Source organism: Chiloscyllium punctatum, chromosome 47, assembly GCF_047496795.1.
Source record: "Chiloscyllium punctatum isolate Juve2018m chromosome 47, sChiPun1.3, whole genome shotgun sequence".
Lineage (NCBI taxonomy): Eukaryota > Metazoa > Chordata > Chondrichthyes > Orectolobiformes > Hemiscylliidae > Chiloscyllium > Chiloscyllium punctatum.
In genome coordinates this window covers 14,879,028-14,939,796 of record NC_092785.1, presented here as the reverse complement: position 1 = coordinate 14,939,796, position 60,769 = coordinate 14,879,028, and the positions used below count along the sequence as shown (strand labels likewise).

Here is a 60,769-nt window from a genome sequence, read left to right as displayed (position 1 = left end):
GAGATTCTAATTCTAAATTTATCCATACCAGTCAAATAACTTCAATTCATCTCCACCCTTTTGCCATCAGTTTGCCCATATCCCTCCAAACCCATGCAGATGCCTTTGAATTGTTCTAAATGTACCCGCCTCCACAAATATGTCTGGCAGATCATTACACGTAATCCCTAACCTCTATGTAAAAAGGTTACCCCTCAGGTCGTTTGCAAATGTTTGCTCTCTCAACTATTACCTTTGCCCTCTACTTTGGAATCACTCACCTAAGGAAAAACACTTTGGCTATGTACGCTATCCATGGCCCACTTAATCTTACCAATATCTATAAAGTCACCCCTCAGTCTGCTACACTCCAGGGGAAACAAAATCTAAACTATTCAGCGCCTCCCTCTAATTCAAACCCTCTATACCTGGCAACAGTATTGCAAATCATTTGTGTACTATCTCAATGTTAACAATATCTTTCTTGTCAAAGGGCGATCAGAATTGTACACAGTTATCCTAAATGTGATCACATCAATGCCCTGTACAGACACAATGTGACATCCAAATTCTAGTATTGTGTGCCATTCCCTTTGACTCACTATAGGAAGCATGTGAAACCACTGGATAGGTTGCAGAATATATTCACTACGACATTTCCTGGGATGAAACCTTTCAGCTGTGGACACAGACTGTCTACACTGCAAAAGCTCTATATAACTGGGGTGGTTTACCTTTGAGCAGGAAGAGCAAGGGAGTTAGGGGCACCTGATTAAGTCTTACAAGCAGCATCTACAGATTAAAAAAAGATTTCATTTCATTCCATTGAGAGATCAATAATCAGGGGACTTGGATTCAAGGTAAATGCAAAGTGGTTAAGGAGACTTAGCAGGTTCTTTTTCCGCCCAGAAGTTGAGAGGTACCCTGAGTGCACTGTTTGAGCAGATAATGGTGACGGGAACTATCACAGAATTCATGAAGTATTTTGATGATTAGTTGAAATGCCATAGCAAAGAAGGCTACAGGCCAATTGCTGCAATTGGAATTGTGCAGATCGGCTTGTTGACCGACATGGAGCAATGGGGCCTAAGCACCTGTTGTATATTGTAAAACTGAAGAAGCTTCTTGCAGTCTTCTGTGTTTGAAATTCAAGATTATCACTTTAATCATGTGAGGTGGGTGTTATTTTCTAGGCCAGCATTTCTTATCCAGAGTGCTGTTAAGACCTTATCACATTGCATCAAATTTGGATTCACATGATGGCCAGACCAAGTCAGGATGACAGCTTTCAATCTGCAAATAGAATAAGAGAGCCATTTGTTTATTTCCCATTAACATGCCAGCAGCGACTTACGATGAGATTTTCACTTACTTGAATTAAAACGTTTACGACCTGCATAAGGAGACTTACACGCCTGTCTGTCGGCCATGAGACTTGACTACGTCATCTTTACTGTCACTAAACCAGCACCTTGTCGAATCTTTCCATCCTACAACACGAATTTAGATGCTGCAACCCACATTTTTTAATTGATTGACAGGATTTGGTGTCCAGAATTCATTGCCCATTGCTAATTACCAAGAAGGCACCTGAGCATCGGCCATTTTGTTGGAGGTCACATATAGGCCTGACCAGGGAAGGATGGAAGTCCCCTTCCCAAAAGATCACTAAGAATCAATGGTCACCACTAGATATTTACGTGCAAGTTTTGATTGAATAAATACTCCCCCATCAGTCATGGCGTATTTGAACCTGCGTCCACAGTACAGGAGTTGGATATCTAGATTAATAGCTAAATGGCAATAACACTGCTCCTTTTGAAGCATCTGTGGACAGTTCTTGAACCTTGCACTCTCACATTCATAGTGCGGTAATCCGGGGTATTCATATTAACTAAAAATACAGATCAGAATAGGATTAACATTCTCGTGAATTTGGGGAGCTCACCGCAAAATTATAGGGCAGACCTGATATTACTCGCAGTTCCACGTGCTGGTGAGTTCAGAATTTGGACAATGTTGACAGCTGAGGCGGAGCAGGAGATAAGGTGGTGAGTAAAATGGGGTTTTGGTGTTTTTGAAATTTCGATAAGGATTTGGCCAAATCGACACGATCTGCAGTTCAAAAGGGCGGGTCAGAAAAAAATAAAAGAAAGCAAGAAAATCAATCTCAAATGACAAAAGTAGTACAGGAAAACAAGAGGCACAGATTGAGATATTGAAAATTAATGACGCTCAAGCAAGCAGTGCAGGAATCTCTCGCAACTGTCTCAAAGAGGTTGAATAACTCAATCTCCATTGTTCACCACGTAAGATATATATACCACTCTTGCTCCACTGACAGAAAATAAGTTCCCTTCCTCATCTTCTGAATTGGGAGATCCCAAGCTACAGTTTCTTACTTGCCAGGGAATCAATTTCATGGAATTAACCCTGTCAACTCCCAATCAGATTGCTTTATGATTGAAAAGAATCACCTCTAAACTCTCATGGATTCAGACCATTTTTAGCCACCTTTCCTCTTAAGTCAATCTGTTCTTCCCAGTGATTAATTCAGTAAATCTTCTCTGAACGGCAGCTGATATAATCCTAGATTTTCTCAAGTGAGTGATCAAAGCTGTGCACAATAATTTATGAATTCCATGGAAGTGAGAAAGCATTTAAGACACAATGAGAAAGGGGAGGAATGGGGAAAACACATAACGGGAAGAAGCTGATGAGAGTGGAGGAAATTAAAATATACCAGTTAAGAAAATGATGGAGAAAACTAAAATGGGGAATGGGAAAATGTTTGGATGAGAGATAGGAGGAGAGAGAAGACTGTACCAACTGAGAGAGAAAGAGAGAGAGAGAAAAAAATACAGGCAAGGTTTTTCAGGAAGGAAATAAGTGTGTGACCTCTGCAAAGGAAGTGCAGGATAAAGAGAAAAGGCGACAGAGAGTTGAGCAATCAGAAGTAATCAAATTGTCCTTAACTTGAATTAAATTAAAGTGAACGTCGGATGCAGTGTTCCAGTATGTTTCATTTTGAAGAGTGAATACGTTACCGTGCGCTTTTTGGCTTCCACTGCAGATCAAATTTTGAAAGGTGAGTCGATTGAGCCTAACAAAATTTAGGATCATTGACATGTGTGCTTGAGAGGGGTCAGATTCAGACCAGAATGTTAAAACGTGAACTAACCCAAAGTTTAGTGCCAATTAAAATGCTGTGGATATTTTTGACACTTCGACAATAATGGATCATGAAAAACATTATTTCACATATTTTCTCTATTTCAGAAAAAAAAACCAGAACTCTTTGCAGAGTTTCAGGTTGAGTATACACATCCTGTTAACGTTCTTTTTTTAACGCAATAGGCGAAGAACCACCTTCTTTCTGTTATTCTGAGCTTCACACATTGACCACTTTCAGCACCAGTTAACAGCAAAGCTGCTACCCTTACACTGGTGTAATCCTTATCTGGCAAAGCACGCAGGAGAAATGATTGTTCAAAATATAGGCTATTTTAAACTGGACACCAGGATCTTGACAGGAACAGAGGGGAGGGTTTTTTTTTAAAAGAAACTGATTTCAACACACAGTAAAAAAAAAGTGTTTCTGATTATTCAACTCAACCTGATGATACTGGGCAAAGACTGTCGAAAGATTGTCACTAAGACCTTTTCAGTCTACTGGTTTCTTATTTTCAGATCTGAACCGCAGCTCTTTTGCTGTTAAAAATAGCAGATGTTTCTTAAAAGCAAGAAACAGTTTGCATTTACATAGATAGCGTGCAACTTAACGTGCTCCAAATGCTTTTCAGGCAAATCATTCTTTTGAAATAAATCATTTCTTTATCGTTTATGACTGTTGACAATCAATCCATGCATAGTACACCATAGCCTTATTCGGTGACATTGCCCGAAAGATGGTGTGACCCACACAACATGTTAAAGCTGCTCTTATTTTCTGCTGCCCTTCAGGAAGTGCAGCTTCAAAGTAATGACAAATGGTTGTACCAGATGACGGGGAGTGGTTAAGACTTGTATGATAATCGCCATAAAGTGTGCATCACTACGACCTTGAGGAGGCGATGTTGAGAGGGGAAATGGAGTGTTAGGTGAATATGATGTTTCATCTCTGAAGCTCAGCCAACTCAAGTTGATGGCCTCGTGCTATTAAATTTAGATCTATACATCGAGACGGCGGCCTGGGGTTAAATCTTAAGTTGACGTTTGAATTAAATTGCTTCTATTAGAAAAAAGAGAAATCTGGAATTTGGAATCTGATGTCACAACCGTCAAATTAAAAAAAAAACTTCTAATGTTCATTAATACCTTTTAATGAAGGAAACTGCCGTCCTTACCTGGTCTGGCATATATAAGCCACGCAACTCACTGCAATGTGCTTCACTCCTCCCTTTTCTTACAATTTCCTCAGTCTTCTTAATTTTTAAAACTGGCATAACGCCTCAAATCTATCTTACATGATAAATACAGGGTACATTAATATCTGAGCTGCTTTTCCTATTGTCCAACGTTTAACATTTTGTGAGGCTTGAAACATGTCCAAATATGAAAATACGGAATTAATGAAACGTAATTTGTACCTGGATATAGAATTTCAGTAAAACTTGCTGACAGGGAAACAATCGACAGAAAATAGAGTGAGAACCCTCAAAGTGAATAGCGACCATTCCTTCAGCAATTGGTTTTTTATGTTCCATTTGCTTCTTTGAGAATAGTTGTTACTGGCTAGGCTAGCATTTATTGCAGAGAGACAGACTGTCAATATACAAATGATGTGGAAATCAAAACACTGCAGATAGGAACTGCACATACAGAACTCACAAGATGGGGGAGACAATGAGCACAGAGAACGATTCATCAACGGGAACTGCTGCAGAATAAAGTAAATGCATGTTTACCAGGAAATTGGGTCATTCCCGTGTCACTGGCTGGACCACCATTAATTGTTCATACCTAAATGCCCCTTGAAGGTTACAGGTGAGTTGTCTCAGATGACACGTAGATTTGTGGAGTAGCAGAAAGCATAAGGTACTTTCAAACAATACAGTAGGATATCGATAGACTGGAGAGTTGGGGCGGAAAAATGGCAGATGCAGTTCAATCCAAACTAATCTGAGGTGATGCATTTAGGCAAGACCATTTCTAGGGCAAATTATACAATGAACGGAAGAGCCTTGGGAAAAGTTGATGGGCAGAGAGAGCTGGGAGTGTAGGTCCATTGTTCCATGAAGGTTGCTACACAGGTGGATCGAATCGTCAAAAAGCTATAGTATGCTTATCCTCATTGGACAGGATATTGAATATAAGAGCTGGCAAGTCATGTTAAAATTGTACAAGACATATGGTTCAGCCACATTTAGAATACTGTGTACAGTTCTGGTCGCCACATTACCAATAGGATGTGGATGCTTTGGAGAGGGTGCAGAGAAAGTTTACGAGGATATTGCCTGGTATGGAAGGTGTTAGCTATGACGAGAGGTTGAGTAGGTTAGGATTGTTTTCATTAGAAAAAAGGAGATTGAGGGGAATCCTGATTGAGGTTTACAAAATCACGAAGGGTACAGACGGGGTGGATAGATACACGCTTTTTCTCAGGGTTAAGTATTCAATAACGAGAGGTCACGCTTTCAAGGTGAGAGGTGGAAAGTTTAAGGGGGATACACGCAACAATTACTTCACATAGATGGTAGTGGAATGTGTTGCCAGCAGAGGTGGTAGAGGCAGGCACGGTAGATTCATTTAAGATGCTTCTGGACAGATGCATGAGGAGGTGGGGAGCAGAGGGATACAGATGCTTAGGAATTGGGCGATGGGTTTAGACAGTAGATTTAGATCGGCACAGACTTGGAGCGCCGAAGGGCCTGTTCCTGGGTTGTATATTTTCTTTGTTATTTGTTCTTTGTCTTCCAGACCCATTGCAGTTCATGTGCTCTGCGTCAGTACATTGAGTATTGTCTCACATTAAACTACGGTCTACTTTGATGTTTTATTTTAAATTCCCACAGAGTTAATATCTTCACACGAGCGTACATTTGGCTTACTCTAATCATACAAAGAAATCTGTCCATTATATCAAATTGCAGCAACAATGGTTCCTTCTTAATACATATTTTCCCACATGATTTCGTATGGTCAGCAACATTGGATCTATTGCATTCAATGTTTCAGTCGAAAGCAATCAAATTTCATTGTCAGAAACAAAGATAGAAACTGTTGAATATGATCAGCAGGTCTGGCAGCATTTGTGAGGAGAAGGCAGTGATAATCTTCCCCTCCCTCAGAAAATCTTTGTGACTTTTCGCTTTGAAGGTTCTCACTCTTTTCTGTCGGTTGTTTCTCTGCCAGCTAGTTTTACTGAAATTCTATAGCCAGATAAAAATCATGTTTTGTTAATTCTGTATTTTCATATTTCTCATTATATATTCAGCAGCCTATGTTATGTTGCCAATATCTTCCTATTCGCATATCTGCAGAAACTGTTACAATTTCTAAAATGTTTACATGTTCCTATATTGGAAACCAAAACGAAAACGAAGGAACTTGGATATCTGAAACAAACAAAAACACAGAATACTGAGAAACTCAGCAGGTTTGTCAGTATCTATGGAGAGAGAAAATTAGTTAACGTTTCCACTACATTGATTTGTGGAGTGTGATTAGGTCCTGAAGAAAGATTTTTGAACTCCAAGCATTAACTTCATTTCTCTCTCCGTGGATCCCGCAAGGCCTGCTGTGTTTCTCCAGAAATTTCTGCTTTTGATTGTTTCTAATTAATAGCAATGTCTGCTTTTGTGACTTACAGATCTCCAGCAAGTTCTGTTTCTCTCTATACATTGTAATCAGTTGCCCCCCTGCTTTCCTTTACTGAACACTGAAATGCTCTAGTTTCTGAGGATCATTCACTTATCAGCACAACGTAATAAGTCACTTGGTTATATCTCAAGATGTAAGCCAATTCTCCTGAAATTTTATTTGATGACCTGAAGTTTCTGGATCAGCTATAACCTAGGGGAACAGTTTGATGACAACGACAATAAATGTCATTGTGGATTATCATTTCCTTTTCCAAAATGGTGTTCTATTCCAATTTATGAAGAATTTCTCCATGCACTCCCATCGGCCACCCATCATTCCTCACACCTTTGTCTCATACTACAGAAGCTATGAGACAACACAGAATTCCAGGATTTCAAATTTGGCAGTAAATAAAGACGACTTGCATGTCAGATTTACAGCAGTCCCTTAGTGATGCTGTGCATGAAGATGGATTTTTATTTTTGTATTTCCATCGTTAAAACTGTCCAATTCTTTATCTGCATGAAAAAATCTTTTAATGTGCAAATGCGTTCTTTAAATCGTCTCTGGTCACAAAATGTTTGAAAATATCTGGCGTAAATATGTAGATGACATGTAAAATGGTTCGCAGCAGCTTTCAGTGCAGATCAAATGATCAAATAGAGTTTCACACAAAATAGTGTCAATTCATTGATGTTGGATAGAATAGGTGACAAATGAATGGTACCTAGGTACAGTAAGTGCTGGAGAAACCCAGCAGGTCCAGCAGCATTTGTGGCGTGAGAAAAACAGAGTGAACGTCTCGGGTCGAACAGCGATTCTTCTTGGTGTTCACTTCAATATACCTGGCATTTCTGAACAAGAATCTAGCTGAACCAAAATGTAATGTTCTCGATCATTTTCAGTTCTTATTTCAGATTTCCAGCATTCACAGTATTTTTATTTTGCCTGCAGCAGAGTGGTACGCATTTCATTGATCAATATAACTGGTAGATATTTCTCTTTGGAGGGGCAAACCTGATGGGCTAAAGGATTGGTTCTTTCCATTATGATTCTATAATAGATCTCCCATCACATGTGTGCCTACATTTGAATGTGCAGCCAAGTTGATGAAAACAAAATAGCAGAGGGGAGATTTGCAAATTCTTGGTGGGAAATCAGGCACGTCAGCAGTACTGTGTCTCAGTAGTTAGCACTGCTACATCACAGTAGCACTGATCTAAGTTCATTTGCAAGAGCAGGTGGCTGTCTGTATGGACATTGCACATTCCCGCCCTTCCACCCACAGTCAAAAAATTGCAAGGTAGACGGATTGGCCATGCTAAATTGCCCTTAGTGTCTACGGATTAGGCAATGCATGGACCGTGTAGTCGAGATTTAGGTTGAATCTCTTTAAAGGTTTGGTGTGGATTCAATGGGCAGGAAAACCTTACGCCGCACTGCACAAATTCTGAATGGTCTTCTCTTTACCGGTTATGTCATTCCACCAGTTTATTCGAGGTCTTGATCAATTTACATGTTCTTACTCATCTTGGTTTCAGGATCAGTCAGCACTGTGCTTCTGTGTTGACTCAACTGAAAATTTCCACACACGGAGAGACAAGGCAAAGTTTAAAACAGTAGAACCAAAACCTTAAAAGCATCCAACTGTCCAAAGAGCTCACGGCAAGGGACGTCACTTCTGGAGAAATGCAACTGTTGGTTTACATAGTGCTGTTCTTTTCTCATTTTAAAAGTAAGTGTTTTCACTGTGTCAGAACAAAACTCATTGAAGTGAGTTTCCAAAAGTCATTCATTTGGTGATGATATTTTAAGCAAAACACTCATGTTTTTGTGATTTGTGTATTGTGTAAAGTTTGAAATGGAGGAGCTCATTCAGTTTCCAGCAATTATTACCCGAGGAGTGTATGAAATCATTAAGTGTATTGCTCATAAGATATCGGAAAATAATTAAGCCAGTCCACCATTCAAGTATGCTTCACCAAGGCTAATATGATTCTGATGAAGAGTTTATGATGGATCGTCCATTCTCCTGCTCAAGGATGCTGGTTGACCTGCTGTATTTTTCCAGCACCACACTTTTCGATTTTGATCTCCAGCATCTTCAGTCCTCACTTTCTCCTAATGTGTTTCTCAACCCCATTCTGTTGCCGTCAACCATAACCTTTGATCCCCTCACTAATCAAAAACCTATCTTTCCCTGTCATAAATACGTTCAAAATAGAGAACCAGGAGGCTGGAATAATGCAGCAGTCCAGGCAGCATCAGAAAGTGGAGAAGTCGACGTTTCATGTATAACTCATCACACTTAAATACGTTCAAAACATTGGCCTCCACAGTCTTCTGTAGCAATGAGTTCAATAGATTCGTTACTGTGTGCCTGAAGAATCTCTAGGAAGGACTTCAAGGAAGGGTAAGTAGAACAGTTTATATTTGCGTGGTTGCGTTACCCGAGACACTATTCGGGTAATGTCTCCCACCCATCGTCCTCCTCTATCCTAAAAAATAAGTTGTGGGAGCCAGATTGACAAGGTAAGGTAACTAGTGTCTTTCCTTATCCTTTTTTTTAAAGTTGTCACTTCGGGAGTTAGAATAATGGGAATGGAGTTTAGGCCAGTGGAATATTCCTCCTGCATTATGTGGGAAGTAAGGGTTGCCACTAGTGTCCCTGCTGACTACATCTGTGGGAAGTGCACTCAACACCAGCTCCTCGAAAACCGCGTTATGGAACTGGAGCTGGAGTTGGATAAACGTCGGATCATTCGGAAGGCAGAGGGGGTTATTGACAGGACTTACAAAGAGGTACTCACTCCCCAGATAATAGAAAAAAAAACAGATGGGTGACATTTAGGGGACAGAAAGGGAACCGGCAGGCAGTGCAGGGATCCCCTGTGGCCATTCCCCTCAACAATAAGTATACCGTTTTGGATACTGTTGGGGGGATGACTTACTAGGGGAAAGCAGTGGGGCATCTGCTGCTGAGAAGGGAAGGGGGAAGAGGAGCAGAGCAGTGGTCATTGGGGACTCGATAGTTAGGGGGACAGATAGGATGTTTTGTGGGGACAAGAGAGACTCACAGTTGGTGTGTTGCCTCCCAGGTGCCAGGGCCCGTGATGTCTCTGATCGTGTTTTTGGGATCGTTCGGGTGGAGGGAGAGCAGCCCCATGTCGTGGTCCACATTGGCACGAACGACATAGGTCGGAAGAGAGATGTGGACTTGAGGCAGAAATTCAGGGAGTGAATTACTTTAGTGATGGAAAGGGATAGGTGTACTCCACCGAGCAAGAGTTACAGCTGGGGGAAGGGAAATTATGATGCAATTAGAAAAGATTTAGGAAGCGTGGAATGGGGAAGGAAACTGCAGGGGATGAGCACATTAAAAATGTGGTGCTTCTTCAAGGAAAAGCTCCTGTGTGTTCTAGATAAGTATGTACTTGTCAGGCAGGGAGGAAGATATGGAACGCGTGAGCCCTGGTTTACTAAGGAAGTGGAATCCCTGGTCAAGAAGAAGAAGAAGGCTTATGTTAGGACAAAATGTGAAAACTCAGGTTGGGCGCTTGAGGGTTACAAGGAAGTCAGGAAAGACGAAAAAAAGAGAGCTCAAAAGAGCCAGGAGGAGACATGAGTATTTGTTGGCACATAGGATCAGGGTTAATCCTAAGGCTTTCCATAGGTATGTCAGGAATAAAAGAATGACGAGAGGTAAATTAGGTCCAACCAAGGATAATACTGGGAAGTTGTGTGTGGAATCAGAGGAGATAGGGGAAGCACTAAATAAATATTTTTCGACAGTGTTCAATACAGAAAATGAAAATGTTGGCGAGGAAGATACAGAGATACTTGCACCTTGACTTGAAGAGATTGAGCTTCACAAGGAAGTGGTATTATAAATACTGCAGAGTGTGAAAATAGACAAGTCCCCTGGGCCGGAGGAGATCTATCGTACGATCCTTTAGGAAGATGGGAAGAGATTGCCGAGCCTTTGGCATTGATCTTCAAATCATCATTGTCTACAGGAATAGTGCCTGAGGGCTGGAGGATAGCAAATGTGGTTCCCTTGTTCGAAAAGATAGTAGAGACAACCCTGGTAATAACAGACCAGTGTGTGTCACTTCAGTTGTTGGTAAAGTGTTGGAAAATGTTATAAAAGAGAGGATTTATAACCATCTCGAAAAGAATAATCTGATCAGGGACTGTCAGCATGGTTTTGAGAAGGTAGGTCGTGCCTAACGAATTTTATTGAGTTTTTTGACAAAGTGACCAAACAGGTAGATGAGAGTAAACAGGAATATGTGGTGTATATGGATTTCAGCAAGGCGTTTGATAAGGTTCCCCACAGGAGCCTATTATACAAAATGTGGAGGAATGGGATTGTGGGGGACATAGCAGTTTGGATCAGTAATTTGCTTGCTGAAAGAAAAGAGTGTTGTAGTTGATGGAAAATGTTCATCTTGGTGTCCGGTTACTAGCGGCGTACGGCAAGGGTCGGTGTTGGATCAACTGCTGTTTGTAATTTTTATAAATGACCTGGATGAGGGCTTAAAAGTGTGGGTTAGTAAATTTGCGAACTACACTAAGGTCGGTGGATTTGTGGATAGTGATGAAGGATACAGTAGGTTGCAGAGAGACGTAGGTAGGATGCAGAGCTGGGCTGAGAGGTGGCAAATGGAGTTTAATGTGGACAAGTGTGAGGTGATGCACTTTGGACGGTGTAATCGGAATGCAAAGAACTGGGCTACTGGTAAGATTCTTGGGAGTGCAGATGAGCAGAGAGATCTCGGTGTCCACATACACAGATCCTTGAAAGTTGCCACCCAGATTGACAGAGTTGTTAAAAAGGCATACAGTGTTTTGGCCTTTATTAATAGAGGGATTGAGTTCCAGAACCAGGAGGTTATGCTGCAGCTGCACAAAGCTCTGGTACGGCCACTCTTGGAGTATTGTGTACAATTCTGGTCACTGCATTAGAAGAAGGATGTTGAAGCTTTGGAGAGGGTGCAGAAGAGATTTACGAGGATGTTGCCTGGTATGGAAGGAATGTTTTACGAGGAAAGGCTGAGGGCCTTGAGGCTGTTCTCGTTAGAAAGAAGAAGGTTGAGAGCTGACTTAAAAGAGACATACAAGATAATCAGAGGGTTAGATAGGGTGGTCAGTGAGAGCCTTTTTCCAAGTATGGGGACGGCAAGCACGAGAAGACACAACTTTAAAGTGAGGGGAGGTAGGTATAAGACAGATGTCAGAGGTAGTTTCTTTACTCAGGGAGTAGTAAGGGTATGGAATGTTTTGCCTGGAACGGTAGTAGATGCGGCAATGTAAGTGCATTTAAGTCGTCATTGAACAGGCATATGGACATACATGGAATAGTGTAGGTGGGATTGACTTCAGATTAGTATGACAGGGCTGCGCAAGATCGAGGGCCGAAGGGCCTGTACTGCGCTGCAATGTTCTATGTTCTATGATCTAATCTCCTCCTCAACTCAGCTTCAAATTTTTGGCCCTTCATTCTGAGGCTGTACCTTAAGGTGCTCCTCCCTCCAACTAGCGGACTCATCTTCTCCACTGCTTCTGTGCACAGGCCTCTCAATATTCTCTAAGTTTTCATCCTTCTCAACTCCATCGAGTACAGGCACAGAGTCTTCAACCTCTCCTTATGTGATAGACTTTTCATCCTCAGTATCATTATTGTAAACATTCTTTTGACTTCCTCAAAGGCCAGCACATCATTCCTTAATTACGGTGTGCAAAACTGCTCATAAAAGTCCAAATGCAGTAGGACCTGAGTCTTCTATAGTCTCTACAGTACATTTGTATTACACAAGCAAAGGGCATTAAATTTCCACCAGATGAGCTTCTTCATTCAGATTAGAAAGAGGCTATTTAAATTCTCAAAACATATGCTGTAGAGTATGAAGCTAAGCCATTCAATCATTCATTGATTCTATTTCAAAACAATTAATCCGAACAAAGTTTACTTTCTCCTGGGCTGAGTGTCGTAGAAAAGAGTCATACAGTAATACGACATGGAAATCTGCCTTTCGATCTAAATTGGTCCATGCTGAGTATGGTGCCCAGTCAGCAAGTTCCAATTGCCCACACTTGATCCACATTCTTCTCAACCATTCCCATCCATGTACCTATTGCAATTTTTTTTGGAATTTTGGTGTTGTACTTGCGTCGAGGGTGTGGGGCTGGAAATGCACAGCACGTTAGCCAGAATCTGAGGAGAAGGATAATCGACCTTTCCAGCATAAGCCTTCATCAGGGCTTTTTCCCGAAACGTCGATTCTCCTAACCTTCAGATGCTGCCTCTCCTGCTGTGCTTTTCCAGCACTACAATCTCGACTCTGAGCTTGGGCATCTGCGGTCCTCAATTTCTCCTGGCGTTGTACTTGCCTCAATCACATTCTCTGGTAGCTCCTTCCATATAGGCATCACACTTTAAGAGAAGAAGTTGCCCCTCAGTTGTTGTTAAACATTTCCTTTCTCATCTTAAACCAATGACGTCTAGTCGTTCAATCCGTCACCACTGAAAAAAAAGATTTTATGCATACATCATATCTATGCTACTTATGATTTCATACACTCCAATAAGATCACCTCATTCTCCTACTTTGCAAGGAACAAAGTTCTATCCTGTCCAACGTCTCCATATAACTTAGGCCTACGCGTTTGTGGTCGACATGTAATCGTGTCGAGTATAATTGCACAGTTGTGGTTGGGAAATTGAGTATAATGTTGGAAAAGGTGAAGATGGAAATTTTAACAGGAAGATGAACAATGGAACATGTTCTCTTAAAGACTAGAGATCTGAACTTCAGAGGGATCTATGCATTCTGTTTCACAAGCACAAAATGTTAGTATGCAGGTAAGTAAAACAATTGGAAAAGCTAATCGAATGTTATGGTATTACTATGGAATTTTAATACATAAGTAGGGAAACTAGACTTAAGTTACAAACATCAGGTGTTTGACTTCATCTGGAAAATTGGTGTTGCTATGATAGGAGGATATAACTATGTTGGGAGAATTACATAGAAAATAGATGTTACAGCACAGTACAGGCCCTTCAGCCCCTGATGTTGCGCCGACCTGTGAAATTAATCTATGCTCATCTAACCTACACTGTTCCATTATTTTTCATATTGCTATCCCACACACACTTAAATGCCCTTAACGTCAGCGAGTCTACTATTGCTGTCAGGCTATTCCACACCTCGAATACTCTCTGACGAAAGAAACGACCGCTGATAACTGTCCTAAATCTATCATGCATCAATTTAATGCTATATCCCCTCCTGTTAGCCTTCACCATCCGAGGAAAAAAGCTCTCACTGTCCACCATATCTAACCCTTTGATTATCTTCAAAGTCTCGATTAAGTCACGTCTCAATCTTCTTCTCTCCAATGAAACTAGCCGCAATTCCCTTGGCTTGTCCTTCTGCGACCTTCCTTTCATACCAGACAATGACGTAGTAAATCGTCTCTGAACCCTTTCCAAAGCTCCCCTATTTTTCCTATAATGTGGTGGCCAGAATTGCACACAATACTCCTGGTGCGGCCTTCCCAGTGCTGTATAGCTGAATCATGACCTCGTGGCTACGAAACTCAAACCCCCTATCAGTAAACGCGAACATACCAAATGACTTCTTCACAACCCTATCAACCTGGTGGCAACTTTCAGGGATTTATGCACCTGGGCACCGAGTTCTCTCTGTTCATCTACAATGCCAAGAATTTTGCCATTAGCCCAGTACTCTGCATTCCTGTTACTTCTTCCAAAGTGAACTAACTCACACTTTTCTGCATATAATTCCATTTGACACTTCTCAGTCCAGCTCTGCATCTTATCTATGTCCTTTGTCAACCTGCAACATGCTTCGTCACCAACCAAAACTCTGCTTACTTAGTGTCATCCGCAAATTTACTAACCCATCCTTCTCTGCACACCTCCAGATCATTTATAAAAATGACAAACAGCAGTGCCCCCAAAATAGATCCTTGCGGCACACCACTGGTAACTGAACTCCAGGATGAGCATTTCCCATCAACCACCACCCAGTGTCTTCTTTCAGCTAGCCACTTTCTGATCCAAACCAATAAATCTCCTTCAATCCCGAATTTCTCTGTTTTGTACAATAGCCAACTGTGTGGAAACTTATCAACTGCCTTAATGAAATCCATACACACCACACCAACTGCTTTACATTTATCCAACTGTTTTGTCACCTTTTCGAAGAAATCAATAAGTTTAGTGAGGCATGACCTACCCTTCACAAAACCGTGTTGCCTTTCCCTAATCAAATTATTCATTTTCCTATCATTACGAATGCTATCTCTTATAATCTTTTTCAACATCTTACGCACAGCAGAAGTAAGGCTCACTAGCCTATAATTATCAAGGAAAGCTTTCCTAATTTTTGGGAACATTTTCCAGATCAACACCTGTAAGAGGCAGCTTGTCTGATGAGAAATAAACTGGGCTTGTATCTCTTGATTTTTTTTATCATATCAAAAAGGTTAAGAAGGATCTTTCCAATTGGGCATGAGCAACAGTGTCATTTTCTTTTGTGGGTTAAACTAACAACACCATGTCCAATTAAGAAGATGCTCACTTTAACAGAAAGGAGGATTACTCTTATCTAGTAGAATCTTTGCATATCATTTTCACATCATTGGGAGAAAACGCAGCTTTAGAATATTTTCATGGCAGAATTAAATTATAGAGACATAGAGGTAGGCAACACAAAACAAACCCTTTTGGCCACATCCCTCTAAATCTCTCTTATGCATTTACCTGTCTAAATGTCTGTTAGATATCGTAAAGATACCCACCCCAACCACTTTCTTTGACAGTTAATTGCACATACACGCAATTCTCTATGTGAAAAAGTTTCCTCTCTGCACCATTTAAAATCTTGCCCCTCTCTCCGTAAACCTATGCCCTCACGCTTTGGACTCCCCTACGCTGGGAACAGATCTTGTCAAACACTTTATCTGTTCTCATCATGATTTCATAAAGATTGTCATAGTGCAATTTGATGAAAAGTTATGGCGATACATAAATTAATCAAAACATTTAATTGGCTTCACAGTTCGAAGCAGTCTAGCTGTTGATCCTGTTGACAATGTCGTCCAACTGAACATGGCCCACGACTCTGCGGCTTATATATTCACACAAAGCCCTGAAGCAGACCAAGCAGCGTCTGACTACATCAGACAGGAATGGGCTCACAGAACAGACCTCCTCGAAATTTGGGATCAGGCAGATATGCGCGTGGAGCAGCACTCTAAAGTTCCACTCGGACTGCGAAAGGAACACATCATGGCAATTTATGCTTATACCCAAGAGTCAGCATTGTACAAGGAGTTTAATGCAGCAACCAGGCAGTATGGCACAAATGATACCATCTATCAGCAGAAGTTCCATTTCAAATGTTTCCATTACCTCCTGTCCATCGCATTAGACAAATTAAAGAGGAAGCCACACAAAACATTCCGAGGTGTTCACATAGAGCTGGAAGCATCGAAGGGGGATTTCATCCGGCTGGGGCAATTCACCTCCACGTCTTTGGATCGGTCAGTCGCGATGGGATTCATGGCCAGGGACTCACACAGAAACACGTTGCTTGAGATAGACACCAAGCTGGGTGTTCCAATCAGTCGATTTGCAGTGACTCGCTCTGAATATGAAGTCCTCATCCCGCCCTTTGAGGTTTTTGAGGTCATACATGAGCCCAATTTTGGAGTGAACGAGGAAAATAGCTGGGTCATAATCCAACTGGTGGCGAAAGGGTGCAGGGGAATCCGAGTATCAGTGGACACCTCAAATGGCTCTTTCAGAGTGAAAAGGGCCAAGGAAGGAATCTCTGAACATTGTGCTTCATTAGACACTGACAATTGTTGCACTGCAAACAAGAAAGACATCGAGTCCTGCAGTGTAACTAACATCTCATAACATAGGACAGAAATGGATAACACTTAGGGTTTCCTAATGTGTGCTTGAGAATTGAATATATCATCGTGTCAATTGATAGGGAAGGCATGCCATTTTATTGTAGAGCAGGCATAGTGTTATATAGCTTGGAAACAGACACTTCAGTCCAACTTGCTGTCCACGTTTTCTAAACTGAAACAAAAACAAATATTTGGAAAAGCTGAGCAGCTCTGGCAGCATCTGTGGAAAGAAATTAATGTTAATGTTTCGATCCAGGGAACCTGTCTGGAAACAGATTATAGCGAGGAAAGAATGGCTTTCATGCAGAAGATAAGGTGTGGGATGGGATAAGAAGAGAATGATAGTTGGAGATAGAGCCCGAAGAGAGAGAGAAGAACATTTGAACAGACAAAGGAGTGTTTCATGATGCGGCCAATGCAATGAATAGCTATTAGTGAGGGTTCTTAGTCTCAATTGTCTGAGCTTGACCCATATCACACTAAACACTTCTGATTCTTATACCTAACCAAATGTCTTTAAAATGCTGTAATTGTATCCGTCTGTAACACTTCTGGCAAAAAGAAACCGAACTGCAGATGCTGGAGATCAGAAACAAAGAGAAACAGAAATTACTTTGAAGTACTGAGTATCCTCAACTTCTGATGATTTTTATTCACCCAACTAACACCAGGGAAACTGATCTTAGAGTTTCTGCATTACAATCTGAGTTCCCAGTTGTATTATCAGTGATTAAAAGGTGTTTGGGAGTGGAGGAAGATTAAACGTTAATGATGTGAAATAATTACCATCGATGATGTGTGGAGGTTCAAATAAAAAAAGGGAAAGCGTGCAGAAAAGCAGAAAGCAAAATGGTGTTACATTTGAAAGTGATCTGGGCAACCCAATGGGAAAAAGGATGGATTCCAAAGTCGTGAGACCTCCATTCTATATCAGCAGGTAATGAATCTCAGCATTCAGTCTTCACTGGCCTGTTTTGATTCAGGTTCTGCATTTCACAATTCCAACGTGAAGAAATCATATGCTGCCGTGAACTTGTGTTATCTCAGGGAAAATTGGAACATGTTGCTTTTTCAAGCTGACCTTCGCTGCTGTCAGAAATGCATTTAAATAGTTACATCAAAACACTGTCTGAACCCAACTGTTTTCTAATATCAGGAAAGTATCGTGCTAATTGAATCGTGCCAATACATTTTTAAAATCTACAGTGTTTCTGGGGCTAGCATCCTGGAATAAGAGGTTAAAGCAATGCAGATTCACCAAAACTGAAGATTGAATTATCAAAAACTACAACACAAGACTGCCTGACTTATATTGGTTGCGAATTACGGATCAAGTGCAGGTGCTGAAAGGAGACTGATACAATTTTCTTTTTTTTTAAAAAAGAGCGGTTGTTGACAGGATAAAACTCGAAGAGGCAGCTGGACCGCAGAAGAGAATGACCATGCCAGTGAACGCTGATATAGCTACCAGATAACTGCCTGAGTGTAATCAGTTATAGTGGGTCAGAGGGGAGTCAGAGAGGGACTAAGCACAGCCAAACCATGACTGAGGTCAGTCAGAATGGGAATGGTCAATGCAGCATACAGCGAATATTACAGACTAGTAAATAAACTTAAAAATGAGGCCATGAAAAATACATTTGGTGTAATTTGACTTTCATATGTGTAAAATGTTTCCCATAAAACTTCTTCCTTGCATAGTCAATGTAGATAAGTTAGTCAAACTGAACGAAAACGTTGGGGTCATGATAGAGAAGCAGATTTCTGAGAAGAACAGTCAAGCATCTGGTTCGAACAAACTGTATTTCAACATGAACCAGAACCGGTAAAAAAATTGCATGTGGATGACAAAAAGCAATGTGGTCAGACATGGAGATTTTTTTTTCCAAATGGAGCGGTCAGCTGTCAACATGGGAAAAGTGGCTTTTTGACAAAAATTGAAGCAATTATTCTGAACAGTTCTATAGATCATGTTGCTAGGACATTTCAGTTTTCGGAACACAAAGCATTGTATGCGATTAATGTGAGGAAATTGTGCCAATTGTATCTGGTTTCCTGTGAGATTTCTTAATAAGAAGCTTTAATTGAGATATTTGGTGATGATTAGCATATAGCAATTCACTTTCAGATTTCTGTCCATTAAATTCATTGCCGCAATTTTGCAGCTGATGAGCAAGCCGAACGACTTGGAAGATTACAAAATGAAACAGAATTCTAAAGACATACATTAATTGATAAAAACTAAAGCAAAACATGATTTAGTAGGCAGCATATTTTTCTGTTCATTGCAAAGAGTTATTTTGTCCCAATCGCAAGCTCCTCTCTGAATTATGTTTGTGTCAATACACAGATGCATTTACTTATTGATGAGCCAGAAGCTGCAGGTTAAAGCAAGCTTGCTGGCTTTATAACCATGACTATTTAAATACTTGTTTTGATAATAGTAGTTCATCATTTACCAAGTTAAGTAATGTGCAAGCTACGTCATCCACAACAGTGTGAAGTTGATTGACATAGCAAACAACAAAATCATTGACATTCTCCAGTTCTGCATCTCCAGATCCCATTGATTCTTTCTGTTGCTTCGGAGGCCCCCGCACATTTTACTTGCTGCTATAATGCATGCAACTGTTAAATTATTGATGACAAAGATAATAAATATTGGTATGAAAGGTTATCAATGCTGTCGATGCAGGCATATGTCTCCCAGAAATCCAAAGTCCAGTTGGCTGAATTGGCAATAGAGTGCCATGGACATTTCCAGTGACATTGACTGACTTGTTTCTAATGGAATCAGGAATGCTTCTCGAACAGCTCCTGACAAAACATTGAATCATTATTCTCAATTTGCAACATTTCTGCTTTAAATTTGAAATGAAATTTCTGCAAGGTTAGCCTAACCCTAAAGGGGATTTGAAACAAGAAGCTATTTAAAATTACATGTTATTGATACCATGTATATATTTATCAGTCAAAATCACGGTTAGATTTGATGTACCGAGGGACAATAGGTGGCGTTAAGTGTAGCATTAGAGCTAACATTGCCCTGGGAGAAGATCACGAACACCAACAAATTCAAAGCTGAAAGACAATAAACAATGAGGATCAGGATCAAACTCTTTCTTCATGATCCTGAGTAGAGCATAAACTTACAGTTCTTTAAAGTCTCATTCACAACAGCAATTTGTTTGTGTTCAGGGAAGTCTTTTTATGAATGAATGATAAATCACATTAAAATTGCATACGGCATAGTTAATAGAAAATTTAAAACAAAACAATGAATATTGTAAATCGAATGAGAGAGAGAAATTTCATCTCCTCTCAGATTGTCTCCTCTAATGTTAAAGGTATGTATTATTTCAGGCTTGAAATTGATTAACTACATCAGTTTGAGCAGGTACCTCAGTCAACATTGCGTCAATTTTGCATAATTTTCCTTGAGAGAAGATATTATTATTGAGTCAGAAATGATGCCTGATATCTGTGGGAATTATTAGTTGGTATTGTACAATACAATAACAATGTATCTGGTATATCATAAGAGTTATATGAACTATGGAGTGTTGATAAGTTAAGGATATTCTGTTTTTGTATCATGTAATTGTTAAATTGTTTTCTTTTTTCACTTTTTGTCGTTTACCTATAATTTGATATTATAGTTAGATTAAGTTAAGCTGAAGGACAAAAATTGGAGCTGATCTCAGATCCATATTATGCTCCTCTTACTCAATGTGGGAGCTCAGGGACACGACTGATGTCCCTGACTCCTTCAAGTGCAGCAAGTGTATGCAACTGCAGCTCTTGTTAGACTGAATGATGGCTCTGGAGGTGCGGGTGGACTAACTTTGGATATTCCACGATGCCGAGGAGCTCGTGATTAGCACATTTAGCGAATTGGACACACTGCAGATTAGGATTGCTGAGAGAGAAAGGGAATGGGTGACCAAAAGGCAAAGAAAGAGCAGGAAAGCAGTGCAGATGTCCACTGTGATCATCTCCCGCCAAAACAGGAATACCGGTTTCGATACTGTTGGGGAGGTAGCTCACCAGGTGAAGGCAGCAGTATCTTGGTTCATGGCACCGTGGCTGAATCTGCAGTGCAGAAGGGAGGGAAGAAAAATAGAATGGCTGCAGTCATTGGGGTTTTAATTGTAAGTGCAGTAAATAGGCGGTCCTGTGGTCGAGAACAACCCTTGTGAATGGTATGTTTTTTCCCAGGTACAAGGGTCAGGGTTGTCTAAGATCGGTCGCAGAACATTCTGAAGTTGAGGGAGAACAGCCAGCTGTCGTGGTGCAAATAGGCGCCAATGATACAGTTTAAAAACTGAGTATGTTCCGATAAGCAGAATTTAGGGAGTTAGGAACCATGGCAAAAAGTAGGATCTCAGAGGTAGTAATTTCAGGATTGCTACCAGTGCCGTGTGCTAGTCAGATTAGGAATTAAAGTATAGGCAGGATGAATGCGTGGCTTGAGAGATGGTGCAGGAGAGATGGCTTCAGACGTTTGGGATATTGGGAACGGTCTTGGCGGAGGTAGGACCAATATAAATTGGATGGTCTGCACCTAGGTGCGGATTGGAACCAATGGCCTAGGGGGTGTTTTTGCTAACGCTATTGTAAACGGTTTAATCTAATGTGGCAGGGGTTAGGGAACCAAATGAGGAGGTTAGTGGACAGTAAGAAAGCAATAAGTAAAGCGTGTAAGGAACTAAGCAATGAAGTCAGCGTAACTAAGGGGAAGAGTAGGCAGGGAGCAGATGATAAAAGCAAAGGGACAGGTGGTCTGAGGTGTATTTGGTTTTATGTGAGAAGTGTTGTAGGTAACGCAGATGAACCTATGGCTTAGATTAGTACCTGGGAGTATGATGTTATTGGTAATACTAGGATTTGGTTGAGAGAAGGGCATGATCATCAACTAAAAATCTCAGGATATAGAGGTTTCAGGCGGGATGAGAGTGAGATAAAAAGGGTGGAGGAGTTGCATTACTGGTCGGAGAGGATATCACTGCTGATCTGAAGCAGGACACTATGGAGGACACGAGAGTGAGGCAATATGGGCAGATCTCAGAAATAGAAACGTGCCGTAACAATATTGCAGCGATGCTACAATACTCCTAAGAGTGAACACGTGATAGAGGTACACGTATGTAAACAGATTATGGAAAGATGTAAGAGCAGCAGTGTGGTGGTAATAGAAGATTTTAATAATCCCAACACTGACTCAGATTCACTTCGTGTTACAGGTCTAGATGGAGCAGAATTTGTAAGGAGCCTGCAGGAGGGTTTTATAAAGCAGTATGTAAATAGTCTTTCTCAGGACGAGGCCACACTCGACCTGGTGTAGGGGAAAGAGCCCGTCCACGCCATTGAAGTTTCAGTAGTGGAATACTTTTGGAATAGTGATCACCATGACATAAGTTTTAGAATACTCGTGGACAAACACGAGAGTAGTTCTGAAAGAAGAGTGATAAATAGAGGAAGATCAACTGTCGCAAAATTCAGCAGGAGCTGGGAAATGTGCATTGAGAATAGCTGTTTGAAGGTAAATTCACAGTTGATATGTGGGAGGCTTTTAAAGTGAAATTGATTTGTGTGCAGTACAGGCATGTCCCTCTGAAAATGAGGGATAGAAATGGCAAGATTCGGGAATCATAGATGACAGGTGAAATTGTGAGACTAGCTGAGAGGGCAAAGGAAACACGCTTAAGGTCTAGGCGATTGAGACGAGATGAAGCTTTGGAAGAATATCAGGAAAGGAGGACTAACTTGAAACGATGAATTATGATATCTAAAAGGGGGTCAAAAATATCTTCAGCAAAGAGGGTTAAGGAAAATCCCAAAACCCTCTATTTGTACACAAGTAGAAAGAGGATAACATGAGAAAGAATTTGCCAACTCAAGGACAAAGGAGGAAATTTATGCTTCGACTCAGAGAAAATGGGTGAGATTCTTAATGAGTACATTGCGGTGTTATTCACTGAGGAGAGGGAAATGGCGGATGCTAAAGTTAGGGCTAAACGTTTGATGACTCTTACTCAAGTCCCTGCTCGGGCGCCGTGGGCGGCACGGTGGCAGTGGTTAGCACTGTTGCCTCACAGCGCCAGAGACCCGGGTTCAATTCCCGCCTCAGGCGACTGACTGTGTGGAGTTTGCACGTTCTCCCCGTGTCTGCGTGGGTTTCCTCCGGGTGCTCCGGTTTCCTCCCACACTCCAAAGATGTGCAGGCCAGGTGAATTGGCCATGCTAAATTGCCCGTAGTGTTAGGTAAGGGGTAGATGTAGATGAAGGGGTATTGGTGGGTTACGCTTCGGCAGGGCGGTGTGGACTTGTTGGGCCGAAGGGCCTATTTCCACACTGTAAGTAATCTAATCTAATCTAAAAAAAAGTCTTCATAAGGTGTCAGTAAGTGTTGTGTATTCTAAAAGACATCATGGCAGACATGTCCCCAGGTCCGGGTGGGATATATCCCAGGTTACTGAGGGAAGCAATGGAGAAAATACCTGTAACAATGACAGATATATTTGCACCCTTGAGCACGGGTGAGGTCCCGCGGGACTGGAGAATCGCTAATCTTGCTTCTTTGTTTAAGAATTGTAACAGGAATAATGCAGGTAATTATATGCTGGACAATCTGACGTCAGTGGTAGGGAAGGTGCTGGAGGAGACACTGAGTGATAGGATTTATTATGGATGAAAATGGGGTGATCAGTGATAGACAACATGGTTTTGAGCAAGGAACATCATGTCTTACCAACTTATTAGAATTCTATTCGGAAGTGACAAAGTTGATTGATGAATGAAGGGCGGTAGATGTCATATACATGGATCATAGAAAGATGTTTGATAATGCTCCCTGTGGTTGGCTGATGGAGAAAGTGAAGTCGAATGGGGTCCAGGGTTTATGAGCTAGATGGTTAGAGAACTAGCTGGGTTAGCACGAGACAGAGAGTAGTAGCGGAAGGGAGTTCCTTAAAATGGAGAACTGTGACCAGTGATGTTCCACTGGGATCCATGCTGGGATCACTGCTGTTAGTGATATACATAATGATCTGGAGGAAGGTAAAGGTGGTCTGCTGAACAAGGTTGCAGATGCCACTAACATTGGTGGAGTAGCAGACAGTGAAGGGGACTGTCAGAGAATGCAGCAAAATATAAATAGATTGGAGAGTTGAACAGAGAAATGCCAGATGGTGTTCAATCCTAGCAAATGTGAAATGATGCATTTTGGAAGATGCAATTCAACAGTGAATGCTACGATAATTGGAAAAGCCCTGGGAAATGGAAAATTGATGGACAGAGACGTCTGTGTGTTCAGGTCCATTGTACTCTGAGGGTGGTAACGCAGGTTGATTGAGCAGTCAATAAGGCATATGACACGCCTTCCTTCATCGTACGGGGTATTGAGTGCAAGCGTTGGCAGGCCATGTTACAGTTGGTTCACATTAGCCACATTAGTCGCCACATTACCAAAGGGATGTAGATGCTCTGGAGAGAGTGCAGAGGAGGTTCACTAGGATGTTGCCTGGTATAGAGGGCGCCAGATATGGAGAGAGTTAGAGTTGATGAGAAGCATTTTAATTAAATAGACCGTGGTTAAGGGGGACTAGTCCGACGTTTACAAAATTGAGAGGTATAAACAGGGTGGATAGCAAGAAGTGTTTTCTCTTCAGAGTGGGTATTCAATTAGTAGGGGTCAAAAGTTCAATGTGAGAGAGGAAAAGTTTAAGGGAGATATACATGGAAAGTTCTTGACGCAGAGGGTGTTGGGTGCCTAGTATTTGTTACCAGTGTAGGTGGTAAAGGTGGGCACGATAGTCTTATTTAAAGTGTATCTAGACAGATATATGAATGGGCAGGGAGCAGAGGGATGCAGTTCCTTAGAAAATTGGCGACGGGTTTACTTAAAAGATCTGGATTAGTGCAGGCTTGGAGGGCTGAAAGGTCTGATTCTGTGCTGGACTTTTCTTCATTCTCTTCTCTTCATCGAGTTTGACACTGGCTGCTAATTTCCCACTTCTGAACAGAACCGTCAGATTTCCTGCAGATTTTTCAACTGAGGGTCAACCTCAACAACTGCACTATCAAACTGCTTCAGTTCTTGGAAACACAATCATAATGAAGTTGTAGCGAAATTTATCCTGACACATGGAAGTGAAAATTCCAAGAGGAAAGACATAATTTAAAGAAAATTATGACGGCAGTAGATTTATTTTTGAAATCATGCGCCATAAAGTCGTTCATTATCAAATGAAGTTAAACACAATGACTGCAGATGCTGGAAACCAGATTCTGGATTAGTGGTGCTGGAAGAGCACAGCAGTTCTGGCAGCATCCAAGGAGCAGCGAAATCGACGTTTCAGGCAAAAACCCTTCATCAGGAATAAAGGCAGAGAGCCTGAAGCGTGGAGAGATAAGCTAGAGGAGGGTGGGGGTGAGGAGAAAGTAGCATAGGGTACAATAGGGAGTGGGGGAGGGGATGAAGATGATAGGTCAGGGAGGAGAGGGTGGAATGGATAGGTGGAAAAGGAGATAGGCAGGTCGGACAAGTCGGGACAAGTCATGGGGATGGTGCTGATCTGGAAGTTTGGAACTAGGGTGAGGTGGTGGAAGGGGAAATGAGGAAACTGTTTAAGTCTACATTGATGCCTTGGGGTTGAAGTATTCTAAGGGAGAAGATGAGGTGTTCTTCCTCTCGGCGTCTGGTGGTGAGGCAGCGGCAGTGAAGGAGGCCCAGGACCTCCATGTCCTCGGCAGAGTGCGAGGGGGAGTTGAAATGTTGGGCCACGGGGCGGTTTGGTTGATTGGTGCGGGTGTCCCGGAGATGTTCCCTAAAGCGCTCTGATAGGAGGCGCCCAGTCTCCCGAATGTAGAGGAGACCACATCGGGAGCAACGGATACAATAAATGATATTAGTGGATGTGCAGGTAAAACTTTGATGGATGTGGCAAGCTCCTTTAAGGCCTTGGATAGAGGTGAGGGTGGAGATGTGGGCGCAAGCTTTACAGTTCCTGCGGTGGCAGGGGAAGGTGCCAGGATGGGTTGGTGGGTTTAGATGGGCGTGGATTTGACCAGGTAGTCACGGAGGGAACGGTCTTTGTGGAAGGTGGAATGGGGTGGGGAGGGAAATATATCCCTGGTACTCTATTGTAGGATTAGCATCCACAAAGAAAGGGACGAGGTTTAAGAGTTAATTGGACAAGTGTTCCTCAGAGCTGACGACATAATCTGCTTTGCATTACCACATTTCAGATCAGACAAAATGCACAGAATTGAGGAATACAAATGGTATTCAAAAGTCCAAAGAAACTTATTATGTTGATTAGGAGACATGTTTACTGAAGCAAACTACTATGAAGGAGAATGACAGCAATGAATAAGTAACTAGAATAAACTACAAACTGAAAAAAAATCTTGTCACTTAATTGGAGCAAGACTAATAACTATCAATTTTATTTTCCGTGTCATTGTTGATGCGTCTGGCGATTTCATAGAACCTGTAGACAAGAAATAATTTAATTACTGTGATAAAAGTTTCTCTCATGTCTTCTAATGTGCCGAGTGCTGTGCATGAATTATTAAATGTCAAGTTCAATAATTAAAACTGGGTGCCTATAAGATGCATTTTGTCATATACATCAAACTGTGTTGCTTAATACTGTATAAGAAGCCGACAAGATATAGAAGCAGAATGAGGACATTCATCCCATCGAGTATCTCCTATTCAATCATGGCTGATATGCTTCTAAATCCCATTCTTCTGTCTTATCCCCATGACCATCGATTCACACATTAATCAAGTACCTATCTATCTCTGTCTTGAATACACTCAATGACTTGGACTCCTCAGACTTCCGAGGCAAAGAATTCCTTCGATTCTCCTCCCTCTGGCTAAATAAATTCCTCTGTATCTCAGGCCCAAAGGGTCATACCTTCACTTAGAGACCTATGCTCTTGGACCCTCCAACGGTGGAAACATCATCTCCATGTGCACTTCATCGATCTTCTCAGTACACCCAAAGCTTTAAGGGGAAAAGCTCTCATTCTTCTAAGCTCCATTGAATAAAGAACCAGAGTCCTCAAACGCTGCTCATATGTCATGCCTTTCACCTTAGAATGATTCTTGTTAATCTCCTCTGGCCCATCGCCAAGGTCAGCGCATTCTCCCTAGCATACAGTGCTCAAAAGTACTCACAACATTTCATTTGAAGCATGACTGCTGCTTTATATGGCCCAAGCAGAACATCTATACTCTTATTTTCAAGCTGCCTTGGAATTGCATTTGCCTTCCAAACAGCCATTTTAATTTGCATATCAGTGCGGCACATTTACTTTTGATCGATTTGGAGCTGACAGTTACCATAAACTAGGATCAAAACGGTACGCAGAGTAAATTGAGACTATTATAGAGTCATAGACATGTACAGCATGGAAACATCCCTTTGGTCCACACCGTCCATGCCGACTAGATATCGCAACACAATCTAGTCCCACCTGCCAGCACCCTGCCCATATCCCTTCAAACACTTCCTATTCATGTACTCATCCAAATGCCTATTAAATGGTCCAATTGTACCAGCCTCCACCACTTCCTCTGGCTGCTCATTCCATACACGTACCACCCTCTGTATGAAAAGTTGCCCCTGAGATCTGTTCTATATTTTTCCCCTCTCACCCTAAACCTATGCCCTCCAGTTCTGGGTTCAGTGACGCTAGGGAAAAGATTTTGTCTGTTTACCCTATTCATGCCCTTCATCATTTTGTAAACCACTATAAGGTCATCCCTCAGCCTCCAACGCTCCAGGGAAAACAGCCCCAGCCTGTTCAGCCTCTCCCTCTAACTCAAATCCTCCACCCTGGCAACATCCTTGTAAATCTTTTCTGAACACTTTCAAGTTTCACAACATCTTTTCAATAGGAAGGAGACCAGAACTGCACATAATATTCCAACAGTGATCTAACCAATGTCCTGTACAGCCGCAACATGACCTCCCAAATTCTGTACTCAATACACTGACCAATAAAGGAAAGCATACCAAACGCCTTCTTCATATCCACATGCATTCTGCTTGGCCTGTAAAAACATTCATTAGTTATTTTGTTTTGAGCTTTAGGAGATAATTAATAATGTGCTATGATACATAATAATGGACCCGATACCCAGCATGAGCAAAACCAACGTAGTGTACAAAATCCCATACAAGTACTGCACAAAACACTACATAGGACAAACAGGAAAACGGCAAACGATCGGTATCCATGAACACCAATTAGCCACGAAACGACATGACCAGCTATCCTTAGTAGCCACGCTCGCATATGACAAGCAACATGAGTTCGACTGGGACAATACTACTATTATAGGACAAGCTAAACAGAGAACAGCCAGGGAATTCCTAGAGGCATGGTACTTATCCACAGATTCTATCAAAAAACACATCGACCTGGACCCAATATACTGGCCACTGCAGTGAACAACTGGAACTGACAACTGGAAGCGGCAGAGATAAACCACCATAAAAACCTGAAAGATAGGTTTAAGATACTGCAGGATAGGCATGTCCAGTTGAAGGCAAAGGATAGGAACCGTGTATGACAGTAGAAATTATACGACTAGCCAAGAGAAAAAGGGAAGCATACATAATGTTTACGCAGCTAAGAACAGAACGGGACCTGGAAGAATATCGGAAGAGTAGGACAGGTCTTAAACGAGGAATCAGGCGGACTAAAAGGGGTCATGAAATAGCCTTAGCGACCAGAATTAAGGAAAATCCCAAAGCAGTTTATTCTTTATAAGAAGCAAGTGGGTAACTAGAGAAAGGATTGGTACTGTAAAGGATAATGAAGGAAGGCTCCGTGTCGAACCTAAGACAATGGGTGAGATTCTGAATGATTACTTTGCACCAATGTTCTCTGAGGAGAGGAACATAATGAATGTTGAGATTATAGATAAAAGTTTGGTTAGTCTGGATCACGTTGACATAAGTAGGGAAGATATGTTGGGTAGGCTATAGGTTATTAAGGTAGACAAATCCCCAGAAACGAAAGGGACCTATCCCAGGTTGCTGAGGAAGGCGAGAGAGGAAATTTCTGCAGTCCTGACAGACACCTTTGTGGCACCCTTAAATATAGGAGAGGTGCTGGAGGTCTGGAGGGTTGCTCATGTCGTCACCCTGTACAAGAATGGCAGTAGGGATATTCCGGGTAACGACAGACCAGTGAGCCTGATGTCAGTGGTGGGAAATTTGCTGGAGAATGTACTGAAGGATAGGGTCTATTTTATTTAGAAAAGAATGGGCTTACCAGTGATAGTCAACATGGCTTTGTGCGGGGGATATCGTGCCTTACCAACTTAACAGAGTTCTTCGAGGAAGTGATCAAGTTGATAGTTGAAGGAAGAGCTGTTGACGTCATATACATGCACTTTAGTAAGGCGTTTGATAAGGTCCCCCATGGTGAACTATTGAAGAATGTGAATTCATATGGTGTGCAGGGTATTCTAGCTAGGTGGATAAAGAACTGGTTGAGCAACAGGCGACACAAGGTAGTAGTTGAAAGGAGTTTCACGAAATAGAGGAGGTGTTCCACAGGGGTCAGTGTTGGGGCCACTGTTGTTTGTAATATACTTAAATGATCTGGAAGAGGGCACTGTTGGTATGATCAGCAAGTTTGCCGATGACATGAAGATTGGTGGAGGTTTAGACAGCATAAGGGATTGTCAAGAGTATACAGGAGGAGAAAGTTAGATTCGAGAGTTGGGCGGAAAGGTGGCAGATGGATGTCAATCCAGAAAAATGTGAGGTGATGCATTTAGGCAAGACTAACTCTGGAGCGAATTATGCAATGAACGGACGAGACTTGGGACAGTTGATGGGCAGAGAGATCCAGGAGTGCAGGCCCATTCTCCCCTGAAGGTTGCTGCACAGGTGGATAGAGTGTCAAGTAGGCATATAGTATTCCTGCCTTCATTGGACGGGGTACTGAGTGTAAGAGTTGGCAAATCATGCTAAAAGTTTACAAGATATTGGTTCGGCCGCATTTAGAATACTGGGTACAGTTCTGGTCGCCTCATTACCAAAAGGATGTGGATGCTTTGGAGAGGGTGCAGAGACGGTTTACAAGGTTGTTGCCTGGTATGGAAGGTGCTAGCTATGAAGAAACGTTGAGTAGGATAGGTTCATTTTCATTAGAAAAAAGGAGATTGAGGGGGGGATCTAACTTAGATTTACAAAATCATGAAGGGTATAGACAGGGTGGATAGAGACAAGCTTTTTCCCAGGGTGAAGGATTCAATAACAAGTGGTCACGCTTTCAAGGAGAGAGGTGGAAAGTTTAAGGGGGATACACGCGGCAAGTACTTCACAGAAGGTGGTGGGCGTTTGAAAGGCGTTGCCAACAGAGGTGGTAGATGCAGGCACGGTAGATTCATTTATGATGCGTCTGGATAAATGCATGAGAAGGTGGGGAGTATAGGGACACAGATGCTTAGGAATTGGCCGACAATTTAGACATTACATTTTGATTGACTCAGGCTTGAATGGCCAAAGGGCCCGTTCCTGGGCTGTAAAGTTTCTTTGTTCTTTGTTCTTTCGTACAGTCAGCTCTCTCTCTTTCTCTTCTTCCTCGCTCTCTCCCCTCTTTCACATTTCTCTTCTCTCTCCCCTTTCACTCGCTCCCTCCCCCTCACTCCATCTCTTCCCTCGACCCTTTCTCATTCTCTTCCTCTCTCCCGCGTTCTCTGTCCCTATCTACATTTCCATCTCTGCCTAGACTTCTGCTCTCGTGAATCGATCGATGTCTCTCCCACAGCGCCCCTGTCCCCTCCCACTCCACGCCCACGCATCCCTTCAATCTCCTTCCCTTCTCCCTCTCCCTCTCCCTTCCCCTTCTCTCTCTTCCCCCTACATTCCGACTGAAATGCTGTATCCTCCCTCCCTCGATCCCATTTAAATTGTGTTCCCATCTCCCTGTCCTGTCCCTGAGACAATAGCCACGTCAATAACACACTCTGTATGGAGGGTGAGGGGAGAAGAGTTTGGGGGGTACCGTTTGTGCTGGGGAAAGGGTGGGATAGTACACCGCACTATCAGCAAACAGAACCAGGGTCATGTACACAAACCACAATGCTGTATAAAGGGCGACCCACAGGCCGAGGTGTGCACAGCAAGATCCCACAGGCAAGTAGGCGTGGGACTCTTCCCTAGGATATGTCTTCTTCATTGCCAGAGCCAGAACTCCCTACCCCCATCCCCAGCAATAACCTCTCCATAAACACAACCCCCCCTGGTAATTTTCACACAGTAAACCCCCAAAATGCCAGAACTTTCACAACTTAGTTTCTGAATGTGGGTCCCGCTCCCGCTCTGCATCCCTCTGTGTCCGTCTTTCCCCTCGCTGTGTCTTCATCTCTCTCTCTCTATTTCTACCTCCCATATCTCTCTTTCTCTCTCTGTCTGTCCCCAATTCCCTGTCTGTCTTTGTCTCCATCTCCCTCTCTCTGTCTCTTTCTCTCATACACGCGCACACACACATACACACACATATACAGACGCATATACACACACAAATACATGCACACAGTCAATGTTTATTTGCTTGAAAACTCAACATAGAAAACTGGAGAGTGTTCAAAAGAGGGGAAAAAGAAGGCGAGACCCACCAACCCCTAATTCCCAAGTACTCAGTGAATTAAATTGAAATGGCCAGCCTGTATCTCATTTCTGTGATTATCACATTTTATCCCCCGGCCTATGCAATTCTCATATTACTCTGATATGAGAATGGGTCTTTGGAGAGTTTCTCAATTGAATTTTAAATTTCCTCCTCAATGAGTCCTCTGTCTGTCAGTCATTCATTGCGGATCGAAGTGTTTTTGTCAAGGCCCCAAGCTTCCAACCTTTCAAAAATATGACAGGGATGCATTATAACAGGATCCAGTTAACCAGAGGCCCCGTAGAATACCACCCGCCCCCTTCCAACCCTGATCGAGAAGAGATTAAGCGCCGGGGTAATATGCAGACAAAACTCACCTGGAGCCCACTGGCTGAAACCTGTCAACAGGCCTCAGGACCGGCTCCCACTTGAGAAAGCTCTTGGTTGAAGGTTTCCTGGTCCCAAACTCTCTCTCTTTGAGATCTCTTTTGGAGGAAAGAGGCAGCCCAGCAAGACCCCAGCTTTCCCGTCAGTGACACACAGCCAATACCTCAGCAACATCCAAACACAAATATTTTGATCAATGAGTTGAAATTGCATTGTGAAATTATGTTTCAGTTGATAAAAGCACTGACTTGTCTGCAGCTGTCGCACTGGGACAACTGACGCACAAGATCCCATGTAAGACAACACTGTAGCAACTTAATAATCTGATCATTTTATTTCCATCCGTGATGCTGATCCAGTTCAATTATTTCCTGTCGCCCCAGAATCGAACATTACAGCTATTTCACAATCTCACTGTGCCTTTCCCTCTTTCTCTCTTTCTGTTTCCCCTGCTCTTTCTATTTTTCAATTCTTTCTCTCACGCTCTTTCTCTCCCTGTCGAATTTTACCATCCTGCCCTATCTATGACCCACAGTGCTCTGACAGTGTGACAGGTGTTTACAAAGAGTCAGATATTTTGTGTTTTAATTTCCTTCTCAGGGAGTTCTTTCGCCAGGATCCTGGTTTTTAACTTGTTTGTGTCATAATCCCAAAGCCCTTTAACCCCAGGCTTTAAACCTATTTAATAATTGATAGGCCTGTAATCTGACAGGACCCAGCTAACCAGCGTCTCCGACAAGCCAGGCTCAGCCCACCACCGATCAAGAGGAGCTGGAACCTCGACATAATAAACAGATCAGAACTCAGCTTGGCCCCATGAGGTGCAGCCTGGTGAAAAGGCCTCAGACCTCAGGATCATACTCCCCTTTTGGAGGTTATCTGTGTCCAAGGTCTTCCCAACCCGAATCATTTTGGATCTTCACTTTGCAGCTTTCGCAACAAATGTTCCTTGGGATAAAAGATAGAAAAAGCGAGTTGAAGAGGGATGGGAGGGTTAGGGAGAGCACATAAATGCAAAATCACACAGGAAACTCTGCCCCTTCCCACCATCACGAATATATTGCATAACATCACAACAACATCGAGACACAAATCATAAGAAAGCAATTAACCAGAGGCTGGAACGTTAATAACCACACACACGCGCGCACACGCACACACACAAACAAAAGCACATACACACACACATAAGCACACACACACATACACACACACGATCTGAACCAGACAGAGATCTGCTCACTCTCAATGGAGAGAGAGAGAGAAAGAGAGCGACAGGACTGTGTTTGTGAATTAATCTGACCATTTCCTGTCCACACTTATTCTCTGTGAGGGGTTTGTGGACTCTGCCCCTGCGATCTCTTACTCAATGCAATGTCTGTCAGTCTGATCCCTGGGGAGGGCTCTATGTGATTGAGATATTAATTCGTGGGACAGGAAACTTGTTGGATCTTGCTGCCCACTGGGATGTCAAGTCCAGGGCAGCAAAGCATTGCCCTTCCTTGTTGGTGAAACATTTCCTTAAGCCTTGTTAGTCATGTTGATGCAGTATGAAAAGATTAAACATTAGGCCAAAATTAGCCTCTTAGAACCTGTCTGTAGACACCCCGAGACACACACACAGCTTGGAAGAGGAGGATATTTTCTGAGGATGTCTCTGGATGTTCCTGCTGTATGTGTGGTTCCTAGAATGAAACACTCTGTCTCTGACCCTACCTCACTCTGTGTGTCTCTCTCTCTCTGCCTGTGTGTGTGTGTGTGTGTGTGTGTGTGTGTGTGTGTGTGTGTGTGTGTGTGTGTGTGTGTGTGTGTGTCTGTGTCTGTGTCTGTCTGTCTCTCTTTGCCCTGCTCTACATGCAACTATTTATAACTTGACATTCAATCTCTTATTTCCTTTCCCTTTCTCAAAAATATTGGCAGCGTTTAGGAAATTATAACATGGATCACATGCCTGTCCATCAACCTCCACATTTCCCCTCTCTGCTCCACACACACTCCACCCACATCCCCACCCCCAACACAAGACTGAGGGGGTCAAGGGAACTGTACACAGGTTTTGTCGGAGGAGAGAGTAGGTGAGGGTCTGAACTCAAGTGTCATCAGAGAAATATATATGTGCATGTTTGTGTGTGTGTGAGAGAGAGAGTTACCATGCCTGTGTGCATCTGTGAGCGACCATGTTTGTGTGTGTCTGGGTGTGTGTGAGAGAGAGAGACCATTTGTGTGTATGTGTGTGCATGTGTCTGTGTTATTGTGGGAGAGAAAAATACAGTGAAGCTGTGTGTGAGAGAGACACAGAGAGAGACCATGTCTCTGTGTGTGTGTTTGTTTGTGGGCGTGCACATCTCTGTCTATGTGAACAGGTTCCATGTCAATGCTGTTACTACATAATTTGACCATGCGCAATCGATGCATTTAGGTCCTTGACACAGTAATGATCCACAAACCATGCACCATCACTCACTCTCATTTACTCGCTCTCTCACGTGATACATATATTATATATATATATAATATATATATATATATATACACACACACACATATATGCACACCTCTCCCTCGCACTCTCTACCCCTAAAACTCATTCTGCTGCACACACTTTGTCTCACATTCATGCATGGACATGCCCACTCTTCCTTGGGCACCACCACACAATCTCGAACACACACACACACTTTTTCTCTCATCCATGAATACTCTCTTTTTATTTCTTGTATGTAATCTCTATTTCTATCGCGCAGGATTATGCAGTCTTTCCCTCATACGCACACACACACACACACATACACACACACTCTTTTACATGCACGCACTCTCACTCTTGCATTCATGCACACTCTCTCTGTCACGTTCGCTCACACTCTCTCTCACTTGCATGTGCACTTTCTCTTTCTCTCTCGTATGTGTGCACCCTATCTCTCACACACACACTCTCTCCATCTTGCACATGCACACTCTTGTGCACACAGTCTCTATTGTATTACCTCAGACTCTCTTATGCACACATGCACTCTGTCTCACGGGCACACTGTCTCTCACCGTCTCTCTCTCTCTCTTTCTCAAACACACACACACACACATGAGGGCACACTGCACTCCAATTGTGTGAACACAATTTCGCGTTCACGTACATTCACTCTCTCACATTCGCACACACTCTCTCTCATATTTACATACAATCTCTCACTCGCACACACACATTCTCTCTCTCATGCTCACACAAACTGTCATTTGCCCATTCTCTCTCTCACACATTCGCGCGCTCCCTCTCTTGCATTCGCACACTCTCTCTTGCATTTCCACACAATCTCTCTTGTGTTCGTACACTCTCTTTCTCATGCATCCACTCTCTCATACAAGCACGCACTCTCTCTCTCACTCACATACACACTAACTCTTACACACTCTCTTATTCAGGCAAACTCTTTCTTACGTGTATGCTCACGTTCTTCCACTTGCGCTCACGCGCTCTCTCTCTCACACTCAGTCACAGAAGGTCTCTTGCATTTGCACACACTCCTTCTCTCACTTGCATACGCGCTCTCACACACAAGCGCACTTTCTTCCTCTTATGCGCAAGTTATCTCTCTCACGGGTTCACACAGAATCGCTCTCTGCCTCTAATGTTCCCACACACACTCTCTCTCTTGCTTTTGCGCACTATCTCTCTTTGTTACGCATGCACTCTCTCGTGCATTCACACTTTTCACGCTCACACACACACTCTATCTCACACACTCTCTCTTGTTCATGCACAAACTTTCTTGTTCATGCACACATTCTTCCACTTGCACACATACACTCTCTTACTCTCTTTCGGGTTCGTACACGTTCTCTAATATTCACACATGCTCTCTCTCGCATTTTCCCACACACTCTCTCTCTTGAATTCGCGCATAATCTCTCTCCTTTGTTCACGCACACTCTCTCTCTTATGTTTTCACACACTCGCTCTTGCACTTTTGCACACTCTAACATTCACACATGCTGTTTCTTGCCTTCGCACATGCTCTATCTCACGTTAGTCCACTCTCTTGTGCTGGCACACTCTCTCTTGCATTCGCATGCACTGTCTCTGCATTCACACATGCTCTCTCTTATGTTTGCGCACACTCTGTCTCTCACTTTCATACACGCTGTCTCTCACTCACATGCACACATTATCTCTCGAATCAGACACTCACTTTCTCACTTGCATGCACGCACTTTCCTCTTACACACGCACACTCTCTCTATCCCACACAGACACACACTCTTCTCACACTGTCACTCTCTGTTGCATTTGCACAGACTCTCTTGTATATGCATGCACTCTGTCACGTGGTCACACGCACACCCTTTCTCGCGTTCACATCCACTCTCTCTTCTCCACGCACCCTCTCTCTGTCTCTCTCACATATGCATGCACACATTCTTCCAAGTGCATGCACATTCCCTCACATTCACAGACATTCTCACTCACACGGTTCATACACACTTCTCTCTCATGCTCACACACATTCTCTCTCTCACTTGCTCAAACGCGGTCTGTCGTGCATGCAGAAATCCTTCCTCTGTGAATACACACATTCTCTCAGGTTCATACACTCGCTCTAATTTTCATGATCAGCCTCTCCTGGGTTTGTACTCTCTCCTGCGCGTTTGTACACTCTCTCCCGCATTCTTGCACTGTCTTCCATTCCCACACTCTCTCTCATGCTTGTGCATACTCTCTCTCTCTCGCTTTTCACCCATGCAATAACCCGTGAAAACGCACTCTCTCTCGGACTCACACACTCTCTTCAGCATGCACACACTCTCTAACAGGTGCACACATTCTTTCTCTTGCATGTGCATACTCTCTCAGTTTCGCACATACTCTTTCTAAAATCCACACACACTCTCTCCTGTGTTCACACACTTTCACATGCATGCACTTGCGCTCACACACATTCTCTCTTGAATTTGCAAACACTTTCTTTTGTACACGCACCCTTTCTTCCTCTTGTGCTCACACTCTCTCTTGGCTTCACTCTCTCTCTGAAATGTATTCGCACACTCTGCTTGGCACTCACATACATATTATCTTTCTCGTGCACTGACACATACTGTCTCGCATACACCCTCTGCTGTGCATGTACACATTCTTCCTCTTATATACATGCACACACACACGTGCACACACTCTCCCTCCCTCTCTCCCTCAGGTTCGCACACTCTCTCTAATGTTCACAAGCACTATCTTTTGCGTTCGCACACGCTGTCTTTCTCGCGTTAGCACTCACTCTTTTGCATTTTCATACTCTCATTCCCACGCAAAACTCTAGTTTGCACGCGCACTCTCATTTTTGCTCGCACACAATCTCACTCACTCACACGCTTTCTGTCATGCACACAGACATTTTTCACACACACTGTCTCTTGCACACGCACGCTCTCTCCTGCATGCACCGTCTCTCTAGTGCCTACTCTCTCTCTGGCACAAACACTCTCTCTTGCACCACACACTTTTACACACACACTTTCTTCCTCTTGTACACAATCTTTCTCTCATGTTCACACACACTCTCTCACGTTCACAGACACTCTGTCACGTACACGGTCTCTCGAATTCACTCTCTCTGATATTCACTGTCTCTTTCTCACGATCACACACTCTCTCGCGTTCTCACACTCTCCCTCGCTTACTTGTACACACTTTCTGCCTTGCTTTCACACATTGTCGTCTGTTTGAGCGCACTCTCTTTCCTGTTTGCGCAAATTCCCTCTCTCTTGCGTTCAGATGCCCTCTCCCTTTTTCACACGTGTACTCTTTCATGCAAACACACACTCTCTCTCGCACTCAAATACATACTCTTTCTTGTGCTCACGCATTCTCGCACACATTCTCTTGTGCCTGCACACACATGCAGGTGCACACATGCATTCTTCCTCTTGTGCACACGCGCACACACACACTCTCTCTCTCAGGTTTGCACACACTAACATTCGTACCCACTCTCCTGAAGGTTCGCACACACTCTGTCTGGGGATCGCATACACTCTCTGTCTCTGATGTACATTCCTTCTCACGCTTGCACAAACTCTGCCACTTGCACACATTCTCTTGTACATGCACAGTTTCTTCCTCTTGTACATAGACTCTCTGTTGGGTTCGCCCACTCTCACTCACATTCACAAACTCTCTCCCACGTTCACATGCACATTCTCTTCCTAGCATGCTCGCACACACAAACTCACACACAATCTCTCTCATGCATGCACACTTTCTTCCTCTTGTGTACACACTCTCAAGATCGCACACTCTTTGTCATGTTCACACTCTATCTTCCGTTCACACATTCTCTCTTCCTTGTATTCACACACTCTCTCTCACTTGCGTTTGCACACAATCGCTCCTGTGTTTTCATTCTCTCTTTCTCATGCGTGCACTCTCTCTCTCGTGCATGCACACATTCTTCATCTTGTGCACACACACTCTTTCTCCCTCTCAGGTTCATGTGCACTGTCTAACATTCACACACACTTTCGCTCGCATTCGTGCACACACAGCCTCTCGTGTTTGCACACCGTTTTTGTCTCTCAGTTGCATCAACATTCTCGCACACGTACACACTTTCTTCCTCTTGTGCACACACTCACTCTCTCATGTTCGCGCACTCTCTGGCGCAATCGTACATCCTCTATTGCATTTACACTCTCTCACACGTTCACACACACTCTTCCTCTTTCTCACGTTTGCGCACTCTCTCTTTGTCGCATACGCAGTCTCTAATGCATGCACACTCATGCTCACACACACGCACTCTCAATCTCACACACTATGTCTTGTTTATGCACACATACTCTCATGCACACACATTCTTCCTCTTGCATGCACACACACACTTCCTCTCAGGTTCACACACACTCTCGTATGTTCACGCATGTTCTCTCTCACGTTTACACACATTTTCTCTTGAGTTCAAACACCCTCTCTCACATTCGCGCACAGTCTCACATTCACTCAGAGTCTCACCCTCGCATTTGAGCACACTCTTTTTCTTGCATTTGCGCACTACCCTCTCTCACATTCGCACACAATCTCTCTCGCACTTTGGATCACATTCTCTCGCAGAAAGTGAGCACTGCAGATGCTAGAGACGTGAGTAGATACTTTGGTGCTGAAAAAACACAGCATGTCAGGCAGCATCCACGGATTAGCTGAATCAACACTTTGTGCATCAACCCTACCTTGAGAAGTGCTTACGCCTGAAAGTTTGATTCTCCCGCTTGTCAGATGCTGCTTGATCTGCTGTGATTTTCCAGCACCAAACTTTCGACTGTCTCTCCTGTGTTTGCACAAATTTGCTATCTTGCATGCACACATACTCTCCTCTCACGATCACACATACTATTTTTCTCTTGCAGACTCACACACGTTCATTTTCTCTGACACTAAATACTCTGCTGCACACAGCATCTCAATCTCTAGTGCATTCACAAACTCTCTCTCTCACACAAATGCACACAGTCTCGCACATATACACACATATACACACTCTTTCAGATACTCCCGCACTCACATGCACATGAACACACACTTTCCCTTGTCCAGGTGTGCACTCTTCCTCTCAAACACATGCACATCCTTTCTCTCTCTCACACACGCACATTCCCTCTCTTAGGCACACACATACTCTTTCTCACATGCACCCATTCACACTCTCTGTCACATACTCATAGTCTCTCGTTTTTGCACGCATGTACATGTGCATAATGTACGTGAATGTGTGTGTCAGTGTCACGAGGGCCCAGTATCATTGGTTCAGTTACACAGTTAATGTGGTACATATTAAGATATGAAACATTATTTTCTGGATCTATGAACACAAACCTCAGAATGCGAACGTGATGATTTCACCACATATTCAGAGGACACCTGATGATTTGCCAGTTACTCCCAGGCGATGGGATGCTGCAAGTGAGGAAGCCTTACTGGGATTGTACAGGAGACATGGACACCATTAACCAACTCAAAAAGGCTCATGGATGGATATGGGAATTGGCTGATATCCTGGGAGTGGTGAGAGAGAAAGAGATAAATACACCCATGTTAACCGAAGGAAAGGTTTGAGAAAAGGATATTTAGATATCGAGAAAGTAAGTGAGCAGGTAAAACATTGTCCACGTCTAACAACTAATCGAGGAGTTCGGAGAGTTTTTATGTTGAATAACAGTTATCCGTGAGTGAGTTACAAACTAGAATTTAACCGAGGGGTTCACGGTGATTTCTATGTGGAATTCCCGGTAGTGCGTCACAAAGTGAATTATAATTGAAGGTTTTGGTGTCTTTTATACATAGTCACATGTACATGGGAGTGAGTTATATTTTGGAAGTTAATCGATGATGTTCAGGTTGGTTTATGTATAGAATAACAGATACCCAAGAGTGAGTTATAAACTGAAATGTAATCAGATCCAATACCCAACATTTCAGAAGACAAACATGTGTTGCCTGATTGTACAGGAATTGAAGTAGGATAAAGAGGAAATCAGATTATTGTAATTCTGCACTGAACAATTAAAGTTCACATGTGATCAATTCCTTTGCTGAAAGTAGTTTCAAATCCTGTCTCACGCTTTACTTGAAATCATAAACTATACTACTTTATTTACTCTGCACGGTCTTAATTTGAAGACTACCCTCCTTTTTTTCCCCTTTCAATGACGATATTAATACCCTTTTATAAATCACTACCATATAGGTTACTACTGCCTGTCTCAACTGTCTTATTTATCTTTAATCCTGTTTAAAGATACTGAAACCAACAGATATACAAAGGTCCATAAAGAGCTTTGTTTAGTTGCAGATGGGCAACACACAATTGGAACACACAGTGGGTCAGTGTGGGATTTGATAAACCTCTGATTTTGGGAGGGGGTCAAGCCGCATCAGATTCTGAGTCAAGGCTACAGATCTGCAATTCAGTGGGCGTGCTCTTTCTGGCTTTGTATATTTGAGTCTCTCAGATATTTGGAGTTTGGAAAGTAAGATAGACATTGTTTCTCCGCATTCACTGTAAACAGGTTATGGAATTTGCATTTCAAACACTTTTAAAGAGCTATCTCCATTTCCTACTGCTGCAACGATCGATGAATAGACATGGTTTTTGATACATTCCCCCTCCCTTGCTTGAAGCATTCATCACCCAAATGAGTCAGGCGGACATCTTAGATTGTATTTTAGCACAGCACTGACATTGACATTATAAATAGTGAAAAGGAGGACAGACTGGTAACATCAGTGCAGTTTGAAATTATTTAACATTAGTCCCATGCTAGCAACTAAAATTCTTGGATCACGCCATTCATTACAAAGCGAGAATGATAGTCGGTGAATGTGAATAATTGTCTGGGGTTAACGAATGATTAAATCACCCACCTCCTCCATCGTTTCACCAACAAACACACTCAGGATAGCTTTATGAATGTCTCTCCACGCGTTATCCATCTGAATCTTTCAGAATCTGGGGAAAATGGGATTAGATACAGCGTAAAGATCCCCAACACTGTCCCATCAAACACTTCTATGTCAATGGCACCATGGTGTTAGATACAGAGTAAAGGTCCCTCTATACTGTCGCATCAAACACTCCCAGAACAGTGATAGCATTAGGTTAGATACAGGTAAATCTCCCGTTATACTGTCCTCTCAGCCACTCCCAGGACAGGGACAGAACATAGTTGGATGTAGAGGAAAGATTTCACTACATGGTTCCCCATCAAACTCTCCAAGGATAGAGACAGCACGGGGCTAGTTACGGATTAAAGATGCTTCTGCACTGCCCCCCATCAAACATTCCCAGGACAGTGACTGGATAGCGTTAGGTGCAGAGTAAATTTCCTTCTACACTTCACCCATTGAGCACTCTCAAGGCAGGGACTGCACATGGTCAGATGCAGACTGAAGCTCTCTCTAGAGTGTCCTTGTTCTCCCCATATTACAGCCACACACACACACCCAGACCGTCATGCATTTTCACACACAGACATACACAGACGCTCTCTCCCTCTCTCTTACACACACACTCAGACAAATCCAGTCTCTCTCTCTCTCTCACACACACACTCATACAAACACACGCATAATCCGACACATTCATTCTCTCTCACACATGCACACTCGCATAAACACACACATTCACACACACATACTCTCAGATACACTCAGTCTCAGAAACTCGCACAGACATACGCCCCCACAAACAAACACACAACAAACACTGAAGAACATTACAAATTCAACACAGAGTTCTTTTATTGCTTCTCTCTGTTCTGTTCTGATACCCTGTTCGATTGCTGACTTTGAACATCCACGTGGGCAGTCATCCTAATCCCATGATTCTGGATTAGTGGTGCTGGAAGAGCACAGCAGTTCAGGCAGCATCTAAGAAGCAGCGAAATCGACGTTTCGGGCAAAAGCCCTTCATCAGGAATAAAGACAGAGAGCCTGAGGCGTGGAGAGATAAGCTGGAGGGGGGTGGGGTGGGGAGAAAATAGCATAGAGCACAATAGGTGAGTGGGGGAGGGGATGAAGGTGATAGATCAGGGAGGAGAGGGTGGAGTGGATAGGTGGAAAAGGAAATAGGCAGGTAGGACAAGTCTGGAAAAGTCATGGGGACAGTGCTGAGCTGGAAGTTTGGAACTAGGGTGAGGTAGGGAAAGGGGAAATGAGGAAACTGTTGAAGTCCACACTGATGCCCTGGGGTTGAAGTGTTCCGAGGTGGAAGATGAGGCGTTCTTCATCCAGGTGTCTGGTGGTGAGGGAGCGGCGGTGAAGGAGGCCCAGGACCTCCATGTCCTTGGCAGAGTGGGAGGAGGAGTTGAAATGTTGTGCACAGGGTGGTGTGGTTGATTGGTGCGGGTGTCCCGGAGATGTTCCCTAAAGTGATTAGATTACTTACAGTGTGGAAACAGGCCCTTCGGCCCAACAAGTCCACACCGACCCGCCGAAGCGCAACCCACCCATACCCCTACATTTACCCCTTACCTAACACTATGGGCAATTTAGCATGGCCAATTCACCTGACCTGCACATTTTTGGACTGTGGGAGGAAACTGGAGCACCCGGAGGAAACCCACGCAGACACGGGGAGAATGTGCAAACTCCACACAGTCAGCCGCCTGAGGCAGGAATTGAACCCAGGTCTCTGGCGCTGTGAGGCAGCAGTGCTAACCACTGTGCCACCACGCCGCCCCTCTGCGAGGAGGCGCCCAGTGTCCCCAATGTAGAGGAGACCGCATTGGGAGCAACGGATACAATAAATGTGATGAGTGGATGTGCAGGTAAAGCTTAGCTGGATGTGGAAGGCTCCTTTAGGGCCTTGGATCGAGGTGAGGGAGGAGGTGTGGGCGCAGGTTTTACAGTTCCTGCGGTGGCAGGGGAACGTGCCAGGATGGGAGGGTGCGTTGGAGGGGGCGTGGACCTGACCAGGTAGTCACGGAGGGAACTGTCTTTGCAGAAGGCGGAAAGGGGTGGGGAGTGAAATATATCCCTGGTGGTGGGGTCTTTTTGGAGGTGGCAGAAATATCGGCGGATGATTTGGTTTATGCGAAACCTGGTAGGGTGGAAGGTGAGCACCAGGGGCGTTCTGTCCTTGTGACGGTTGGAGGGGTGGGGTCTGAGGGCGGAGTTGTGGGATGTAGACGAGATGCATTGGAGGGCATCTTTAACCACGTGGGAAGGGAAATTGCGGTCTCTAAAGAAGGAGGCCATCTGGTGTGTTCTGTGGTGGAACTGGTCCTCCTGGGAGCAGATACGGCGGACGCGGAGGAATTGGGAATATGGAATGGCATTTTTGCACGAGGTAGGGTGGGAAGAGGTGTAATCCAGGTAGCTGTGGGAATCGGTGGTTTTGTAAAAAATGTCAGTGTCAAGTCGGTCATCGTTAATGGAGATGGAGAAGTCCAGGAAGGGGAGGAAGGTGTCATAGATGGTCCAGGTAAATTTCAGGTCAGGGTGGAATGTGTTGGTGAACTTGATGAATTGCTCAACCTCCTCGCGGGAGCACAAGGTAGCGCCAATGCAGTCATCAATGTTGCGGAGGAAGAGGTGGGGAGTGGTGCTGGTGTAATTACGGAAGATGGACTGTTCTACGTAGCCAACAAAGAGACAGGCATAGCTGGGGCCCATAAGTGTGCCTAATCCCATGAGTCAGGTCCTGCTCCCAAACACAGCATCTGATTCCAATCTGGAGTGTGATATCGGAGCCTCTCAGTATCAGAGGGAGGTGAGACTTGAGCCTAACACAGGTGTATGAATTCCGGAAGGCAAAGATGATGTTCTTAGTTGACTCCACATAAAGCGAAGACGAAGTCCATCGAGGAATTTCTGCAACCAACTCAAAAAAAAAGGTGCTTCGAGTTTTGGGAATAAGCACATTCTTCTGGAAGTTTGTTCCAAATGTCAGCACCATGGCGAGACCGCTGACAGACTTTCTAAAGAAGAACCCAAAATTTAGATAGAGTGAACAATGCCAGGAGGCACATGAGAATTTAAAAGCAGTACTAACCACTACACCAGTTTTAGCTGTACCAAAACTGTTTGATACACTTCAAAGTTGCAATCTAGGCTAGTGATGTTGAAGTTAGAGATGTACTGCTACAGAAAGATGATGATTGAATTGAACAGTCAATGGACTACTTTTGAAAGGAACTCAAAACCCATATTTGAGTTTTGGTACTGATCATTGTTTATGTGCCAAACAATGTGTTGGAGATGATTGTATACACGGAGTCCAATCCTCTTACATTCTTGGAACAATTTAAAGACAAAAATATGAGACAGTTTGAGTAAAATCTTGTGTTACAGATTTTAAGTTATAAATGTTACATGGTTCCTGTTGTAAAAATGCGATAGCAGATGCATTATCACGGATTTAAAGGAAAGTGTGTGAATAAGTATAATGATGCAGCTTCTTTAACAAGGTTATTTTATTCTTGTTTTGTTTCTGGAGAGCTCATAAAAGACACAGACGCCAAAAAGACTGGGTTTGAAAGCTTTTCGGGCAATGCTAATTATAGCTGACGTATACTGCCTCAGGCAAAAGGATTTTACGTCTTAAAAAAAGATGTACAATGAAAGAGGAATGGCCAGTCCTCCCAGGTGAGCTTCACTTAGGTATGATTTGGTTTTGGCTGTCCAGTTATTCCCTGAAGTCAACCATACAGTTTTGAAACTGCTGGACGCAAAGAAGCAGATCCATGCGGGTACACTCTCTTTTGCAGCAGAGAGCGGCGCGAGCTGGGCGGAAGTGAAGTTGGAGCGCAGAGCCGGTTGGGAAGGTAAATGATTGTTCTTTGAGTGGGTGTAATAGGTTGGGGACCAGCATCATTCTGGCAGGCAGGTTTGCTACTGCAACGCGTTTAAACTAAATAGCGGGGTCGGGGTGGGGTGGGGTGGGGGGGGAACCAAACTGGAAGTTTAAGAAGGAAATTGAAGTGAAAGCTAGAACAAGGGAAGTCAACAAAGACAACGGTATCAATGAAGCGGAACACTTAAAAAGGGATCATGCCGTACGGTTGAGTGAAATAGGGGCTGACAGGAAGGGTGAGGGCAGTAGCAAATTAAAAATACTATATATGAATGCACGAAGTATTAGAAATTAAATGGATGAGCTTGAGGATCTTGTGGAAATTGGCAGCTATGATATTGTGGGGATAACTGAGACATGGCTTCAAGTGGACAGGGCCTGGGAAAGGAATATTCAACGCTATATGTGCTGTCGTAAGGACAGAGTGACGGGCAGAGGGGGTGGGGTGGCCTTGTTGTGAAGGGATGATATTCAGTCCCTTGCGCGGGGGACCTAGAATCAGCAGAGTATGGATAGAGCTGAGAAATTCTAAGGGTAGAAAGTCCCTCCTGGGAATTATCTACAGGCCCTCAAACAGTAGTATGGACGTAGTGTGTAAGTTGAATAAGGAGCTGAAATTGGCCTGTCGCAAAGATGTTACAACAGTTGTTATGGGGGATTTCAAGATGCAGGTAGACTGGGAGAATCATGATGGTAGTGGAGCTCAAGAAAGAGTCTTTGTGGAGCACCTCCGAGTTGGATTCTTAGAACAGCTGGTGCTGGAGCCTTCCAGGGAGAAGGCAGTTCTGGATCTGGTATTGTGCATCGAACCAGAATTGATCAGGGACATCGAAGTGAAGGAGCCATTAGGAGGGAGTGACCATAATACAATAAGCTTCAATCTGCAGTTTGAAAGGGAGAGGGTACAATCGGTAGTGACAATATTTCAGTTGAATAAAGGGAACTATGGATCTATGAGGGAGGAGCTGGCCAAAGTTCAATGGTGCAATATCTTAGCAGGGATGACAGTGGAGGAACAATGGCAGATATCTCTGGGTATGATGCAGGAGATGCAGGATCAGTTCATTCCAAAAAGAAAGAAAGATCCTATGAGGAGGCAGGGGTGGCCGTGGCTGACGAGGGATGTGAAGAAACATATAAAGTCAAAAGAGAAAAAGTACAACACAGCAAAGATGAGTGGGAAAACGGAGGACTGAGTAGCTTTTAAAGAACAACAGAGGATTACTAAGTAGGAAATACGCAGAGAAAAAAAATGAGGTATGAGGTAAACTGGCCAAAAATATCAAGGAGGATAGTAAAAGCTATTTTAGGTATGTGAAAGGGGAAAAAATCGTTAAGACTAAAAATTGAGCCCTTGAAGACAGAAACAGGGGATATATTACGGGGAACATATTATAGGGAACAAAGAAATGGCAGAAGAGTTGAATTGGTACTTCAGGTCTGTGTTCACTGGGGAAGATACAAGCAATCTCCCAGAGGTAAAAGTGGCTGAAGGATTGGAACTGAAGCAAATTTATATTTGCCAGGAATTGGCGTTGGAGAGACTGTAAGGTCTGAAGGTTGATAAGTCCCCGGGGCCTGATGGTCTACATTCCAGTGGAGTGAAGAATGTGCCTCTAGAAATCGTGGATGTGTTGTTGATTATTTTCCAGAGTTCGATAGATGCAGGATCAGTTCCTGCGGACTGGAGGGTGGCTAATGTTGTACCACTTTTTAAGAAAGAAGCGAGAGAGAAAGCAGGATATTATAGACCCGTTAGTCTGACCTCAGTGGTGGGAAAGATGCTGGAGTCAATTATAAAGGATGGAATTACGACACCTCTGGATAGCAGTAACAGGATAGGTCAGAGTCAGCATGGAATTTATGAAGGGGAAATCATGCTTGGCTAATCTTCTCGAATGTTTTGAGGATGTAACTCTGAAGATGGATGAGGGAGATCCAGTGGATGTCGTGAATCTGGATTTTCCGAAAGCCTTTGATAAAGTCCCACATAGGAGGTTAGTGAGCAAAGTTATGGTGCATGGTATTGGGGGCAAAGTACTGACTTGGATTGAAAATTAGTTGGCTGACAGGAAGCAAAGTGTAGTGATAAACTGTTCCCTTTCGGAATGGCAGGCAGTGACCAATGGGGTACTGCAGGGGACAGTGCTGGACCCGCAGATTTTTACAATAAATATAAATGATATAGAAGATGGTATTAATAATAACATTAGCAAATTTGCTGATGATACAAAGCTGGGTGGCAGGGTGAAATATGAGGAGGATGTTCGGAGATTACAGGGTGATCTGGACAGGTTAGGTGAGTGGACACAGGCATGGCAGGTGAAGTTTAATGTGGATAATTATATGGTTAACTATTGGTGGCAAGAACAGGAAGACAGATTGCTACCTAAATGGAGTCAAGTTAGGTAAAGGGGCAGTACAAAGAGATCTGGGTGTTCTTGTACATCAGTCAATGAAGGCAAGCATGCAGGTACAGCAGTTAGTGAAGAAAGCTAATAGCATGCTGGCCTTCATAACAAGAGGGATTGAGTATAGAAGCAAAGAGGCTCTTCTGCAGCTGTACAGGGCCCTGGTGAGACCGTGCCTGGAATATTGTGTGCAATTCTGATCTCCAAATGTGAGGAAAGACATTCTGGCTATTGTGGGAGTGCAGCGGAGGTTCACGACATCAATTCCTGGAATGGCATAACTACCTTATTGTGAAATATTGGAGCGACTGGGCTTGTATACCCTTGAGTTTAGAAGACTGAGAGGGCATCTGATTGAGACCTATAAGATTATTAAAGGATTGGACACTCTGGAAGCAGGAAACATGTTTCCGCTGATGAGTGAGTCCAGAACCAGAGGACACAGCTTAAATATAAGGGGTAGGCCATTTAGGACAGAGATGAGGAGAAATTTCTTCACCCAGAGAGTGGTGGGTGTGTGGAATGCTCAGTCCCAGAAGGCAGTGGAGGCCCAGTCTCTGGATTCGTTTAAGAAAGAGTTGGATAGAGCTCTCAAGGTTGGTGGAATCAAAGATTATGGAAATAAGGCAGGAACAGGATCCTGATTGAGGATGATCAGCAATGATCATAATGGATGGTGGTGCAGACTCGAAGGGCAGAATGGCCTACTCCTGCACCTATAATCTATTGTATATTGTAAGAGCCCGTTTTTCATTTTATCTTTTGTGTCAAGGAGTGCATTTGGGGGTTGTTGCAAGCATTTGTAACAGCATCATTAATGTTGAATAATTTTTTGGATTTTTGGAAAGGTTAAGTGATTCTCTATTCAATTCTCGTTTGTTTGTGTTTCATTCAGTAATCTTGTAAATGAATTCTGTTTTGCTAAAACTAACTGGGTCGGCCAGCTGCATAACTCCTGGAAAATCCGTTTTACATTGCTTAAAATAACTCGCAAAGTTACGGTGTGGGCCATTTACTTCAAATGTTTTGAGGGGGTTTTCCTGGTCCATAACATAAGATTGGACAGATTCCAATGACATTTATGTGTGCAGAAATTAAGCTAGGAAGTATAATTAGACTAATGATCAATGTATTTAATCGTAATAGGATTAAGAATTAACAACAAAAGCCATCTTTGCGTTATTAATATTCCTTTTCTTAAGGGGACGATGTTATGCAGTTAAAGGCAGTATTGTACCTGTAAGAGAGACACTATCATTGAAAACAGAAACGCATGGAGTACTGGTATCTTGCTCTCCAAATAAAATTAGGAAGCAGTCTCCACCAATGTTACCTTTTCATATCAAGCATATTCATAGCAAAAAGAAACACAGGGATATCCTCAGCCGGAAGTGGTTGGACAGAAGAAGATAGCAGCTCTGTAGTTTTGAAATTCAGTTGATGACATTTTAATAAGTGTCTTAATGGAACAGAATATGGAAATATTGCCATGGAGATAGATGCAGACGGTAAGCACTTAAGAGAAAGGGGTTGCTTTGAGTTGTGAATACTTGTTGTTTCGTGTTCACTTTTAGAGTTAAAATTAAATCGAGCTTTTTTCGTTTAAATAAAGGGATTTGTGTGTTCTCTGTCAGACATATTTTAACACATTACGTGGCGAGACTAGTTTTTCTGGATGTTCAGTTTAAAGTAACAGCGGGTTTCACCTCCATGTCAAAACACTATAACCATAAGAAAAAAATGCATAACTTGTCGATAGTTTATATTGACTTCCGAAACGAAATTTCAAATGTCACATTGGGGACTCTCGTTAATTTTGTCTCTGTTGTGACATACAGAGCCTTAGACAGCACCTCGTCCGGTTTGTACTCAGGCATAAACAGTGACTGCACTAAAGTGGAAAAATGGAAGCGTAATATTCAAACCAGGTTTGCCATCGAATTAAACATACGTATCAAGAAATTGCTTCGAAGATAGGGACACAAGGAAACCATTCAGCCTGTAGAGTTAAACAGTTGCTTTTATCTCACATCCCTTAATATATTTGTTTCGCAGAAATCTATCTTTTTTAGCTTTCAAACCAGCAACTGATGCGACATCCACTACCATTTGAGGAAGATAGCTTGAAATCTCCAGTACCATATGAGTGCAGAAGTGCTTCCCAATATCTCTCCTGAATGGACTGGCACGAATTCTCAGGCTATATCTCCCTTAATTGTAGATTACCCGAACAGTGGAAATAGTTTATCTTTTATCATTTTTCCTGTAAATATCTTGGAGGCACTATACTGGCGAATCTATCCAACAATCATTCACAGAAACACTACATTGCTGAAAGAGGCTATGTGGCCAATCAAGTCAGCACAAACCCTCGACAGAGCATTCTGATCAGAACCATTCCCTCTAACCTGTTCCCAGGAACCCACACTCATGTTGGTCCATCCACCTTCCTGCACATTGCTGTGCACTGATTTAACATGACATTACCTGCGCATCTTTGGAGTGTTGGAGGAAACAGACACAACCTGATGAAACCCACGCAGACATGGGGAGAAAGTGTGTACTTCACACAGACAGCCCCCTGAGGCTGCAATCGAACGCAGATCCCTTGCATTCTGAGGCAGCAGGACTAACCACTGAGCTACCATGCTTTTTACACTCACTCTAGTTCTCTACTGACTTATTTTGTGCCACGTCCATCAGTATCCTAGTCCCCATGCAATCGCTTATTTCCACCCCGATAATTCTGCAGATTCCGATCTAAGATCATTTCCTTGTGATCATACTTATTCCAACTCATACTGAAACTAACTGACCACTTCCTGAAATCCGTCCCAAGATCAGTTCTGAGGACGCATCATGGGACCCGAAACGTAAACTCGAATTTCTCTTCATAGTCATGCTGAGATTTTCCAGCAATTTCTGGTTTTTCTTTCTGATTTACAGTATTTGCACTCTTTCAGATTTACCATTTCATCCCTGCCTGTCTTTTGGGAAACACGCACACACCAGATGATTTTGATCAGTCTGCAGTTGTCCAGTTACTGACGGCCAAGGGAAAAGGCACTGACGTCCACTTGATCATGATCAACTGTAATATATAAAACATACATTCTCTGTTTGTGTGCTGAGTGCAAAGTGGTTTCACCCAAGATGCATAACATTTCCAGGTGCTTTGTGTTCTGAGGAAGGATCACTCGATGCAAAATGTCACTTGGTTTCTCGATTTGCAAATGCTGTCAGAGTTGTTGAGTTTCTCCAGCACATTCTGCGTGTATTATTCAGAAACAACCTCTCAAGTTCATCTTCAGACAAAGTCACTCACAAAACTCATCAGACAGGGACTGATTTCTAGTGACTGATGTTTTTGACCAGGAGAGCCAACTTCTGCACCGACATGAAGAATAGAAACAGAGATCTTCGGAAAGTGGTAATATGAAACATCTACAACAGAGTACAGAAGAAGGTGAGCAGGCCTGATAGCATCTGCAGAGAGAAAGAAAGTGTTAAAGTTGAAAGTGGGATGCTATTCTTCATCAGAATCGAAAAGGCAATCATTATACACAGTAGCACAGGCAGAAGTTGAGTTATCAGTCGGTGCCACAGTGGGTAGCACGGCTGCTTCACAATGCCAATGTCTGTATCTCGATCCCACCGTCGGGTTACTGCCAGTTTGGTGTTTGCATATGCATGGATACCCTGTGTCTGCGCTGGGCTTGTTTCTCACACTGTTTTGGTTTCTTCCTACAGTCCAATAATGTGCAGCTCAGGTAGACTGACAATAATTAATAGGTCATAGTGTCCAGGCATGTTCACCCTAGTGGGAAATTAACAATGGGAAATACAGGGATGGTGGGAGGGGTCTGGGTTGACTGGCCATCGGTGGTTTGGTGTGGATTCGATAGGCCGAATGGCCTGCATTCACACAATATACATTTTATGATTCGATTTTGAACGTATTCTGGAATGAGTAATTGAATGGTAAATGTTGAATTATTGTTAGGGAAACACCAATGACCAAATTGCTTTCCCAACCTGCCTTGACTTACATATGACTCCAGACCACAGAAATATGGTTGCGTCTCACCTCCTCTTGATGAAGGAAGGAATGTGCAATGTGCATCCAGCGACACCGACATTCAACATAGAAATAAATATGTTATCTGATTTATTGCATGCCAGCATACAGGTGCTGCCCTGCTTTCATTGAAAATTGTTGTAGCTTGTTTGATTTGATTTACGTATTGTCACGTGTACCAAATATGGGGCTACCTATTTCTATATACAAAAAACAAATGCAATTCTTAAGAAGGTACTCATTTTTAGTGCTCTTACTTTGAATGACGACAATGGTTCAAGAGGCTGTCTCACCACCACCTTCTCAAGACCAGAGTAAGACTCACGTCCCATGAAGCCAGAAGGAAAAAAATTGAAATGATAAATATTATCTGAAAAGCTAGTCTTGTCTTGGGCAATCATTTTCCCGCACTGAATCACTAAACAGGTTCCATAGCCGAATACACATCTTACTGATGTGCATGATCTCACAGAAGAGAAACACAAACAGTGCGTTCACCCCTTGAGCTTGTTCTGCCATTCAATAAGAACATCATCTTTTGTTTGCATTTTGAATTGCAAATTCCTATCGACTCCAAATAACCCACGATTCCCTGGTTGAACAAAAAACTTTCAACACTGTTCTGGAAAATGTCTAAAGATTCTGCTTCCACCACCTTCTGCGGAAGTGAAATCCAAATGGGTATTACCCTCAGAGAGAGACCGAAAAGAAAGCACTAATCTCTATCTCGTAGAGGGAGATCCAATATTTTAAAAAAGGGCAAACAGGCATTCGGAAGCACGTAGCCACACAACGTGTGGGATACATTTGCATTGCTCATCCCAAAGTGTAGGTATTACTCGATTGGTTGTTCAGTTTAAATCAGAAATACAAACTTTTATGAAACAAGGGCATGCAGAGATATATGCCGGAGGCAATTAGATAGATTCAATTCACAGATCAGCCATGGTGTCACTGAACAGTTGAACAGGCTCGGGGCCTGAAGTACCTCTTGCTTGGGGGTTCCTATGCTTGCTGTTACGCAATATTTCACGGTGGGTTCGACTGCAGCTATTAGACAAATGAATGTATTAATCAAATAAGATGAAGATTTGTGGAGGCTGAAGATATGAAACAAAACGGAAACACAAATAGCTGGAGAAACTCGGCAGGTCTGGCCGGATCTGTGAGGAAATGGAGAAACACAATTAAAGTTTCTATTCCAGTGATGTTTTTTCAAAACATACCTGGCACACCAAAGAGTGTGAGCACTGGTTAGAAGATATACTTTCCCTGTAAAATTATCAGCCGCATCATTCTTTAGAAGAATGATCACGTTATCCCTCGTTGTGTCTATTCAATGTGAGTGGATTGGAAATGCACAAGGGCTTCTCTTTTGTAGCTCAGTGGACGAGGAACAGGAATCGAGTTTGCATTATTTAGTCCTTAATTACTCAATTAACAAGTAGTGCTGTTCAGGCAAAACCCCAGTGGAAACATTGCCTATGGAACGTTGCAAACAAAATTCAGCACAAGGAACAGAGTAAAAGTGCGAGAGAATGAAGTTTCAAAGGAGACAGGGTGAGTGCGAGTGCGAAAAGTGAGTGAGAGAGAGAGAGAGAGAGAGAGAGAGAGAGAGAGAGAGAGAGAGAGAGGGACGGGGGCATCATAGAATTAAAATCGGTAAACTGCTATCAATAACGCTGACAACTCAAACAGCTGGGAATTTGTGCTGCAGACGTTTCGTCCCCTGTCTTGGTGACATCCTCAGTGCTTGGGAGCCTCCTGTGAAGCGCTTCTATGTTATTTTCAATCCTCCCACATCTCAAATGTGGACTTCCCTTCAAATAGCTGTGTCCAATCAACATTTCCCAGCTCCTCCTTAATTTTGATATAATTGGCCTTGGCCCAGTTTAGTGCACATCCGTAAGGACCACTCTCTTCTTTATCTACGATTATTCTAAAACTTACAGAATTGTGATCACTGTTCCCAAAGAAATCCCCCGCCACAATGTCTACCACCTGTCCTGGCTCGTTCCATAGTACCAGGTCCAATATGGCCCCTTCCCTCTTCGGACTATTGATATACTGCTTTAGAAATCTCTCCTGTACACTTCTTACAAATTCTACCCCATCCAGATCTCTGACATTAAGTGTATCCCAGTAAATGTTGGGAAAATTAAAATCTCCCATCATCAGGACTCTATTGTCTCTACATCTTTCCATAATCGGTTTACCTATTTGTTCTTCCACTTCACGCGCACTGTTGGGAGGCTTGTAATACAAACCCAACAGTCTGACTGCACCCTTCTTATTTCTCAGCTCCCCCCATAATGCCTCACTACCCAAGACCTCGATAGTGTGCTCCTTTAGCACAGCCGTGATACCAGTGGGAGGTTCTTTGTTTTAAAACAGGTTTGAAGCCTGGGGTTAAAGTAACCAGGGCCTAGGGATTGTGGCACAAGCAGGTTAACCTCCAGGATCTGGGAGGCAGGACTCCCCGAGGAGGGAAATAACACCTTAAATGAGAAACTCCCCCGAAAGTCCACGTTCTAATATCAGAGAAATGTAAGAGATGTATAGGCCAGGAAAATAAAATGCGATCATTACAGAATAGACACAGGCTGTCATTTCAATTGAATTCACTGAGTACCGTGGGGGTGGGGGGGGGGGGGGGAGTGGAGGAGGCGGGGAGGGTCCCTGCCTTTCTCTCCAGTTTGTTTTGTTGAGTTTTCAAGCAAGTAAATTCGTCGAATACACACCAAGGTGAGCTGTCATTTTCTAAAGTGGAGGGGGCGGGGAGAAAGATTACAGTGTACCAAAATAAATCTGACAGAGACTGAGAGAGACACGTATCCGAGATGGAGATGGGGCGAGAGGGGGAACAGAGAGCGATATATCTTAGATGGAGAGATTGCGAGATGGGGAATAGAAGAGAGTGGAAGAGACTGGAATTTATGGTTGATCCTTCTTTGTCATCCTGGACACAGGATCGAACCCTTAGCCAGCATCAAAGAACAAAGAACAAACAAAATTTACAGCCCCGTAATAGGCCCTTTGACACTCCAGCTTGAGCTGAACTAAATCTATTGTCAAAATCTATCGCCTAATGCCTCAGCATATGGACCTCTCTGCTCCCCACCTCCACATGCGTCTGTCCAGGTGCATCTTAAATGAAGCTACCGTACTTGCCTCTACTGGCAACGCGTTACAGATACCTATCACCCTCTGTGTAAAGTATTTGCCGTGTGTATACCCCTTAAACTGTTCATCTTAACTTGAAAGCTTGACATCGTTACTGAATCTTTCACCCCATGGGAAAAAAAGTTTATTTCTCTCTAGCCTGTCTATACCCTTCATGAATTTGTAGACCTCAATCAGATCACCCCAAATCTCCAATTTACGAATGAAAACAAAGCTAGGCTACTCAACCTCTCTTCATATGTAGCACATTCCATACTAGACAACATCCTCGTAAACCTTCTCTGCATCTTCCGAAAAGTGTCCACATCCTTTTGGTAATGTGGCGACCAGAACTGTACACAGTATTCTAAATGCAGCAGTACCAACGTCCTATACAATTTTAGCATGACCTGCTAACTCTAATACTCAATACCCTGTCTGAAGGCAAGCATACCATACGCATATTGACCACTTTCTCCACGTGTGCAGCAACCTTGAGAGTACAGTGGACCTGAACTCCCAGATCTCTCTGCTCATCAACTTTTACCAAGGCTCTTCCATTCACTATATAATTCGCTCTAGCATTAGACTTCTCAAAATGCATCATTTCACGTTTGCCTGGATTGAACTCCATCTGCCACTTCTTTGCCCAACTCTCCAGTCTATCTATATTCCCCTGTACAATGTGACAGTCTGTTATGCTTTCTGCTACTCCACAAATCTTCCTGTCATCGGCACACTTGCTGATCATACCAACAGTACCCTCTTCCAGATCATTTATGTATATCCCAAACAGTGGCCCCAGCACCACTGGTCATCTTTCTCCATTTCGAGAAACTCCCTTCAACTGCTACTCTCTGTATCTCCTGCTGTTCAACCAATTTTCTATCGATCTATCTAGAAAACCATGCACACAATGTGACTTCACTTTCTCCATTACTTTACCATGGGAAACCTTATCAAACACCTCACTAAATTCCATGTATATGACATCAACTGCCCTTCCTTTATCTCTCAACTTGGTCACTTCCTCAATGAACTTGTTGGTAAGGCACGATATCCCTCGCACAAAACCATGTTGCCTATCATTGACAAGCCCATTCTTTTCTAAATATACATAGATCCTATCTCTCAGTACCTTCTCTAGCAACATTCCCACCATTGACTTCAGGCTCATGGTCTGTAGTTACCTGGAATATCCCTGCTACCTTTCTTGTACATGGGGAGTTCTCCCACATCTCACCTTAAGGACATACGTGATGTGTCTGTGGTTAGACTGCTCCCTTGTGGGATCTTGCTGAGCCATGAAGGCTGCTGCTTATTAATGTTTCTAGCCTCTGGTCAACTGTTCTACGGTGATATCTGTACATTTCGATGTTGCTGTGATGTTCAGCAATTCATTAGTTATGCAATAATTAAACTGAAGCAGTTTCACAGGGTAAAGTAGGAGATTGTGAAGGCAGACAGCGGTGGGATTTTGCTGTGGTTTTAGCGCCACTGTTGTATTTTATTTCAAATTCATTTTTAAAAATTTCTCAGTCTGTTCCCCCACCAAACCTGTCCAGAGGAGGAGATCGGATCTTGGAGGTGAAACTCGGGCCTGTGCAGATTTACACACGCACACGCACACAAACATAAGCACATGCACACGCACGCACACGCACAAACCTGCAGGTACAAACCCTAAGCAGGCCAGACACCGACTCTCAACACTAATGTTCTCCAGAAACTTAACACAAGATGTTTGCACAAAGTAACACACGTTATTGTACAAATTCTTACAACATTTTTTGCCCAAATGTACACAGATTTATTCCACTGTATAACACTAGATGGTTGCACAGGCTAATGAAACTGCAATGAGCCCATGAGGTTTGCTGAGTTCAAGTTTTATCAGAACGAGAAAACATTTTCTTCTCGTTTTCTCTTTGCCCTGTTTTTCGTCACGTTGTGAACCCGGGCGTGAATTATTCATTGTACAAAGACTCCCACTAAGTGCATTTGGACACCTTGATGCAACTTGTGACAGAGTTTACTTAAATCGTAAAATACAAGTTAGAAATGCAAGGAGTTACAGTAAGGAGGGAAGCTGCAACCCCAACAGTAGCCATGAGGTGGAGCTGGAGCCTGGAGATCAGTGAGAGGCTGACGGCCTCCAGGTTGATGTTCCGTGATGTCAATCTGCCAGAGGAAACTGTGAATAATCGAGGCAGTTAATTCACAGAATCACTGAAATTGTTGCAGATTAGAATGACGGCCTTTAGCCCATCGTACTTTTTATTCGTACATTATCATCTTAATAATGAACAAACAATACAGAATAATGAAAACGGTCTTCAACTGAGAGGGAAACAAAAGTAACAGTGAAGATGAAAACATAATTTGATTGAAAGCAAAGGAAAGTTTGCGTTTTGTGTATTTGTATTCTGTACGCATTTGCTTCATTACAAAAATACTTCATTAATAAAAATATTTTCATGTTCATACTTAATCAAGAAATAATTTCAATTCTGTACAGTGGCATATAAAAAAGTAGAGAAACATGGGAGTGTGATTCAACTCAACAAAACAATCCAAAGCCATTTCTGACTAATATAAAATGTGATTTGCATGTGCATATTTATTTTCAATGTTAATTGTATTTTGCAATTAGTTGCACGTTAAAATATTCCCGACTGCTCAATGTTACAATTCTTTCTGTACAATTGTTACACCAGAGCTGGATGATGTACAGGCAGAGATGGAGATGGAAATGAAGGATCTCAACAGAATACTACATGTGTGATTTGTTGGTGATAGGACGTTGTATTGGATAATGGCTGGCTTGCATAACTTCAGGCATAGGATTGTAAAAATGTTCAATGACATCAGATTACACAGAACATAGAACATCACAGCGCAGTACAGGCCCTTCGGCCCTCGATGTTGCGCCGACCTGTCATACCAATCTGAAGCCCATCCCACCGACACTATTCCATGTACGTCCATATGCCTGTACAATGATGACTTAAATTCACTTAAACTTGGCACATCTACTACCATTGCAGGCAAAGCATTCTATACCCTTACTACTCTATGAGTAAAAGAAACTACCTCTGACATCTGTCCTATATCTATCACCCCTCAATTTTAAGCTATGCCCCCTCGTGCTCGCCGTCATCATTCTTGGAAAAAGGCTCTCCCTGTCCACGCTATCTAATCCTCTTGTTATCTTATATGTCTCTATTACGTCACCTCTCAACCTTCTTCTCTTTAACGAAAATAACCTCAAGTCCCTCAGCCTGTCCTCGTCATACCTTCCCTCCACAACAGGTAACATCCTAGTAAATCTCTTCTGCACCCTTTCCAAAGCTTCCACATCCTTCTTATAATCCCGGGACCAGAACTGTACACAATACTCCAAGTGCGGCCGCACTCGGGTTTTGTATAGCTGTAGCATACCTCAGGGTTCCAGAACTCGATCCCTCTATTAATAAAAGCTAAAACACTCTATGCCTTCTTAACAACCCTGTCAACGTGGGTGGCAAATTTCAAGGATCTGTGTACCTTGACACCGAGATCTCTCTGCTCATCTACACTACCAAGAATCTTACAATTAGCCCAGTATTTTGCATTCTGGTTACTCTGACCAAAGTGAATCACCTCACACTTGTCCGCATTAAACTCCATTTGTCACCTCTCAGCCCAGCTCTGCAGTTTATCGAATGATTGAAAGAGAGTATTGCAGAAGCAGGGGAAGTTGTTATTACAAAAGAACTTAAAATTATTTGCAATCCACTCACTCCTGAAGATTCTCTAACGTTTATCTCTTCTTTTCCATTTATAAAGAACAAAATTATACAGACCTGGTCTGAAAAGGTGAAAATCACACTTGCGCTAGAATGAACATTTCCAATGTTGACCATCCTGACCTATATGAAGTGTACTCAATTCTCTTCCCGCCAACTAATGTTTTCAGATTGTGGAGAGGTGTTGATTCCTCAAATACATGAGCCTTGTCTGAATCAGTGACTGAATGAGAGTGGGGAGAGTGCAGGCGAATACTCGAGTCATGATTTGAATTTTCCGAGATACAGAACCTCTTAATCAGTGTGATCCTGATGGAATTTGTTCACATTAAACTGAAGTTCTTCACGGACTCCTCAGGGAATTAAGCTTTATCCCCTTGATCAGAAACTGAAAAACACTTATCCTAGCATTAGCTCCCAGTCATGCATCACACTTCTCTATATTTCTTACACTACTCGGTATCAGATGCTTTCTCTGAATGGAATGTTTCTCTCGTTCTTTCTATGTAAGAGGTCTGTTTTATTTTGAGCCTGAAAAAGGGCTCATGCCCGACACGTCGATTCTCCTGCTCCTTGCATGCTGCCAGACCTGCTGCGCTTTTCCAGCAACTCATTTTCAGCTCTGATCTCCAGCATCTGCAGTCCTCACTTTGTTCCCATCTGTTTTATTTTGTCAATCATGTGTCTCCATCCACTACCGGTGTGAATGATTGTATGAGCTCACGAAATTGGAAGGAGGAGTAGGAGGTCCTGCCATTTGACCCTGAGTTATGTCCATGGCGGTTCGAACTATTCCACAATCTGTTCTAGCCCTGATCGACTTTCACTCATTTAGAAAGCAGAATCAATCTAACTGTACCTCTAAAAGACTGAATTCCTTTCCTTTTAGTGTCTTTCCAGCAAAAGAATATAATAGACTAATTAAATCTGTGATGATAATTAGCATTCTCATCTCTGTCTTGCATGTACTGACCCTAAGAGCTAGCTCTTGAGAATCCAACAAGTTGAAAATATCCTTCCACTTACAAACGACCAGCAGTGTAAATGTCATCGTTTCCATAACTTGTCCCATGACTCAGAAGGCAGACGAGAATACAATAGAAAGCATACTCAAAACCTCTCTGATGGTGGCGAAAAGAAAGTTTTCCCACAACAATGTTAAGTCTGAATCCCCGCCATTACTGTGTGGACACACACACACACATCGCTGAATCTTCAATGCACTTGTCTCCATTTGAACGACCAAGATAATTTCAACCTCACCAGTCTTCAGATATTAACTGTGATTGGAGAGTTGTCTGCTGTACGCCCAATTGCATTCCTTTGTCTGTCTCGTTCAAAGTAAGTCATATTCAAAGGAGAACTAAGTTGTGCTGGTCTCAGCGAAGTAAATGCTTCCACGTAGTTCCAAATCTCACAGCAGTATGACAGTTATGCATGCAAAATTTCACTCGAAGGCCACAATGGTGACACAGGCGAGCTGAAATATGCTGCTATTCTAACATTGATAAGAAAAGTACTTTGGGAGAAGAAAGACCAATCACGTATTTATATATGCGTAGAAATCAAAAGTTTCTGCTGAGGATCACCTTTCCTATCTCAGATAAAATCTTATGTATCATGGAAAATGCTGGCAATGAGAAAGGGTACAATTCATGGTCAGACTGAATGTTACTGTGAGCTCTGAATGCATCATCCTGATACTGTGCATTCAAGTTCAAACTTTAAACAAAACTGCTGAAGATAAAACACTCATAATGCTAAATGAAGTTCTAAATGGTAAGTACCCTGCTCGAAATCATGAAGTAAGCAATGTGATTCTATTTTTTAGGTTGACACTTGCTCCTTTTTGGTAATATGATCACTTCATCAATAGTTGCGTTTTAGACACAATGCACATTTTGAAATAATCATCACCCATTCACATAATATTGTCCTCTGATATCTTTCGAATGTAGCTTTCAACATTTGCATCACTCCCACAACATATTGTTATTGACGACCCTGCTCCACAATGTTTATTCTGAAAAAAAGATGCTGGAAATCTGACATTGTCACAGAAATTCCTGGAGAAGCTTCGCTGGTTTGCTGGCATGTGTGGACAAAGAGAAAAATAAACTAAAAAGGTTTGGAAATTAATCACTCAAGTTTAGAAGAGTACACATCCTCTGTCCGATCTTTCCGTACCCTCCAATACACTCGATAAACAACTCAAATTTG

The 60,769-nt window shown here is 42.8% G+C and overlaps 1 protein-coding gene across 1 annotated transcript; it reads left to right on the top strand.

The window, feature by feature from the left end:
- The first annotated feature begins 2,989 nt into the window (after positions 1-2,989).
- Positions 2,990-19,495, top strand: LOC140468515 (NAD(P)(+)--arginine ADP-ribosyltransferase 2-like). The gene is made up of 3 exons (XM_072564599.1): positions 2,990-3,067; positions 8,325-8,518; positions 15,876-19,495. Exons 2-3 carry the CDS (start codon positions 8,473-8,475, stop codon positions 16,736-16,738), a joined length of 909 nt encoding a protein of 302 aa, XP_072420700.1. The 5' UTR covers positions 2,990-3,067; positions 8,325-8,472; the 3' UTR covers positions 16,739-19,495.
- Positions 19,496-60,769: the final 41,274 nt, after the last annotated feature.

What these genes read in the sequence shown, in the direction of transcription:
- LOC140468515 (XM_072564599.1), top strand. Translation starts at nt 8,473, where the DNA reads ATGCAACTGTTGGTTTACATAGTGCTGTTCTTTTCTCATTTTAAAA. An exon ending in GTTCTTTTCTCATTTTAAAA is followed by an intron (nt 8,519 to 15,875) that starts GTAAGTGTTTTC and finishes TTGGCTTCACAG; the next exon opens with TTCGAAGCAGTCTAGCTGTT.